A 72,089-nucleotide genomic window follows, 5' to 3' on the forward strand; every position below is an offset into this window, starting at 1 on the left:
TTTTACAAATCCAATAAAGTGATTTTAAGGAGTTCTACTTTGAAGTTGTGGGTAGGGTAAAAATTTATTGCAACTCCAAGATTTTTGATATGTGAGTCATTAAAACATGACACACAAATGTTGTTTTCCTCTTCAAACAAACTTTTGTAAATGGCATGCCAGATGTAGTTCGTTGACGATTTGCTTTTCTGGCAAAGGTAAAGATTCAGTGACCAGCTGAATTAGTGTCACTGAAGTTGTGTGGTTCGGTTTTCTGTTTTATAGTAAACCCAAAGCTTTAAATAAATGAGTGAAATTAATTGAAAGTTTTAAGCAGCAGTAAAATAAGAGCAAAGAAGAAGGAACAGAGAGCTATCCTATACTTTATATTTGAGACAATGCAGATGACATTTAAGATATAACTTCAAGGAGCAACTAAATTACAGTGACCGTGGCTTAGCTGTGTGATCAATTTTATTTTCACTGGAACTTGGAATAGAATAATTCAGTAGAATAAATTTTGTTGCCCAGGATAACTGTTGAAAGTATTTGAGTGAATTCAATGCATGGGAAAGAGGCATATTAATTTCTTTTTTTTAAAGGATAACACTTTTAAAAATGGTAATCATGCTCATTATTAAAATCAGTGCAATAGAGTCATTATCTCAAGCATTTGCTTTTGTCTGACAGGAAATTTTTCCCATTTAAAGTTTTCTTCAGATGATTTCATCACATATATGTATATTCTAAGAATATCAATGAATCCACATTCAAGAAATTATAATCAACTTAAATGACAGTCGTAGTTCAACCATATAGTTTAATCACACATGAAAGTTTTCTTATGTAACTAGAGACATTAAAAGCTGAGCAACCTAAGTTTTGGATATTTCTGCTTGTGTAGTATAATGTTGCTGTTAGGTGCCGTTGAGTTGGTTCCGACTCATAACGACCCTAGAGAACAGAGTAGAACTACCCCATAGGGCTTCCAAGGAGTGGCTGGTGGATTTGAACCGCAGACCTTTTGGTTAGCAGCCAAGCTCTTAAATGCTATGCCACCAGGGCTCCATCTGGTATAATACACACCAAATAAACTTGTGAAAAATATTACAATATATCATAGTACAATTTTTAAAATAGTTTCATAAAATCTAGGACTAGTAACAGGTGAGGGTATAATTCAAAAAAAATATTATTAGCACAGAAAGCCCCCTGCAATTAGTTTACAGCTTTTAAAAGGAAACTATGCAGGTTCCACATTTCTCGGCGGGGGGGGGGGGGGGGGGGTGCGGTGGGCGGGGAGGAAAGGAAAAGAAGCAAAAAATGAAAAAAAGTTACAACAAAAATTTTATATTACTCAAAGCTTCTCTAGACCAAGTGGTATCTTATGGTAAAAGTAGTATCTGGATTGTGAATGCCAAGACTGGGTATGGGAAAGAACTAATTCTCTAACTAGTGTTAGTATCTCAAGGTATAACATACATATAACATGACATGGGCATCATTTTTCTTTTGTTAATAAAAACTGTTGGAACTCACAGAGTTTAAATACCTTGTCAAAGTTCTTAACTCTGATTTAGAAGTGGAGCTTAGAATCAACCATTTGACTTCAAAGATCACATTCTTTCCACTGCTGCACATTCAGGTTCTAGACCTGTCACCAAGGCCATGAAAGCTCACTGAAAGTTATGTTAAGTCACAGCGTTATTTCCAAAGTTCAGGTATATACTTCTAACAACTAAGTTGAGCTCAGTCCCAGTGAAATACATGTGTTTTTCATGAAATGGATGAAGGTTTTATGACTAAAATTATGTTTTTATATGTTTCCTATTTAAGTGTTCAATTCTTCTTTGGTTGGTGATTGTATATTCTATATGTTCCAGAGCAGTCCATATTTCACAGAAATGTTCTCTTTTAATAAAGGAAAGTCTCTAAATGTATAATTAAATGTAATTCACATTTTGAACTATTTTTATATAATTAGGTTTGCAAAATGAGCATGGAGGAAAAAAAGTCTATTATAACACCACATGTCCTGCTTTTAGGTCCAGAAAACATGGGCATTTTATTCATGGCCTAATATAACAACATATTAGTGTTGTATTTTATTACTTACTGCTGCATCTCATCCCCATTAAATATTAATTGAACTATAATCTCCAAGGTCCTGACTATCATTCCCTAGTTATAAACAAGGAATGTTTAAAGTCTAAATTCACCTAACCTAGGTAGGTGAGACGAAAACCATTTTCTTCCTTCCAGTGATACTATTTATGCCTATCACATTTAGCATTCCTTTTTTCCCCACCTCAATGAACGTGTTCCAAGCCCTTGACTTACATTTTTATTCTTTTAAACACTATGGGGTAGACTTCTGTTTATATTCTAGAAGAGGATTTGTGAGATGCAGAGAATTGAAGTAGTTTGCCAACGTTCATGCATTAAGCGTTGGAGCCAGATATATGAATTCCACTCTGACTCTAACTTCCATACTATACTAAAATAGTAGTGATAACTTTAGTCAAACACAGTATGATGCATTATTGTAAGTGCTTTACAAGAATTTTCAAGAATTAGTTCATTTGATCCCCACAATCAATCTGGTTGTTGTTGTTAGTTGTCATCGAGAGTGGATTCCCACTCATGGCAACCCCATGTGTTGCAGAGTAGAACTGCTCCATAGAGTTTTCAAGGCTGTGACTTTTCAGAAGCAGTTAGCCAGGCCTGTCTTCTGAGGCACCTCTGGATGGGTTCAAAGCACCAACCTTTCAGCTAGTAGTCAAGTCCTTAACTGTTTGAGACACCCACATTGACCAATCAATCATAGTAAGTAGCTATTAGTGTCATTCTGGAAAGCCTGGTGGCATAGTGGTTAAGAGTTCTGCTATTAACCGAAATGTCGGCAGTTTGAATCCACCGGGCACTCCTTGGAAACCCTATGGGGAAGCTCTACCCTGTCCTGTAGGGTCACTATGAGTTGGCACTATGAGATGGCAATGGGTTTGTTTGTTTTTGGTAGTATCATTCTATTTTATAGATGACGAAACTGATGTATAGAGAGGTTAAGTAACTGGCCCGTGGTCACAAAGCTGGTGTTGCCAGGAATCTCTCAAGGAAGTGAGAAGTAGTCCAAGGACCCTGAATGAAACGTATAATGTGACTAATCGAGTAAGAAATTTGCATATACGATCTGAATTGATGTTATTCCTTAGGTCAGCTATTGAATATTTTGCTTTCCTCCCTCATTTTTGTTTACTATTCCCATCTAAGTTCCATTCTTCCAGAGTTATCTATTTAAAATCTGAATCTGACACAATTAACTCTCCTCTTTAAAACTCTTCAACGCTGTTCTTAGGTAAATGGCCACCCTCTCAAGTCTTATTTCCTATTATTCCATGTCTCTCCATGAATACTCCAGTCATACTGTGCTACAGTTCCCTCCCTTATGATTCTAGACCACCTTGGTTGTGCATATTCTTACCATGTTAATACATTTTCCTCTCATATTAAAGTCAATTAAGGAACCCTGGTGGCACAGTGGCTAAGCACTTGGCTGCTAACTGAAAGGTTGGCGGTTGGAACTCACCCAGCAGATTCACAGGAGAAAGACGCAGTTATCTGCGTCTGTAAAGATTAAAAAACAAAACAACAAAAAACCCAAACTCACTGCCGTGGAGTTGACTCTGACTCATAGCCACCCTACAGGGTTTCCAAGCCTGTAAATCTTTACAGAAGCAGTCTGCTACATCTTTCTCTTGCTGAGAGTCTGGTGGGTTCAAACTGCCGACCTTTTGGTTAGCAGCCAAGCACTTTAACCACTGTGCCACCAGGGCTCCTAGAAAACCCTGTCGGGTAGTTCTACTCTGTTTTATAGGGTCTTTATGAGTCGTAATTGACTAGATGGCACACAACAACATTAATGTCATTGGTTAACTAACAGGAAATGCAATCTTTAAAAAGTTCCTTTCATGATCTCTTGAAAATGGAGAATGGCCTTCTAGTTTTTCTTAAACTCCTCTTTCCTAAACACCTAAAACACAAGCAAAGAAAAAATAAGACAAAAAACAGTTGCTGTCAATTCCAACTCATGATGTGTGCAGAGTAGAACTGATTCACAGGGTTTTCAAGGCTGGGACCTTTCAGAAGTCGACTGGTCTTTCTTCCGAGGTGCCTCTGGGTAGGTTCAAACTGGCAACCTTTTCATTGGTAGTCTAGTGCTTAACTGTGAGAAGGTACTCTCTACAAGTACCTACTATGTGTCAGCCACTTTCCATACATGATCTTGGAAACCGTATGGAGCAGTTCTACTCTGTCCTATAGTGTCACTATGCATTGGAATCGACACAACAGCAATGGGTTTTATAGGTATACACATATATATTTTTTAAAAAATGTTTTTTTGAGGCATTGTGCATTGTTTTCTCTGGGCCCTCAGGTTTATAGTGTTTGCTGACATTTTCCATGCTATGTGACTGACTTGTGATTTGGGGAATTAACTGTTCAGAGTGGGTGAGCCAAAGAGCAGGATCTGATTCCTCACAGCAACTTCATGACATCAGCGTCATTTTTCTTTAATAAAAACTGTTAGAACTCAGAGAGTTTAAATACCTTGTCAAAGTTTATAACTCTGATTTAGAAGTGGGACCTAGAGTCAACTGCTAGACTTCAAGGATCACATTCTTTCCACTGCACCACATTCAGGTTCTAGGTCTGTCACCAGGGCCATGAGAGTTTACTGTCTGAGGGCAGATCAGGTCTGAGTATCTTCCTGTGATTCAGCCATAATATGGAGGATTGCATGACAGTCATCATCATCTTACTCCCACAGACCACAATGGACCTACAATTTCCACTCCTGATGCCCACAGCGACCACAGATTACTAACGGAGCCTCCAGAAGAACCTTGAATGAGATCCTGCTCTTTGGCTCACCCACTCTGAACAGTTAATTCCCCAAATCACAAGTCAGTCACATAGCATGGAAAATGTCAGCAAACACTATAAACCTTTGGGCCCAGAGAAAACAACGCACAATGCCTCAGAAAACCATTTTTTAAAAAAAATATATATGTATACCTATAAAACCCATTGCTTTTGAGTCAATTCCAATGCATAGTGACAGTATGGGACAGAGTAGAACTGCTCCATACGGTTTCCAAGGATTGGCTTGTGGATTTGAACTGCTGGCCTTCTGGTTAGCAGCTGAGCTCTTAACCACTGTGCCACCAGGGCTCCTATATCTGTATATATACCTATGTCTATGTCTTTATCTCTATATAAAACTTTATGTAGACCACCTGGTTAAGGAACCAAGGGATAGGAGACTCAACTTATTACATTAAAAAAAAAAGGGAAGCTTTATTTTTCTTGAAAATAGACATTAACATTTTGACACAAAACTGACCAAGTGACAAAAATAAGCTAGAAAGTTAGAGAAAAAAATTATGTCCACTCTTTTGAAAAACGTGCTCGATAGAGAAAAGAGTTCCCCAAAGACTATATTTCTGTGATAGACAACCACCAGTTAATGAAAGAATCACATGGGTAAGGATCATAGTTAGCTAACAGGGGGACCTGCTTGTCACTGAGTAAAAAAAAAAAAGCTCTGCAAACAAAAACCTGTGCCTGGCCTATTGAGAGGAATTCCAAACAAAGGTTCATGATTGATTGTTTGTCACAATGGACAATGTGTTTCCTGATTTTGCCTTATTTGGCCCCTTCCCCCATTTTATTTTTCCCTCAGTGTCTTGATTTTTTAACACTGTCTGCTTATCCCTTGTACATAAAAGACACAAAATTTGTAGGGAATGTTTTGAATACATAATCTGAAAATTTTAAAATCCTGTGGACAATCTTACTAAGTTACATGTGTGTTAGAACAAAAACAGTGTAGGGTCTCCCAGAAAACCTCCCCACATTTCACATTGGATAAGGTGCTAAGCAAAATAACTGACAAGAAACAATTCATTCAGTTAGATTTGTGTAAGTTCGAGGGGTAAGTTTTAAACTTTACTCTTCTCTCACTTATTTACTTTTCTGAGTATTTGAACTTTCTGAAAGTAGATAAATATAAATATAATGCTAATGGCAAAAGCCAAAGCAACATGGCGGAGCCCTACGTTTTATTCTACTCTACTAGTCGGAATCGACTTAACGGCACAGGGTACTCCCAATTTGTGGGACTGGGGAGGACTTAGGTTTCTGCTGTCTAAAAGAAAATTACATTTGTTATACCAGCCTACTTGTATAGAGTGAGTGAGAATTTATATTGGGAGAGAAAAGGCAGCAGCTATTTGTTTCATTCACGACCTGGGTGGAAGAAAGTAGGCTGGTTAAACCAGCTGGGCTGGCAAACTTATTGTCTTTATTCAATGCACATAACATTCCAAAAAAATTATCAAGTTCAGTATGGTCACAGTTCTTGTTTTTGTACATACCACTTTGTGATAGTTTTTCTTCTTGTATCCCTTGAGGTTCTCTTGCTTTAATAGGAATTGATAATCACAAAAATTAAGCCAAATATTTCGAATTGTCTCAAATATTTGTGAGGGCAAATATTTGCAGAAAGGCAGAAACTTCTGAACTTGATATTTTATAATATCAAATAAAATGATTAAATATGATTACGTATATCCCATTGCCATCAGGTCAATTTCCACTCACAGTGACCATTAGTACAGGGTAGGGTTTCCAAGGCTCTAAATCTTTACGGAAGCAGACTGCCACGTCCTTCTCCTCCAGAGCCTCTGGTGGGTTCCAACCCCTGAACTTTTTATTAGCGGCCAAGGGCTTTAACCACTGTGCCACCAGGGCCCCTATATGCACACAGGCACACACACACAATGTGTAAATACCCGAATTACTAGAATATTTCTATGTATCTTATATAGATAGAGAGTCTTTTATTGGCATGTGTATGGAGAGGACTAACAGAAGTTTCTTGTGCCTGGTAAACTATGTTGATATTGAGCTTTTCCAGTAAGTAGCTATGTTGGAGAAGGAAGGTAGAGGATAGGGGTGAATATGGTGAATGATAAACTCAAATTTGTGCAATAAAGACAGGATTTGATTGTTCATTGACGTGTCTTACATTTCTTTGTAATGTTATATTAACGCTAAGATAAACATATGCCACATGAAAAATAGAATGATCTAAATCATTTAAGTCCAACTCTGTGTTAAAATATGTTTAGATTTAATAAAATAATGTTTTATGAACTGCTGGCACAGATTTTCTCTACAAATCCTCCAGAAAATATCAGCTCTTCTTTTTGAACAAATTGGTTTTAAAATCTTTCTTATAAAATTTACAATAAAAGAAAGCCAGCAGAACAATGGTATAAATGATTAGATAACTATGAATATATATAGATATTTTATTACAGGAAGAGGCGGTTTGAGGGATTTTTAACACAGAGATATTAGAAGTCCAGGACAGGATTTTTGTATTTAGAGAAGTGTTTATTTTATGTGTTTTATTTATTTTTTCTTATGATGGGAATAGGAGGAAAGTACTCAATAGACTAGGACCTCTAATATGAAATTTACCAGCAGTGTAAATAACTATTCCCAGAACAACTTCAGATCTAGAATTTAATGTCATATCATAAGAGGTTCTCCTTTTATTTTTGTAGGCATGTTATTATTTCCCCATATGTTGAACTTTCATATAGTCCGTTTCTTTTAGGAAGAATAATGCTATTTTGTGTTATTTATATGTCAGAAAGAGATGGATATGTTTAAGTGATATTATGGAATAGACATATAATCACTATTGTCACGTATTTTGGTGCTCCGTTAAAAGAGGACCAGTTTTACTATTTACAATATAGGTGAGCATATTCTGTACTTCAAAAACTATAACATTATGTGTGACAACTTATTATTATTCTAGTTACCGAAATCAGTTTAAAAAATCTACAATTAGATATACAGACTTAAATATTTGTCTTTGTTTCTTTATTGAGTCTAGGTATAATCATTTTGAAAAAGCTGAGTTTAGGTTAACTTTTCATTGTTCTATAGCCACCACTATTTTGAATTTTATTGGTAGAGTATACATATAAAGTCTAGAATGGGCCTGATTATGTTATAATATGTATTTTATTAAAAGTACACTTTAAAAAATGATAAACTATGGAACGCAAAGGAGTACATAGTATTGTAAAATCATATTTATTTTTAACTTGAAATGTAGATTTAATCCTATTAGGTGGAGATGTTACCTGAAATATTTACCTCAGTGTTTTAACATCTGAAACTCTTCACCTTATCTGTTACAAATTCTGGATTATGTTGGTCACAAATTTTGTGAAGGAAAAAATAAAAATTCCATTGAACGATGATTCTTTTTTGAATTTCAGTATAAATTATTATTGCATTTACAAACTCATTCACTATTATTAAAAGCTTCTCTTAGAAAGAAAAGCTTCAGATCCAGGGCCACCAAAGATCAGAGTTCTCAAATTTGGAGACATCCTATGTGCTAACATCAGTTAGGCAGTTTCTTCTCTATTATTATTCTTTCACTTAAAAAGAAAAATACACAACCTACTCCTCTGACTTTATTTTTAACTCATTTCTCAAATCCCTGTTTTTCTGTAGGATTACATGCTATATTCATAACTTTTTACACCAGAATATTATATCTTCTGTTTCTGGATTTCCATAGTTCCACGTGTAACCATAGTCCATTGTCCTTTGCTTAAACTCACTTGAATTGTCTGTGTTCCATGCAACCAAATTAATTTGCTTGAAAAAAGAATGATTCAAGGCTGAAGAGTGGAGAGAATAAGTGTTAAAGGACTGTTATGGATTGAATTATGTCCCCCAAAGTGATATGTTGATATCCTAACCCCTGGTATCTGTGAATGTAACCTTCCTTGTTTGGGAATAGGGTCTTTAGAGATGTTATCAGTTATCCAAGCTGAGCCATGTCTTTATAAAAGGGACCTAGGCACATGGAGAGAAGATGGCCACATGAAGACAGAGGCAGATAGGAGTCCTGCGGCCACAAGCCAAGGAACACCTGGGGCTGCCAGAAGTTGGGAGAGACAGGAAAGGATCTTTCCCTAGAGCCCTCAGAGAGAGCGTGCCTCTACAAACACCCTGAATTTGTACTTTCAGCCTCCAAAACTGTGCAACAGTAAGTTTCTATTCTTATAAACCATCCAGTTTGTGGTACTTTGTTACAGTGACCATAGTAACTAATACAAAGAGTTTTTTGAATATAGATAGAAAGACAGATGAATCAGAAATTATGTACAGTTTATTTTTTTAACTAGTGAATTTGGAATGCTGGCTTCAGAATTTATTTCTCAAACTCGTGTCTTAAAACAGGGTCGACAAACTTTTTCTGTAAAGGGGCAGATAGTGAATATTTCTGACTTTGCATGCAATACGGTCTCTGTCACACTTAGCTCTGCTCTGATAGTGCAAAAGCAGCTGAAAGCAATATACAAATGAATGTGTATGGCTATGTTTCAATAAAACAGTATTTACAGACACTGAAATTTGAATTTCATGTAATTTTAATATATTACAAAAATACTTTCCTTAAAAACTTTTTTCAACCACTTAAAAATGTATAAACAATTCAGGCTAAACAAAAACAGATGGTGGGCTGGATGTAATCCACAGACCATAATTTGCTTGTCTTAAAAGAATGAGTCTTGGATTCAAGAATTCTGGGCTCAGCCCTTGCTTTGTAAATGTGTGACCCCGGGCAGGTAGCATTCTTCTGGGCCTCCGTTTCTTCCTTTACAAAGTAAGATGATTGGACTAAATGAGTTCAAAAACCCATACAACTCTAGACTCTAAATTTGTTTTTTATTTTAATTAAAATATTACATTTTCATGTTTATTCATTTGTTGCTTTAAAAGTTTTCACCCATATTCTGTGTTAACAGTTAGGAAAAATTTTACTCCTTTTGTCATTATTAAATGAAAACTAGTGTAAATATAAAGAAAATATGTCCAGCCAAGATATTTCTTTAAGCATAAAGTTTGTTTTATACCCATTTTATAAAACAGGGCCTGGTCTTTGCTTTAATTACTTATTGGTTTAAATAGTGATCTTTTGACAGTACTTTCTCCATCTTCTATTTATTGTTTGTAGTCTGCATGTAAATGTGCTGACAAACTGATGTTTTTTTGGAGGGAAGGGGAAGGGTCATGGCTGTATAATTTCTATTTATTTAGGTGTCCATAAAAAACAAACCAAACCTATTGTCATAAAGTTGATTCTGACTCATAGTGACCCTGTAAGACTGAGTAGAATAGCCCCATAAGGCTTCCACAGCTGTAATCTTTACAGAAGCAGACCGCCACATCTTTCTCCCGTGGAATGACTGGTGGGTTGGAAATGCCGACCTTTCGGTTAGCAGCCAAGTGCCTAACCACTGCCCCACCAGGGTTCCTTTCATAGTAGGAAAACACAGAAATTAATTAGGGTTTTAAAACTTCCATTAGGTTTTTTTTTTTTCTTTTTTAGTTTTCTATTATCGTAAGAGTGTGTTGGATACCAAAGACAGAAAGGTACCTCCCACTTCTATTTAAATCTCATTGTAGCTTTTCCTCATTGTACTGAGAGTTTAACTTCATGGTTGCTCAACTCATGATTTCTTTTCAAAACTGGGCCCCTACAATGACAAGTCCATTAGACCGCTTTTTAAAATTTCAATTTCATAGTCTTGTGACTACAAACTTTTCTTAGTATTATTCTGTCTCATTAAAAGGCAAACTGAAAGTACTGTGTTAACATTCAAAATGTAAATGTGTGCTCATTTTGGAGATTCAAGAAACTGTGGAATTTGTTTTTTAGACTCTCAAATTTGGCACTTGTCTTTGCTAAGGACTGCCTTTACCTGGGTAAAATTGTGACAGAGGTGAAGTTAAACCCTGGCATTCTGTTAATTACCCAGAGCCTTTTTTTTGTTTTGTTTTGGCCCTAAAATTGGCCCTAGCCCTTCCCAATAGGAGTCTTGTTGGTGCAATGGTTAAGCGCTCAGCAGCTAACTGAAAGTTCAGTGGTTGGAGCTCACCAAGCCACTCTGTGGGAGGAAGGTGTGGCAGTCCGCTTCTATAAAGATTCTCAGCCTCGGAAACTCTCTGGAGCAGTTTTACTTTGACCTATAGGGCTGCTATGAGTCGGAATCAACTCAATGGCATGGGTATTTCTGGAATGGGAACCTGTCTCACTGGGGCACTTACTCACTTGCATTCTTGAAGGACTTAAGCCTCAGAGCTTTTCTATTCTCCTTTCTCTGATTTAATTTCTTACACACTGTTCTGTTCTACATTAGTCTAATAACCTACTGTCATGTATTGAATTATGTCCCCCCAAAATATCTGTCAACTTGGTTAGATCATGATTCCCAGTATTGTATGATTGGCTATGATTTTGTCACCTAACAGGATTTCCCTGTGTGTTGTAAATCCTATCACTATGATGTAATGAGATGGATTAGCGGCAGTTACGTTGACGGGATCTACATGGTTAGATAGTGTTTTAGGCCAATCTCTTTTGAGATATAAAAGAGAGAAGTGAGCAGAGAGACAGGGGAAGCTCATACCACCAAGAAAGAAGCACTGGGAGCAAAGCGCATCCTTCCGACCTGGGGTTCCTGCGCAGAGAAGCTCCTAGTTCAGGGGAAGATTGATGAGAAGGACTTTCCTCCAGAGCTGATTGAGAGAGAAAGCCTTCCCCTGGAGCTGACACCCTGAATTTGGACTTCTAGCCTACAAGACTGTGAAAAAATAAATTTCTCTTTGTTAAAACCATCCACTTGTGGTATTTCTCTTATAGCAGCACTTGATGACTAAGATACCTACTGACTATGTGTGTCATCACTTGCATTTTGTTGTTAGGTGTGTTGAGTCCATTCCAACTCATAGCAACCCTATGTACAACAGAACGAAACGCTGCCTGGTCCTGCACCATCTTCACGATTGTTGCTATGCTTAAGCCCACTGTGTCAATCCATCCCATTGAGGCTTTTTCTCTTTTTCGCTGACCCTCTACCAAGCATGATGTCCTTCTCCAGGGGCTGATCCCTCCCAATAACATGTTCCAAGTATGTAAGACGCGGTCTCGCCATTCTTCCTTCTAAGGAACATTCCGGTTGTACTTCTTCCAATACAGATTTGTTCATTCTTTTGACAGCCCATGGCATATTCAATATTCTTCACCAACACCACAGTTCAAAGGTGTCAATTCTTCCTTGGTCTTCCTTATGCATTGTCCAGCTTTCACATGCATATGAGGCGATTGAAAACATCATGGCTTGGGTCAGGTGCACCTTAGTCTTCAGGGTGACACACCTTTGCTTTTTAACACTTTAAAGAGGTCTTTTACAGCAGGTTTACCCAAAACAATTCGTCTTTTGATTTCTTGACAGCTGCTTCCATGGGTGTTGATTGCGGATCCAAATAAAATGAAATCCTTGACAACTTAAGTCTTTTCTCCGCTCATCATGATATTGCTTATTGGTCCTGTTGTGAGGATTTTTGTTTTCTTTATGTTGAAGTGTAATTCACACTGAAGGCTGTGGCCTTTGATCTTCATCAGTAAGTGCTTCAAGTCCTCTGCACCTTCAGCAAGAAAGGTTGTATCATCTGCATAATGCAGGTTGTTAACTAGTCTTCTTACAATCTTGATGCCCTGTTCTTCATATAGCCCAGCTTCTCGGATTTTAATAGGGACTGTTCCTGAACCAATGGGCTAGAGGATGTCATAGCTGGGGTTGTGCCCTTAAGCCTTAGCCCACTCTGCCAACACATCAGGACAGCTCTGCTTGTTCCACATCACAATAATTCATTAAAAATAATTAAAAAAAAAAAATCCGCTCCAGTCATTTGTAAGAATAATTATAAAGAAATCTTTTCTAAAACACATTAAAAAAAAAAAAAAAAACCACACATTAGGGAGTCCTTAATATTAGCGTGAAAATGAAAAGAACTTGATCTTCTTAGTATTAAATCACTGTGCTAGAGTATGCACAGATATGTAATTATGGTGTTTATGTTTAAGGCATTGGCTACGTGGTAGGAAAGAAAGACTTTCAAATAAATAATTGCAATGGAATATTTAAAACGCTGTAAATTGAGGTATTAGGTACATAGAAGACACAAAGGAGTGATTAACTTGATTGGATAAGACAGACAAAACTTCACAAGAGACCTTTGAACTGGGTTTTGAAAAATAAACTCCCTAGAAGAAGAAAGCAATGGAGAGTTTGTGCCAAAGCATAGGAGCATGGAATATACTCGTTTTGAACTTTGAATAAGGAACTAGTCTTTCCAAGAATTGGAGACAATAGAAAACCCTTTTTGAAGTGGCAGAAGCCATATCCAGTATTCAAGGGAGTAGTGGCGGTGAATCAAACATCAATATCCTGTTATCAGAGACATTGGTAGTAAGCAGCGGTGTCCTTACCAGATTGATTAAATATGATTACAGCTGCCATTTTGTCTGTCTAGGTTTACTTTACCCTGCCACTTTATGAGCCTCATTCTAGCCTTCCTGATTATTCTCTTAGTGATCCAATATTCTTGAAATAAATAAATATTTTTTTTTACCATTTAAATCAGCTAGAGTCAGTTTCTTTTGTACCTAGATACCCCGACTAATGCAGAATTAAAAAAAAAAAAAAAACTGAGATACTAGAGATTTTTGTTTTCAGAGGTGGAACAAGTTAAAGTGATTTGCCTTTGGTTTTGGGTTGCTAAAACAGAGCGGATATACAGTCACTGGAATTGAGGAGGTCTGTGTGTCTAGGGTGCTGGGTAAAATGTGCACATGAATGTTGGAGATATCTATGATCAGGGCAGCAGGATTTGGGATAAAAGAAGTACAACTGTCCTCAATAAATTTGGGTATGTGACCAAGAGGATAATAAATGACAGGATAAAGAGATGTTAAAAGTGGTAAACCCAGGTGTCATAAGCCTAAAATATAAATAATTACAAGGAGGTGAAATGATGGCTTAAAAGAAGAAATAGGAATTAAGATGGATGTCTACTTTCTTTCCATACTTCATTGTGTTTGAGACATGGAACAGTGAGTAGATTTTACTTGCGAAAGATATAGGAAAGCTTATGAACGTTCTGTGAAGAAGTTATTATTGTTAGGCACCCTCAAGTCGGTTCATATTCATAGTGACCCTATGTACAACAGAACAGAACACTGTCTAGTCCTGTGCCACCCCCACAATCATTGCTATGCTTGAGGCCATTGTTGTGGCCTCTGTGTTAATCCATTTCATTGAGAGTCCTCCTTTTTTCACTGACCCTCTACTTTACCGAGCATGATGTCCTTCTCCATGGACTGATCCCTCCTGCTAATGTGTCCAAAGCATGTAAGACGTAGCCTCACCATCCTTCCTTCTAAGGAACATTCTGGTTGTACCTCTTCCAAGACAGATTTGTTCATTCTTTTGATAGTCCATGGTATATTCAATATTCTTCACCAATACTACAGTTGAAAGGAGCCAATTCCTTGGTCTTCCTTATGTATTGTCCAGCTTTCACATGTATATGGGGCATGTGAAAATATCATGGCTTGGTTCAGGTGCACCTTAGTCCTTAAAATGCCATCTTTGCTTTTTAAATCTGCTTTTGCAGCAGATTTGCCCAATACACTGTGTCATTTGATTTCTTGACTGCTGCTTCCATGGGCATTGATTGCGGATCCAAGTAAAATGTAATCCTTGACAACCTGGACCTATCTGGACCAACCTGAACCTACTCAGTGTACGGAAGTGGAAAGCTCACTTATGCATTAAAAGAAAGAGAAGAAAGGAAAAAAGGAAGGAAGTAAAGAAAGAAAGGAAGAGGAAAGAAAGTAGAAAAGAAAGGAAGGAAGGAAAGAATGAAGGAAGGGAGGAAAGAAGGATGGAATGAAGGAGGGAAGGAAAAAGGAGGGAAAAAAGGAAGGAAGGATAAGCTGTAATCTTATAGAAACAGTGTGGTAAAACTGGTTAAAACCTAGCGGAAGAAACTGACATCTACGTGGAAAATGTCTACATAATATTTCAGGTTTAGGATAAACTTAAACCTAAGGCATTATCAGAGCAGTGAGGAGGGAACCTAGTTTTAGAGTTGTAGGTGAAGAAGGATGGAAATGGCATGAAGTTGTGAACCACATAATATGTATAACAGTTCTATCTTTTGTCTGCCCAGTAGCTTTTCTTTCCTTTCTTTCTGGTTACAGATCTCAGTTCCAGGACCAAAGGCACAGGCCAGTCTCTACCACTCTTCCTTGCACATGGTAGGTCCATGGCGGTAGTAGTAATGAGGAAAATTGAGGATTCTTGACATAAAAACATTTGACAAAAAAACAGTAGTTGTTACTGGTACTGAGGCATTGGATCCCAGCTTTTAAAGACAATTCTCATTTTCCAAGGGCTCTGTATTATTTAATCTGAAACCATTTTTTATGAATTTCATATTTTCTTAGGTTAACCGGATTTTATTTGTTTGCTTACAACCAAAAAACTTCTTTGTGTCAACTTGGCTAGGCCATGATTCTCAGTGGTTTGGCAGTTATTATATAGTTCGGCAGTCATATGATGTTGTGATCACCCCCATGATGGGATCTGCCTTGAGTAGCCAATCAGTTGAAAGGGAGTTTCCTTGGGCATGTGGCCTTCATCAAATATAAGTGGACATTCTGGCAAGGCTCAGGGCTTTTGCTCACTCTAGGTCTTACTTCTGGCTCCCCTTCATCTGACCTTGGTTCTTGGGACTTGAGCTAGCAGCTTACCTGTGGTCTGGCTTGTAGATCTTGGGATTTGTCAACCTTCACAGCCTGTGAGCAAGAGCCCTACTTTCTGACCTACTGATTTTGCGATCGCCAGCCTCTGCAGGTGCATGAAACAGGAGAAGCTTCTATCCTGATCCATGGACTTGGGAGGTTCCAGCTTCTACAACCACATGAGCCATTTCCTGGATGTAAATCTCTCTCTATATATGCTTTACTGGTTTTGGTTCTGTACAGAACCCAGTCTAAGATACTCTCTAACATAGATTATAAACAATTTGATATTATGGGAGGATAAAGTTTGAGTGTGAGATGAAAACCTAAGGTAAATAGATAGATGGGGCAAAGTCACGAAGTGGTTAATATGCCATGCTATGGTGCTTGGTCTTTATTATGTAGTTTACAGGGTTTTAAGACCATTCCTAGATCATTGTCAAAATTTAGTTTTTGATCAATCACTCTGACAGAAGTGTTGAAGACGGATTTGAAGAGGATAAGCCTTGAGGTGAGAAGATTAATTAGTAGGCTATTTTAGCTGAGAAGTATTAAAAACCTGAACCAGTATATTAGTTTTATTTTGCTAATATAACAAATTACTGCAAACAATGTGGCTTAAAACAACACAAAGTTATTATCTTATAGTTCTGTATATTAGACTTGGGTTTCATTGGGTTAAAATCAAGGTATTAGCAGGGCTGCATTTCTTTCGGGGGCTCCAGGAGAATATCATTGACTTTTCCAGCTTTTAGAGGCTATCCATATTCCTTGGCTTATGGCCCCCTTTTTTCGTTTCCTAAGCCAGCAAAAGTGCATCTGTCTGAAGCTACTTCCATCATCATAGCTCTGTCTTGGATTACAGCTGGGAGAGGCTCTCACTTTTTTTATTTTGGTGACATATGTATATAATGTCTATCTATCTATCAATCATCTATCTAGCTATCAAACTATTTTCCATTTCAACATTTTTTATATGTACAATTCAGTGTCCTTAATTTGGCTTATCATGTTGTTGAACCATCATCATTATCCGTTTCCAAAAGTTTCCATCACCTTTTATAGAAACTTAGTGCCCCCTAAGCAATAACTTCCCCTTCCCCTCTTCCTCCTGCCTCTGGTAACCACTAATAAATGTTGGTCTCTATACATTTGACACATTCTGGATATTTTATATAAGTGAGATCATATAATATTTGTCCTTTTGTGATTGACTTATTTCACTGAGCATGTTTTCATTTCATCCATGTTGTAGCATGTATCAGAACTCAAGGACTCATGTGATATAATTGGGTCTATCTGAATATAATCATACATACAAAATGTGTTTTATTATGTAAGGCAACATATTCACAGGTTTAGGGAATAGGACATGAGTGTCTTTGGGGGACCATTATTCTGCCTACCATAATCAGGGATGTAGTAAAAGGATGAAAAGAAGAAAATGGATTCCACAAGTATTTAGAAGGGAAAATACAGACAATTTTGTGTTTAGACGTGTGTATGAAGCATTGGTGACTTCAAGGGTAAGGAAGAGGAATAAGTTTATAAAAAGCTCCAAATTATTGGCTGGAGGACTTGGTAGTGAGAAATCCATTCATATTTCCTACATAATTTCATGGCTCTTAAGGAACAGTATAATCAAGAAACAAACCAAAAAGCTGGCTCATAGACTTTTAGAATTTATTGATGTCTTGATTCCTGGCTAAATACTTTGGAGGTCATAACATGGATATCTCTGACCTAACACAAAAACGGAAAATTTTAAGAAGGCTTTTTTTAAAATGCAAAAGACATAGAAAGTTTTTTCCTTCTGTTGTAACATTTTATAGTCCCCCCCAGTTTCAGTTTCTCCCTATCACTATGATTACCTAGGCCATAACCTGATTAGCAGTCAACCCAAAACTGATCACTTTGCCACTAATTAGGAACGTTTAAGGACTTCCCCTGGTGTTTCAGATATATTTAAGATATGGTTCTTGCTTACTTCTCCGATATCATTTCTAACAATTTCGTGCTCCTACCTTGTACCCAAGTTTAGTAAGCCCGAATTGATTTCAGTTATTTCTGTGAGCCATATTTTCCCCTCTTGCCTCAAAGCTTTGCAGACACTATTCCTTCTGTCCAGAGAATCTTTTCGTCTTCGGTTAGCTAATTCCTTTGGGTCTTCTTTCAGAAATCACTTCTTCCAGAAGGCTTTTCCTCACCTCCTGATGCAGGTTAGGTAGTCTGCTTGGTGCTATAACAGCCACCATACACTTTCTGTCATAGTGTTTATTATCCTAAAGAGTAATTGCCTATTTAATTGTCGCCACCACTAGACTAAAAACATTATGAGGGCAGAAACCATACCTGGCTTGTGCAACAGTTTAACCTAGGTGACTAGCATGGTGTTTGGCATGAATGCTACAGAAAGATTAAATGAGAATCTCAGTTGGTGGTGGGTGTTCCATCGGCATGTTTGGAAACCTCCCCAAGTAATACCAATGTACTGTCAGGATGAAGAATCACTGATGTGCACCTTCCTCCCGCATCTCACTAACTCCAGCCTCTCCTCCCCAGACAGAGAGCAACCAATCCCTAAGCCGAGGAACAAAAGTTTCTCTGATTGAAACTGGACTCAAAAGATACTAAGATTAATTGGATGAGAGTATAAGGGAAACCTGTGAAGATTAGTTTTAGAGTAGGGTTGTTGTTGTTGTTGGGTGCCATCGAGTTGATTCTGACTCATAGTGACCCTATCTACAACAGAACGAAATACTGCCTGGTCCTGCACCATCCTCACAATCATTGTTATGCTTGAGCCCATTGTTGCAGCTACTGTGTCAATCTATTTTATTGAAGGTCTTCCTCTTTTTCGCTGAAACTCTACTTTACCAAGCAAGGTGTCCTTCTCCAGGAACCGATCTCTCCTGATAACATGTCCAAAGTATGTGAGATGTAGTCTCGCCATTTTTGTTTCTAAGGAGCATTCTGGTTGTACTTCTTCCAAGACAGATTTGCTCATTCTTTTGGCAGTCTATGGTAAATTTAGTATTCTTTACTGAAAGCAAAATTTAAAGGGATCAACTCTTCTTTGGTCTTCCTTATTCATTGTCCAGCTTTTGCACGCATATGAGGTAATTGAAAACACAATGGCCTGGGTCACGTGCACCTTAGTATTCAAAGTGACATCTTTGCTTTTCAGCATTTTCAAGAGGTCTTTCACAGCAGATTTGCCCAGTGCAACGTGTCTTTTGATTTCTTGCCTGCTGCTTCTGTGGGTGTTGATTGTGGATCCAAGTAAAATGAAATCCTTGACAACTTCAATCTTCCCTCCATTTATCATGATGTTGTTTATTGGTCTAGTCGTGAGAATTTTTGTTTTCTTTATATTGAACTGCAATCCATACTGAAGGGTGTGGTCTTTGATCTTCATCAGCAAGTACTTCAAGCAAGATTATGTCATCTGCATATTGAAGGTTGTTAATGAGTCTTTCTTCAATCCTGATGCCCTGGTCTTCTTCATATAGTCCATATTTTCAGATTTTTTGCTCAGCATACAGATTGAATAGGTATGGTGGAAGGATACAACCCAGAAGCACAACTTTCTTGACTTTAAACAGTGCATTATCCCCTAGTTCTGTTTGAATGACTGCCTCTTGATCTATGTATAGGTTCCTCATGAGTACAATTAAGTGTTCTAGAATTCCCATTCTTCACAATATTGTCTATAATGTGTTATGATCCACAGAGTGGAATGCCTTTGCATAGTCAATAAAACACAGGTAAACATCTTTCTCATATTCTCTGCTTTCAGCCAGGATCCATCTGACATCCGCAGTGATATCCCTGGTTCCACATCCTCTTCTGAATCTGGCTTGAACTGCTATCCATATTTTTAATAGATAAGTTTGATATGAGAATGTGAAATTGAGGGAAGATATAGGTCAAGGTTGTTGGTGTAATTTTAAGCATAAAATGTCTATAGGATTTTACTTTATTAGTATTACTAATAATTTTCTTGAAAATAATTTCATTGGAACATTGGGGGAAAGAAGCCAAATTATAGAGAGAAAAAGGATCATCCAGTATAAACTAAAGTTTCAACAACTTTGAGTAAAGGAAAATCTATTGAATAGTAACTAAAAATACATGAAGATAAGGGAAGAATGTTTCTTTAAGAAAAATAATTATCCACTATGTCTCTCTCTCTTTCTCTCTCTTTACCTATGTACCAACCTATCTATGTATCTCTCTATCTGTCTGTCTATCATCTATCTATCATCTATAGATGTATCTATTAAAAGAGGAGAGAGTTGAACTTAAGGAATGATACCATACAATGAAAGAATTTGAAGCAGAAGGATTGAGAGGAACACATGGGAGAGGATATTTATGAAAGTGATGAAATAGACAAGGTTAAACACAACTGAATAAGCAGGACTCATCCATATTGTGAGATTGGAGGTAAAGAGGAAGTCGACAAAGATAATCCTGCTTATCATGGAAATAAGAATTAAGGTGTTCTATTAAAAGCAAGGATATCACCTTGAGGACTAAGGTGCACCTGACCCAAGCCATGGTATTTTCAATCACATCATATGCATGTAGTAAGAAAGACTGACGAACAACTGATGCCTTTGAATTGTGGTGTTGGCGAAAAATATTGAATATACCATGGACTGCCAAAAGAATGAACAGATCTGTCTTGGAAGAAGTACAATCAGAATGCTCCTTAGAAGCAAGGGTGGCAAGACTGAGTCTTACATAGTTTGGACAGGTTGTCAGGAGGGACCACGCCCTGGAGAAGGACATCAGGCATTTCCTCCTGTGGTACATAGGGTTGCTATGAGTCAGAATTGACTTGATGGTGCCTAACAGCAAAAGCATTGAATTAAAATGAATTTGTAGATTTAATGCTATATTTCTTTATATTGGATAGATAGATACTAAATATAACACCTAAATTTTTGATTAAATGCATACCATCCAAATTAAAGAAAGGTATTGAATATATAATGGAATTCTAGAATTATAAAACAGGTTAATTATTTGCAATAGTAGAAGCAACAGAGGCACTGATAATTTAAAATGTTGGATTATTAAAATTATTTACAATTTGAATTTGGCCTATATTTTTGTACTTACAGTTGAATAAAAGGCTCCATTGTATTTTGAACAATTCCTTTACAAAAAATAATTATGGCACATGGAAAATATGATTTAGAAGATGATCTTCATCATCTATGTATGTATCTGTATGTCTGTGTATGCAGGTATCTATCGATCTGTCTCTCTCTGCTTATCTACCCATCCATCCATCCGTCCGTCCGTCTGTCTGTCCGTCCTTCCGTCTGTCCATCCATCCATCATCTATCTATATCTATCATCTCTATCTATCTTCTATCTAGTTCTCTGCAATGCATTTCATGCTGAGAATTTTCTCTTCTCCCTCTATCATGTGCAAGACCTACCTTTTCAGACCTTTCCTGGATCTGGACATGTGGTTGTGTTTGGTTTTCAAAGGTCTTCTCTGTAAATAAAGTCAAGTAAATCTAAGTAAATGAAAGGAATTTTTAAGCTAACAGAGCTGGAATTAACCCATTCCTCTCCAGTCAATTCTGACTCACAGCAGCCCTATAGGGCACAGTAGAGCTGCTCCCCAGGATTTTCAAGGCTGTAAATCTTTATGGAAGCTGACTTTCTCCCATGGAGCCATTAGTGGCTTAGAACCACCAACCTTTCAGTTGGCAGCTGAGCGCTTTAACCACTGCACCACCAGGGCTCCTTAGAGCTGGAATTAGTAGATGTTAATTGTTGATAACACTCTGTTGGCACAGTGGTTAAGAGCTTGCCTGCTAACCAAAAGGTCAGCAGTTGGAACCTTCCAGCCGCTCTACAGGAGAAGGATGTGGAGTTGGCTTCCATAAAGATTACATGCCTTGGAAACTCTTTGGGGCAGTTCTACTCTGTCCTACTGGGTAGCTATGAGTTGGAATCGGCTCTATGGCAGCCGGTTTGGTTTCTTAAATTGTCAATATTGATTCTCTAACACACGAATAAAATATGGAGAGTTTGATTGGATGCCCTCAACAAGTTCAGAATAAATCAAAATTTATCAAAAAGCTATCTGAAATTTGTCAGGTTTCACCAATTTGTTACTACTGGATTTGATCTTAAATGAGTTAGAGAAACATACTAAAAGTCTGTCTTTTCCTATTTTTTTAATTTAATGAATGGATTTTTATTCTATTTATTGAAAATTCCCTTATTATTTAAATTATAATTTAATAGGGCACCAACCACTTCTATTTTGAATGCTAAAGAAGCATCCTATATTTTTTCCTAAGGGGATTGATGTTTGCATTTTCCTGTGTTTAAGTGGTAAATATAAAATAGATAATAAATGAAAAAGTAAGGTTAGTTGAGGCTGTAGAATATTTTTGTGTTAAAGAATTGGAAGAATAATTAATGGGGATGCTTCCCAAAGTACTTTATCATTATATTCTTTGCCCTTGATTGTTGGCCAATCTATCCCCACAATTATTAATAAATAATAAAGAAAAAGTCCTTATATTTTAAAAATAAAGATTTCTCAATATTTGAAGTTGCTCCATCTTTTATTGCTTATTTGGGTTTGTAAAAATATATTCCACATCTTTTTAAATGTGCTATTTGGTAAACATTTATTATAATATAGGTCTAATTTAATTTTGCTTGCATTGCATGACAATATTGGAGATTTCTTAGTGATGTAATCGGGCAATACAGAGTGGAATTTCGGAATCATGGCTCAAAAACAGAAGAAACTACAATTCTGTGAAAATAAATTTATTCAAATTAGATTTTCTTGCAAAAATGTTAAATGGAAAAATGGATACAAGTGTAAAACTTGAGAAATATAGAGCTTTACCTTTTTTTCTCTCAACTTTGATTCTCTATTTTATTTAACTTTGCTATTTCCTTTAGCTTTACTCTTCAAACATATCAACATTTGTGCAAACCAACCTTATACTAGTTATTAAAGATACAAAGATACGAAAGTAGAAGTATGGATAAATTAACTGGTTTATTTAAACAGTGGAATACCATGGAGCAGTTAAATTAAAGCAACTAGGTCTACATTAATTAACAAGTAATTACTAAAATATAAAGGTTCAGGAAAAAAGTAAGTTGCAAAACAACAGGAACAATATGCTATCATTTGTACAAAATTTTAAACGCATGAAATAAGAGTATACATTGCTTATGAATCATGTTATTGTTTCTGTTTGGTGCCATTGAGTCAGTTCTGATTCATCGTACAGACGGGAAAAGTAGAAACATGTATGCAAGTAGAGGGAGCAAAAGAGACCAGAAAGGTATGCAGGCGTCCAATCACATCATATCAAGTAAACCTCAGGAAGGAATTCAGTCAACATCCTGAGGGCAATGGAGAGCCATTAAAGTGTTTTAAGTGTTTGAGGAGTTGTGCAGGGGCAAGCTTGGCATGATTAGGTGTGTATTTTAGAAAGATCACTCTGGTTGCTGTGTGAAGAAGAGATTGGACAGGGGCAAGACTGGAAGAATAGAGACCAGTTAGGAGGCTGGGGTAGTAACCTAAGTGAGAGAACTAGGGTAGTTGTAGAAAGGAGAAAAATGGGCGAATTTGAAGGATATGGAGACTGGAATACAAATGGCTTGGTTGGTTGGATTTGGCAGGTGGGAGGCAGGGTGGAATTAAAAATGATCGTAGGCATCTTTGACATGACCTGTTCTCTAAATCCAACCGTTTACAATAAGTATAGAGGACAAAAGAATATATTACATTACACCATGAAGATACACTCAGCAAAATCCAGATGGTGGGATATTCTGCACAAGAAACCAACCAGCCTGTGCAACAAATAATCTGCAAGAAAGAGGAGCCTATAGGTTAGTGCTTTGCAACTATATCTGGTAATGTTTTTGTTTGTCATAACTGAGCAGATGCTACTGGCATCTAGTTGATAGAGGACAAGGATAGTGCTGCACAGGACAGCCCCCACAACAAAGTTAATTGGCTCAAATTATTACTTGTACTGAGGATGAAAAACTCTGCTAAAGATTAAAAGAGATTTAAAAGGCATATCAACCAACTAAAATCATGAATCATGGCATTTATAAGACAATTGAATATTGATTGGATATTTGATAGTGTTAAAAATATTGTTTTATTTTATAAGTGATAATGATATAACAGTTTTTAAAAGCCTTTATTTTTTGGAATGGTATATTGAAATACTTATGCATGAAATGATATGGTGTCTAGGATTTGGCAGAGTTATATGTTGTTGTCGTTAGGTGCCGTCAAATTGGTTCTTACTCATAGTGATCCCATGCATAACAGAACAAAACACCATGCCATTCCCATGATCTTTGCGATGTTGGAGACCATTGTTGCAGCCACTGTGTCAATCCATTTTGTTGAGGGTATTCCTCTTTTATACTGACCCTCTACTGTACCAACCATGATGTCCTTCTTCAGGGACTGGTCCCTTCTGATAACATGTCCGAAGTACATGAGAGGAAGACTCGCTATCTTTGCCACTAAGAAGCATTCTGGCTGTACTTCTGTCAAGACAGATTTGTTCATTCTTCTGGCAGTCCATGGTATAGTCAATATTCTTTGCCAACACCACAATTCAAAAGCATCAATTCTTCGGTCTTCCTTATTCATTGTCCAGCTTTCACATGCATATGAGGCAATTAAAAATATCATGGCTTGGCTCAGGCACACCTTAGTCCTCAAAGTGACATTTTTTTTTTTTTTAAACACATTAAAGAGTTCTTTTGCAACAGATTTGCCCAGTGCAATAAGTTGTTTGATTTCTTGACGACTGCTTCCATGGGTGTTGATTGTGGATCCAAGAAAAATGAAACCCTTGACAACTTCAATATTTAATATTTTCTCCATTTATCATAATGTTGTTTATTGATCTAGTGGGAATTTTTGTTTTCTTTATGTTGAGGTGTAATCCATACTGAGGCTGTGGTCTTTGATCTTCATCAGTAAGTGCTTCAAGTACTCTTCACTTTTAGCAGGCAAGGTTACATCATCTGCATATCGCAGATTGTTAATCAGTTTTCCTCCAATTCTTATGCTGTGTTCTTCTTCACAGAAACCCTGGTGGCATAGTGGTTAAGTGCTATGGCTGCCAACCAAAGGGTTGGCAGTTCGAATCCGCGAGGCACTCCTTGGAAACTCTGGAGCAATTCCACTCTGTCCTATAGGGTCGCTCAGGGCCGTCAAGTCTGTGAGTCGGAATCAACTTGACGGCCCTGAGTTTAGTTTTTTGGTTTTTGGTTCTCCTTCATGCACTCCAGCTTCTCAGATTATTTGCGCAGCATACAGATTGAATAACTATGGTGAAAGGATACAACCCTGAGGCACACCTTTCCTGATTTTAAACCATGCAGTATTCCATCGTTCTGTTCCAATGACTGCCTCTTGGTCTATGTACAAGTTCTAAATGAGTACATTTAAGAGTTCTGGAATTCCTATTCTTTGCAACGTTATCTATAATTTGTTAGGATCCACACAGTTGAATGCTTTTGCATAGTCAATAAAACACAGGTGAACATCTTCTGGTATTCTCTGCTTTCGGCCAAGATCCATCTGACATCAGCAGTTATATCCCTGGTTCCATGTCCTCTTCTCAATCTGGCTTGCACTTCTGGCACTTCTCTGTTGAGGTACTTCTACAACCAGTTTTGAATTATCTTCAGCAAAATTTTGCTTGCGTGTAGTATTAATGATTTTGTTTGATAATTTCCGCATTCTGTTGGATCACCTTTCTTTGGAATGGGCACAAATATGGACCTCTTCCAGTTGGTTGACCAGGTAGCTGTCTTCCAAATTTCTTGGCATATACAAGTGAACACGTAAATTTGAATAATAATCATACTAACTGGTCTTCTTGTAGGTGTATGGGTATTACCCTATCAGTCAGTAATGTACTTCAGGATGTATCTCAAAATGTTCTTTCTGAAAGTTAATGCAATGCTTTCCTCTGCAATTTGTCATTCCCAGCATAGTAGACCATATGATTGTCTAATTCAAAATGGCCAATAACAGTCCATTTCAGCCCACTAATGACAACGATATAGATCTTTATGTGTTCCATTTCATTTCTGATGACATTCAATTTTCCTAGATTCATCCTTTATACATTTCAAGTTCCAATTATTAATGGATGTTTGCAGCTGTTTCTTCTCATTTTGAGTCATGCCACATCAGCAAATGAAGATCCTGAAAGCTTAACTCCATCCATGTCATTAAGGTCGACTCTACTTTGAGGAGGTAGCTCTTTTCCCTTCATCTTTTGAGTGCCTTCCAACCTGAGGGGCTTATCTTCTGGCACTATATCAGACAATGTTCTGCAGCTATTCATAAGGTTTTCACTAGCCAATTTTTTTTAGAAGTAAGTCTTCAGTTCTTTCTTGCCAGATCTAATCTGGAAGCTCAGCTGAAACCTGTCCCCCATTGGTGATCCTGCTGGTATTTGAAATACTGGTGTCAAAGCTTCCGGCATCACAGCAACACTGAAGCTGCTACAGTATGACAAACTGACAGACAAGTGGAGTGGTGGAAAGTAATATGGGAGAGGATAAATAGGTAGGACATAGTTGATGTTTTATAGGTTTGTGTCAGAGTACATGAGGGTTCATTTTATTATGGTATCTACTTTTGCATATTTAAAAAATTATGGATGATGAAAAAAGTGCACAAACTTGCAGCGATCTTTCTGATAATTAGGTGATTATTATTTTGGTTATGTTATAGCAGAACTTCTAGAATACAAATATAGATTATAGTCTTGATTCTTTTTCATGCATAATTATTTTACATAAACATTTATAAGGAGTTGAAATTAAACAGTTAAGTAAAATCATATCAGGTAATAACTCTCTCTAAAAAAGCACAAAAATAAACAAGTGCACAAATACCTTGAGCCACCAAGTTCACAATCATCTGAAATTTTGTATTCTTTACCTAATTCTTTTCTACTATGATGTAATGGTGGTATAATATTTGCAATGAGAGACACTGAAACTGAAGACTGGAAGTCAGATATATTATTTCTGGTAACGGTAAAAATCTCTGACTTGTGATTGTGAAAGAATGTTACTTGGTAGAAACAGAGATGTCTTCAGGGAAGTAAACTGTGTATCTTTTGGGTAGAGAAAAGCAGTACAGATAAAGACAGCAAGAAGCCACATGGAAACCAGGCATTCTCAGATAATCGGTATCAGGAAAACTAAAGTCCACAAAAATTCCCAGATCTCACTTTGCTTTTGCTTCAAGGGATACACATCCTGTGTTGCCTACGGTATATTTATATAGATTAGTGTTTTTCTCAGCTTGAATTTTTAAATGTGTCACACAGCTGTAAGATTTTTTAAAAGTGTGAAACTCTTAAAAACTTTAAACTACTAGTAAAAACAAATGAAAGTATTTTTTCGTACAATACTTTCTGGACAAATAAGGAAACTACTTGTTTTCAAAATCTCTAAGTATTATAAACTGATGTATACCAAGTAAATACTAAACAAACGTAGAATGAACTATGAATATATGTCTTTGATTTTGTAAATAACTAGCGTTCAGATACTTCAATGTTTTTATAAGGGTTTAGTCATATACTTAAATAATGATCACAATGGTAAAATATGTAGAAGAAAATTTGAGAAAAATAAGTTTCCAATTGAATTCTTACAATGGACAGCTTTGAAGAGAACTAAATCTTTATACAATCTTGTACAGTTGCAGCCCTAATCAGTCCGCAAATCATGCCTTTCCATAATGTAAGATAAATGATTAAGGGTCCGTTTTGTTGTTAATTCCCATTATCACTGATGAGATCCAAGAACATGTATCAAAGGCAGAACAGACTGTAAGATCCAAGGAACATTAAATATATTAAAAAAAAAAAGTATGATACTCAAAATGTCTCGACTTTGATAGCACCTTCTTCATGATCACCTTCATTTTAAGCAGAGTACGGAAAGGTGTAGCCGATTCAATTAATAAGAGATACTCCTCTAAACCATGCTTCTGAAAACACTGTCATTGGTTATACCAAAAGCTGTTCTGAAAATACTGTCAAATACTTGTAGCCATTGATGGTTTTATAGCACTTTTAGAAAAATAAGTGAACATGAACTACCAAATTGCTCCCTACCAACTTGTGTCTAACTCTGCCCCAGTTTTTGCATGCAAACTTTTATTTATTTTTTAAAATCGAGAAACTGTCTCTTTTTGCCGCCTATTCTTCTTTTTAAAAACAATTTAGAGGGTTTCTTTATAATAGTGGGGGTGAAGGAGGTCTTCTGTGTTGGGCTCTGATGTATTAGGAATCCATCACTGGGTCCTCTAGCTGCCAATGAGCTAATGATTTTAGGAAGTAAATTCTAAAAATACGTAATTCCAGTGATGTCTGACTGTTTATATCTTCATTCTCTTTCCTTGCAAACATCATGATTTGTATCTGAGAGGATGAAGTAAGTGGTCACGACAGTTTCCGGTCATATTATTTATTTTAGCAAAGATTGGCTTTGAAAGCCTAATTATGGGCCAAGGCTAATGTTAGCCTTTGCTTTAAAACTTTCCTGGCTGTGATATACAGAGAGATATTTTTCCAGGATTGGTTAGGGATGGCAATAACAGCTAATAGAAACCTAAATTAAGGAAGAGAGAGTAAATAAATTTTTAATCATACAAAATTTATGTTAAAGGAAAAAATATTAAAAGTCATTTTATACAGAGTGAATTTATATCAGAGCTGAAGCGAAAGTTGTGCTGCTTTGAGTGATACCATAATCATGTTTTTTCCCCCTTCAGTTGTACTAGGGGATTGAAATTTATATACTCAATAACCAGAAAAGAATCATAAAGGAACAGACAGGAGGAATCTGTCTCACTCCATTTTTTGCTGTCACTCCCACCATGATTTTAATATTTTTTCTATGTCTTCACCAATTTCTTGTGCCAAACATTATTTTCAAATGCGAACTGTTTTAAAATGAGTGCTACAAACTGCATGTTTCTTAGCGTGTACACACAATTTCCAGGTACTACAATGGAATCTCTAACAACAAGAAATGAAAAAATAAAATGGCTCAGCCTCCTGCCAGTTTTCAACTCTGTTAAACAGACCTACTGTCAGTCTTAAATTTAAACTATTTTTATCACTTGACTCAAGCTTTATTATCTTTCGGAAACATGGAGGAAAAGAGAATGTTTCACAAACCAAACCAACATCACATTTACTTTATTCGTGGTTTTGAAATGTGTTTGGGGCAGAATTCCAGAGACACTGTTAAACTGGACTGGTGATTTATAAAGTATGCTGGAGTTTTTTTACTCTGAAATTTTAGTGGCCGGGAATATTGTTAATTTATTGAATTCTTTGCAGAAAGGGATGTACGCATTATGTAAAAATAGTAAAGTAGCTATAATGAGTCCAGTAAATATATTCAGTATATTCTGAAAAAAGGGATAAAACTTGAAACCAGGATAACTGGTCTTTTCTTGGACTGGTTCGGAGATGTGATAAATGTTTCATCTTATTGAGTGATTACAGCATAATTGAAAGAGAAACAAGGCAGTTTACCTTGCCCTCGACACATAAACCTTTTCTGCAGCTGTATATGAACTACTGTAGGCATTTCTTTCTCTTGTCTTCATTAAGATAAAATATAGTCTTGTACAGCTGTATGGAATTTTTCTTTCAAAAAGAAAATTTCAGAATAAACTTTTGTAAACTTTTCAGTTAAAGAGTTATTTATTCGCCACCAGTTTATCAATAAACATGAGTTTGGGGCATTTATATGAAATCTAAATATTCTGTTTTACTTTTAGTAAATATTACAAATGATTTAGTAAAAGCAGCCAATCCATCCTTTATTATATGTTACCGATAGCTGTGAAATGGTAATGTGTAGATTGTTATGAGTCATGCATACATATTTATTTTCAGAAATGCAAATGTTTTCTTCTTCTGATGAATTAAAAGCATATGTGAACATTGTAGTAGCTGTTAAAAACGATAACGTGTTTTTTTTAGATAGTGGTTCCTACACATTTTTCCCTAGGTACCATTCTTCTATTTTTCTGTCACAAAGCTAGAGAAGTATTTTGAAGTTAAGTAACTGAGGGCACTTTATTTATTTAAAGTCAATCAAATTATCTGTCTTTGGAAGATTTTCTTGCTTCCTGCCCCTTCACTGAAGAATATTACCCACATATGAAATTCAAGTATTTTACCTCTGTAAGTCACATAGTTTTTGCTAGGAGAAACACGTTGAACTATCCATATTTTTTCTTCCTTTGGCCTTTCTTGTACAACGCTTCCTAAGTAGTTGACTCGTGTTTGATTGCAATCTGTAGTGATAAAGTTTTCATTGAATAAACCAAACATGCCCATAGAAAACCTCAGTTCTAAACAGTAATTACAATTATAAAGATTTAACAAACTATTGCACATTGGAAAAAATGCCACATACCCATTAACAGTTATGTAAAAATTCATTTTGTAAGCTATTCTTATATACGTTGTGGAAAGAGAGGTTTCTTCTGCCTGTGAAGCTAATAAAAATATCAGAATACTTGTAAAATATCACAATTTCAGGGTTGTGACTCAGGTAAAAATGTTATCAGTGGCACGAATAATTTAGAATAGAATTTTCTATGTTTCCATGAATGAAGGACTACTAGGAAAAATACATGAGCAAAATTTAAAAAGGCAAAAACATTCTCGGTGCTTTTACAAAAGAACCAATATCTTTCAAAATTTCTCTGTATTATTTTCAGCCCCTTAAATTAAATAATCAGCACTTAGTAAAACCGACTTTCTCTGAATCAACATGCAAATTATGAAAAGAGGGAGTGGGCCATGATCAAATAGTCATTCCAGGGCACTGCCCCTTACTCAAGGGGGCGCCATTCACTTGCTGATTTTGTATATATTGCCTCCCCTTTTTCCCTCTGGCTTTACGTGGTGGCACAGGATTCTGTTATTACTTAAGACTACCCAAGAAAACTTTTTTTTTTTTTTTTGACTGGGCGGATATTTAAATCCCCCTTTTAGCATTAAGAAAGAGGACCTGGTGGCTCTGTGGTTAAAATGCTTGGCTGTTAACTGAAAGGTTGATGGTTGGAACCCACCAGCTTTTCCGTGGGAGAGGGATGTGGCAGTCTGTTTCTGTAAAGATTGCAGCCTTGGAAACCGTATGAGGCAATTCCACTCTATCCTACGGGTCACTAAGGGTTGGAATCGGCTGGATGGCAATGAGTCTTTAGCACTGAGAGAATACACCCCAATTTGTTTAAAAAAAAATTTTTTTTTTCAATTTATATAGTGAAAAGTTTAGAATTCTGTTTGAAATCTTGAATCATTTGATTACTCAACAGTGTGGCTGCAATAATGAAGGTTGTAGTAGGTTTAAAAAAAATTTAAATTGGCAGTCCAGCACTTCTAGTGTCGTTTACCTAGATTCACCATATTTCATTTTTTTTTTTTTTTACACAGTCTGAACTTTTGTTATACTTTTCTCTTGGTTATTTTTCCTTTACGTTGAAAAATATAATTTAAAACTCAGAATAACACTGTTAATGTTGGGGAGGGGGATTATGCTGCCCAGAATCTTCATCAGAAAACTGAGAAGATGCCTGTAGAGTTAGAGGGCAATGGAGTGAAATCGTAGGAAAAATATGGTTGAAGGAAACCTCTTGAGGTTATCTTTCTGCTTCATCCTCCGGCTTCAGGCAAACTTTACCTAAATTATCGTAGGCAGATGTATATCTGGACTGTTTTTAAAGATCCTGAGGGAAGTAATCCCATAATCTCTTAATATCCTCCTTTATATCTAATCAATTTGTTCATTTAATTTAGTTTATCTTTAGCAGACATGGATATTACCTTTTGCAGTATAATTCATCATAACCTTGATAGTCCAAGCATTGTTTATATATGAAAGAAAAGATGACACTCTCCCTTGACAATAAAGAATATTGTGGTTATAATTTTAAAGAGAGATTTTAACACAAATTGTCAATGTAAGATAAAAATATAATTGTGAATTTTGAGACCAACTGGAGACAAAGATGAAATACCTCCCTTTTGTTTTAATGAGAAGATAGCACCACCTTTGGAAGGGTAACTAACCTTTTTTCCATAATAATAAAGAAAAAATTGGGTAAAATGTTTACAAAACAGTTGTTATTATCACAGCAGCTACTTCTGAGATATTTGTAGAGTTGTGGTTTTCTGTGCCTTCATATTTGGGTTTAGTACAGTTTGTGCTGCAATTCAGTAACACACTTGTAACTCTACCTACACATTGTCACCCTTCCAATTATCACTGTTCATAAAGATGAACTGAACAGTATTAGTTCAATTTCAAAAAGTTTAAAATAAAAAAACCTAATATTTTTACCTTTCTCTAACCTTCCTAAAATTTTAACAAAGCTACATTATTATACTACTTCAGAGATATGACTATAAAATAAAGATACACTAAAATTATGACAAATTGCGTGCAAATTTGCGTGGTTTCTTTCTAAGCAGTTAAATTAATAGACTATTTTTTCAGTTATAATACAACCCTTTCTTTGAAACTTCCCATGTCTCATTTCTTTAGAGCTGAGCTACCGAAGATAGCCAAACAATATAAATGAGTAAAATTGTATAAATAGGGGAAAAAAGCCAACTATCAGAAATATAATCTGATTTTTTTTCTTGTACATTGTTGTTGTTGTTGTTAGGTGCTGCTGAGTCGGCTCCGACTCATAGCAACCCCATGTACTATAGAGCAAAATACTGACCAGTCCTGTGCCATGCTCACAATCGTTGTGCTTGAGCCGGTTGCTGCAGCCACTGTGTCAATCCACCATGTTGAGGGTCTTCTTCTTCTTCGCCGATCCTGTACTTTACCAAGCATGGTGTCCTTCTCCAAGGACTGATCCTTCCTGATAATATGTCCAAAGTATGTAAGATGTAGTAAGATGTAGTCTTGCCATCCTCGTTTCTAATGAGCATTTTGGTTTTACTTCTCCCAAGACAGATTTGTTCGTTCTTTTGGCAGTCCATGGTATAGTCAACATTCTTTGCCAACATCACAATTTGAAGGCATCAATTCTTCTTCAGTCTTCCTTATTCATGGTCCAGCTTTTGCATGCATGTGATGTGATTGAAAATACCATGGCTTGGATCAGGCACACCTTGGTCTTCAAGGTGACATCTTTGCTTTTCAACACTTGAAAGAGGTCATTTGTAGCAGGTTTGCCCAATGCAATGCATCTTTTGATTTTGTGACTGCTCCTTTCATGGGTGTTGATTGTGGATCCAAGTAAAATGAAATCCCTGACAACTTCAAACTTTTCTCCGTTTATCATGATATTGCTTATTGGTCCAGTTGTGAGGATATTTGTTTTCTTTATGTTGAGGTGTAATCTATACTGAAGGCTGAAATCTTTGATCTTCATCAGTAAGTGCTTCAAGACCTTTTCACTTTCAGCAAGCAAGGTGTGTCATCTGCATAACACAGCTTGTTAATGAGTCTTCCTCCAATCCTGATGTCCTGTTCTTCTTCATACACTCCAGTTTCCGGAATTATTTGCTCAGCATACAGATTGAATAGGTATGGTAAAAGGATGCACACCTGACGCACACCTTTCCTGACTTTAAACCACGTGGTATCCCCTAGTTCTGTTCGGACAACTGCCTCTTGATCTATGTGTAGGTCCCTCAAGAGCACAATGAAGTGTTCTGGAATTCCCATTCTTTGCAATGTTATCCATAATTTGTTATGATTGACACTGTCGAATGCCTTTGTATAGTCAATAAAACACAGGTAAACATCTTGTATTCTCTGCTTTCAGCCAGGACCCATCTGACATCAGCAATGATATCCCTGATTCCAAGCCCTCTTCCAAATCTGGCCTGAATTTCTGGCAGTTTCCTGCTGAGATATTGCTGCAGCCGCTTTTGAATAACCTCCAACAAATGTTACACAAACGCGCACAACATTAGATATTTTATTTTAATTTTTATTAAAACATAAACAAATACATGAAATGTTAGATATGCTTAATGATTAAAATTACCTTTTATAATTCATTACTCCCTTGGTTTGTATCCAAAAGAATATTTCATCTCTTCGTCTGTTCTAGCGTTAACACTGGGCTTTGTGTATTCTGTTGCAGCGTGTCTTTTAATTTTAAGGGACGGTTAAGTTATCTTCAATTCACAATGGAAAACAGATGTTCTCAAATGGTGCTATTTCTAAACATGTATAGAATCTTTACAGAAGAGTTTTTATTAAATACAGAATTCAGGTTTTCGGTGTCACAGTATTTAGTGTTTTGAACTGTAGTGTGCGGTGCTTCAGAAGGAACCCTTTTGTAACACTTCATGCATGCTATCCCATTTATGAATTATCCATATAAACATAAAAGTGAGCTGAAAAATTAGTTCATTTTTATCAAATTTGAAATTAAGTAACTTTTTGTTTTTGAAGAATTTTTTCTTTAAATCCAGAATTTGGGAAATGTGTTTCAAGTCATCCTTTTTTTTGAGTTTGTAGAATAATCTTAGCAGAGGAAAAGGAGACATGTGTTCTGTGTCATCTGAATTTCAGGAAGATGCAATTTCTCTAAGGATGAGTGACTCAGATCGTGTATTTGTGCAACTACTTGCAAGAATTCTTGCAGAGGAGTTTAAACAATTTTGAGGATTAAAATATCGACCAAAAAAAGCCAAGTGTTTTTTTGGGGTTTTCACTGGTGACCAGTGGAAATTTTGATTTAAATGTCAAGAACAAGAATTCTTTTCAACCTTGGGTGGCACAAGCAGTTTGCAATTGACTGTTAACCAAAAGGTTGGCAGTTTGAACCCACCATGTAGCTCCATGGAGGAAAAGTCCTGGTGATCTGCTTCCATAAAAATTACAGCTAAGAAAACCTTATGGAGCAGTTCAACTCTGTAACACATGGGGTCGCCATAAGCTGAGGGCTTAATGGCAGTTAATAATAACATGTATGTGTATGCATGTGACATATATATATATAAATATCAGCAGCATGCCATGTCAAAGCTGATAACCTCTGCTTAGTACAGCAGACTAATAACCGGGCCTCCATTACCTCAAGAAAAGCACGAAAACTTTGGTTCAAGCCATTGTGGCATATCCAGGGGAAGTTCTTCATTACTATGTTTTATTTCAAAGAGATATTTAGCAAATGACACACTGAATACATGTAAAGCCTCTGTTCTAGTAAAACCTTTCTGCCTTGGATTTAAGTTTCATACTAAATGTAGGAGTGATACCCTTAGTCATGCTTACCAATTAAATTACTACATTCAACTCTTCAGGATTTTTCTCACAAAATAAATCATTTTCTGAGACTGTGCCTGTCATGGCACCATGCCCATCAAAATTCTCACCGACAGTATGAATAATATAGTTGGATGTTGTTGTTAGCTGCTGTCAGTTCGGCCCGCAACTCATGGTGCCCCAGTGCACAACAGCTCTGGACCTCTGTGATCCATAGGGTTTTCACTGGTTGAATTTTCAGAAGTAGATTGTTGGGCCTTTCTTTCTAGCCTGTCTTAGTCTGGAAGCTTTGCTGAAGCCTGTTCAGAATCATAGCAACATATAAGCATTCACTGACAGATGGATGGGGGCTGCACTTAAGGTGTGTTGACCAGGAATTGAACCCAAGTCTCTCACATGGAAGGCGAGGATTCTACCACTGAAACACCACTGCTCCCAATATGGCCAATATGTGATATTATTCATATTTGCGTTTTCATCAGCTGCAGTGAAAACTAGAAAGTACTTTAATTTTTTCATGTAATTTGCCATGTAAATTCTCAAGTATATCTTCTAGATTCCAAATTGCATATCTAGTTAGGCTTACATCTGCAAATTCTTGTTTCTGTTTGAAACTTCTGTTATACTGTATAGACAGTTCTTTATAAATTTAACTACTGATAAATGCTCTTATCTCTGAACATTTTTTTTCAGTCAATACACGTTTGCATTTGACTGTAGTACCACTTCTTTTATTTGCATTTCAATATAAACCCTGCTTAAATATCTTTTTCTTTTTTAGTTAATTAAACTTTTACCACATATTTTTCCACAGATTGTCAGAATTCTTATTGTGGTTTTTTTTTTTTTTTTCTTATATACCAGTTAATTAAGGGGTATTCTTTTGACATAGACACAATATATTGGCATAATAAACACATAAGAATATTCATCATTTCCACAAATATACATTTCCCATTTATCATGAAACAAGGCATCCTCTTGTCTTTATCTTATATTTCTCGTAGACACAAGAATACAAGAAAATTTCCCCCAATTCTACTAGATGAAAAATAACAGCACAAGTGCTATGATAAAGAGTAACTGACAGTTGGTCTCAGTGACAGGGAAACAAATAGAGGGTGATGAAAACTGGGAGATTGAAGAGACCATGTGTCATCTAAAGAGGGCAAGCCACACTCATCTTTATTTCACTGATACCGCATTGAATCTGGGCACCTTTTTTTTTTTTTTTTAATGAGAACCTGCTATTTGGATTTGTATATAAAATCTTCTGATTTCTAAATATTGACAACTAATTCAAACTTGGAAATAAAAACAAAACAACTTGATGCAGGCTGCAGGTCAGTGTTGTGGTGGCTAACCACGGAATATTCAGTGGCCAAAATTGGCTTAAGAACAAGTTGGCGACTTCGCTTTAACAAGTTTTTCATCCAAAACAGATTATCTAGCTTTACCTTGGAAACCCTGGTGGCGTAATGATTACGAGCTATGGCTACTAACTAAAAAGTCAGCAGTTCAGACCTACTAGGCGCTCCTTGGAAACTCTATGGGGTAGTTCTACTCTGTCCTATAGGGTTACCATGAGTCAGAATTGACTCAATGGCAGCGAGGTTAACTTTATCATCCAACTTCATTACTATGCTTTTCTCAAAATAGCATCTAATTATTAAAAAGAAAATAATACTGTCTTTAAAGAATGAATATTTTACTTTTTTGATGATATTCAAAAAGAATCAGTTGTAAACTTCCAAGGAAGTTTCAAAAAAATGTTTTGAATTTGTGATGATGACAAGTATTCATTCTGGAGTCTGGTGACTTTGGGTGATTATAATTTTCTGTGTCTTAATTATCTCATGGGTAATATCAGTAAAGAACAGTTTCTATTAATATGATTGTGGTGAAGATTACATGAGATAAACATGTGATGCTCTTTTTTTTTTTGCTCTTACCATACTGCTCTGTCTGTTTTATGCCCTTAGTAAGCAACGAGTAAACTTACTAAAATAATAAAAATGACATCATCATCATCATCCGAAAGTGACATATTCCCATTGGTCTATAGCCATATTTGAAGTGGTCAATGTTGATTGAAATAAGTATGTTATGATATCGTTTTAAAAAATGAGTCCATAGTGGTGGGTACTTGGGTGTCTATAATACTATCTCTGTTTTTGTCATGCTTAAATATTAAAAAAAATAAAAATATAAAGAAAATTTAGTTCTGCAAATTAATAGTAGCAGTATAGCTACAGACCAAAGCTATACTGCCTAATTTTGAATCCTAGCTTTGCAAGCTACTAATTGTATCATTGGGGCAAGTTATTTAACTTTTTGGCCCTAAGCTTCCTCATCTACAAAATGGTAATAATAAATTAGCTCATTGGGTTGTTGAAGATTAAATATATGATGGCTGATACATGGTTAGCAGCATATAAGTACTAAATATTATATTTTTAAGTCACTTCTTAAAATAAACAGGTGGTTTTTATAAAAATAAAGTGTATATAATTATCGGTTACAAAAAGCAACATACGTTTACTACAGAAAAAGTAGAAAAATAGAAGGATGCTTAAGGACGTTTCCTCAAGGCCCTGATACCCAGAGGTAACCACCATTAACATTTTGGTGTCTTTATTTATTTCTAGTGTTTCCCTGATTCATGATATCTCTTTTGTTTTCTTATAATTGTTTTTACTATTTTTTTATTTGTGGTAAAATCTATTGCATGAAATATGTTATTATAATCTTCTTTAAGTGTACAACTCAGGGGCATTAATGATATTTGCAATGTTGTGTGGCCATCATCATTATCTATTTCCAAAAATTTTCAGCTTTTCAAACAGAAACTCTGTACCCGTTAAGCAATAACTCCCCATTTCTCCCTCCCCCCAGCCTTTGACAATGTTTGATATATTTTCTGTCTCTATGAATTTGCCTATTCTAGATACATTACTTGGTTTTCTTCTTATGTAGTTATGTTCCTATTGTATATAAAATCTGGCATCCTGGCATTTTTTTTTTCACTTGACATTTTAACATAGATTTGTCCATTTTTTTGGTAAATACCATTTTTAATGGATGGGAACATTCTCCTCAATAGCCTTTCTGTACTTTATTTAGTTGTCATTGGCCATTTAGAATGTGTTCCATTCTCTATTACTTCAAATAAACTTAATGACACATTTTTTTTTTACGAAAGCTTACTTCCTCAGCATACTTGATTATGGAAAGATTTTCCTTATGATCTTGACTTTACATAAGCATGGATATTAATCAAATCAGTCAAATAGATCTGGGTGTATAGGTACAACAGAAGTTGGAGAGCTTTAAAAAAGATGAAACAAATAATAGTACATTCACTCAGTGCAGAGCACTCATACACATGCAGTTCGTTACATGATAGTCTTATCAGCTAAGCCTCCAACAGCCCTGATAATCTATATTCAGAAATGCATGCATTCAAGTATGCATATATGAGGTGTAATTATAAAGCAATCAACCTAATTCTATGAATTACACATGAACATCAGTATCGTTAATTTATACACAGAATTCCTTTATGTTATACCCCCATTGAGAATACAGTCTACATTGGGGAAGAAAAATTCTGTTTATATGTCTGATTTGAGATATAGCCATTCTTAAAAGAAGTAAGGGCCTTAACCTTGATTGCATCAGGATGAGAAAGTATGATTAGAAAATTCAGATAATAAGTTATAATGATTCATGTAATTGAAAGAAAACTTAGAAGAACATTTCAGACTTCTCGAACTTCTTTTCCACCCAAAAAATACTCCTTTGATTGTTTCTGACTTCCCAGCCTCTTCATCTCAAACCCCTTCCCTGTACTATGGGTTTTCCTACAAAACTTACATTATTAAGTCATAAATATCTTCCCATTAAAAGTTTATCAAAGAAATAAAGTTTTCAATCATCGTTTCTGGGTAGTGGAAGATAACTAATATGATCAGGATGAGTTGATACAAAGGCAAAGAAGGACAAAAGTCAAAGAAAGTGCTATTTCAGATAACTTGTGCAGAATTGGGGCCCCGGTGGTGGTGCAGTGGTTAAGCATTTGGCTGCTATCCAAAAGGTCAGCAGTTCAAATCCACCAGCTGCTCCTTGAAAGCCTTATGGGACAGTTCAACTCTGTCCTATAGGGGTGCTGAGTCGGAATCAACTCGACAGCAACGGGTTACAGATTGTGCAGAATTTTGCCCCAGAAATGTAAACTTTCATAGGGATTCTTGAACCATTGAAATTATTTCAAAGAACCACTCACTCATTTAATGTAAGAGCCGCCTGATTTTCAGAAGGGCAAATGTCTTGAACAAAAACACATGTCTTGGCTTCTACTCTATTACATTATCAATTCCCCATGTTATCTTTTTGGTAATTCAAATACAATGTAATTGAATTATTTATAATAATTGACAAATTATAACAAATAAAATTATAGCAAAAGGAAATACCCATCAAGGAAAATATGTTGACAGTTGAGGTATAGGCGACATTGACTTTATAACTCCAATGCATACCATTATTACAGATGTTAGTTGTATGCCATTGTGCTGTTGCAAATATACATATTTTATATGTATATGCAGGTGAATTTGTTAAGATTTACCTGTCTTCCTATAAGGTGGGTGATTTTTTTTTTTTTGGAAGGAGAAAGTAAATGAGATTAACATAAAGAGAAAACTTGGGCTGATCCTCATGGTCAACATCAATATTGAAAACGCAAAATTCATTGTTGTTGTGTGCTGTCAAGTGAATTCTGACTCATAGTGACCCCGTAAGACAGAATAAAACGCTCTATAGGGTTTCCTAGGCTGTGATCTTTATAGGAGCTGATCACCCTGTCTTTTCTCCCTCAGATTGACTGGTGGGCTTGAACCAGTGACTTTTAGCAGCCGAACTCTTAACTGTTGTGCCACCAGGGCTCCCTGCTAAATCCATTCCAAACCAAACACCAAACCTATTGCCATGGAGTCGATTCCGACTTATAACAACCCTATAGGACAGAGTAGAATTTCCCCATAGGGTTTCTAAGGAGAGGCTGGTGAATTCAAACTGCCAACTTTTGGTTAGCAGCCAAGCTCTTAACCACTGCACCACCAGGGCTCCGTGCTAAATCCATTCCCCAAGTTGCCATTGAGTCGATTCCTACTCATAGTTAAATCCATCAGTGATTCCTAATTATCACAATTCAACAACAGAAAAAGCCAAACTTAGGGTGTCTTAGAATTACCACAACCAAATCAGTGATATCAGTGCAATGAATGAAGAGTAAACTGTGAGTCTTTTAAGTGCTTAGCATTTTGCATTTGAACAGTAAAATTAAGGTGGAGTGCTTAATGCCAACTACATCATTGAAGAGGGTAGGGTGACATTGGTATTTCTAAAGCTCTAAAAATTAGGAGTTTGTTTCATCTCTTTTCAAAGAATAAGAACTGTAGCACAATCCTGCAAAGCAGGCTTTATAGAAAGCAAGTAACATTTAACCTAAATACATTTATCTCTTAGTACATCAAGTTCTTAATTGCCAAGCATATATTACCAAACTTAAATTGAAGATAAATGAATATTTTATGTGTAGTCTCCTAAGGGATAAGAATTAAAAATTAAATTAAAAGGCACTTGCCAATGTTTTAGTCTGCTTGTTAAAAAAAAAAAAAAAAAAACACAAATACTTGATTCTGACTATATTTTAAATTCATCAAATCTAATTTGGTCAATCTCAGCAGCAGTAATTTGTAACTAAATAGGATTTTCTTGAATCTTACCAGGATGTAATGCCGACAACAACAACAGCAAAACGTTAACTGTTTTTACTTTTTAATTTACTGCAATTTTTATATCAGTTGGAATGTTGTTGGGTAGCAAAAAGAGTGAACACTTTTTGAATATTAATAAGCCAGGCATACCCCTAAGTACTTCATATATATTAGTTAGATCATTTAAACCTCAAAAAAACCCTATGAAATAGGAACTATAATCATTCCCATTTCATAGAACAGAAAACTGAGGCACTGGAAGGTTAAGTGGTTTAAGCAGCATTATACAGGTAATGAGTAGCAACCTGGTTCCAGAATCTGTACTCTTAACAAGCACACAATGTAATGTACTGAAGCCTGAAAATGCATAATAGTTGTTCATATCAAGTAGATTGTTTGACAATTTTTGACTCATTTCCTATTGATACGCCATAATACATTTACATTTTTTTATGTCCTAAAGATAAAGGGAAATTTAAATATATTAAAGACCTTTAAAAATCACTTTCATAAGAGGGAAAAACTAAATTTTCTTTTAAAACAGCAACAAGAATGCAAAGAAATCACAGGTTATACTATCTTGCTTAATTCCCTTGTATGGGAAATTAAACCATGTGCTAAATCCATCTAACATAAAACTGTTATCCATGGGTTGCTTTGAATTTTCTTGAAATTCCCTCTACAGCACTGTATTTATCCCAAGTAAGTAAATCCTTTTAAGCTCCCATTTTGTGGCTTTCTGCCATGTGCTCTTTTTACCTGGAGGGTAAACCTAATGTTTAACTGTTTCTTCTATTTGCCTTAATAAAAGAAAACCTCAATATGTCAATTACAGCCAGCTCTCAATTATAAGTCGTCACAGGATGGAGACCACAAGAGCAAGGAGAATTTAAACCCACGAGTAATTAGAAAGTCTAATTTTGCCATTATTTTCATCCCTCCCCCTAACAAATCTTTCTTTTCTGAACTGAAAATAGGTAGAAATATAGACTTAAACATTAACTGTTTTTATTTTATGTTTTTGACAAAGCCTGACTGGTAGAAAGGCTAATTGATATAGAAATACATTCAAAGGCATTCCAAAAACTGAATGAGGAAGGTAATCTATATCTAAAAGTCTATTTGTCAGTCATTATTTCAGAGATTCTTAGGAGAGTTGGGGGGCGCATACATGAAGATGGCCTTATATGAAATTTTCTAAAAGGGGCCATGCCCCCAGTTTTGAAAAGTTTTAGATTTTTTTCTTTCTTTCTTTAGATTTGATCAACTTACCAATCATTGAGCTACTGCCACCCCATATCCCAGTGATATTAGCACCTCCATTGACATTTGGCATGATGTCTTTCATCTGGTGCCTTACAACCAATCAGAGTTGATGATATTGTATTAACGGTTCCATAATAAAATGAAAAAGATGGCCTTCATTTTGATGAAAGCTGTAAAGTAGCTATTGTGCTTGTTTGGTATTGCAAGGCCCAAATGTATTATTTATGCAATTTTTCTTTTGAAAGAGAAACTGAAAGAGCAGATTTCATTTTACAGCATTCAGTCGAAGCTATTGTCTCATGAATGTGAACATTTCTGCATTTTATTTCCTCAGAGTGTAGAAGGCATTTTTTTTCAGAGATAATTTAAGTAGAGATTTTAGAAGTTTAAAAACTGCTTTTAGAATAACCCTAATGACTGGATCTATCGTTCATACTGGTGTAAAAGCTAAATCAACACTTCTGACGTAAGAACTTGCATCTGGTTGGAGGTATAATTTTCCCCAAGGTCTTAGATACCCATTATGATTTTGTTTGTTTTAGGAAAACCGAAAAGGTCAGTAGTTTTATAGTAATTTGTCAGGAACAAATGTACCATGTTTTTACGCAAATAGCGCACGCTTTCTATATTTGTTTGCCAACTGCTTCCTTCCAAGGTATTTTCATAAGTGCCACTATGCTAATTTTTTATGTGTTGCTATAAAAAATTAGCATAACATGCTTACAAAAATACCTTTCAGGGGGAGGGAGTGGCTGGCAGCCACAGTTGAACTTAGGTGTTATTTGCATTGAAATAGAGTACACAATAATAATAAAATAATAATAATAATAAAGTATTTTTTAAAATATTAAATCTATTTTGTCTAAATATTTCATCCTGTAGTTTTAATTTTGTTCTGCAAAATATGTTATCATATCTAAGAAGAGTATGAAGAACATAATGTATTTACAGAAAAAAATAAAAGCAATAAGCAAATTTTAATGCAAACACCAAAAAACCACTGCCGTCGAGTTGATTCTGACTCATAGCGACCCTACAGGCAGTGTAGAACTGCCCCATAGAGTTTCCAAGGAGTGCCTGGTGGATTCGAACTGCTGTAGCACTTAACCACTACGCCACCAGGGTTTCCTTTTAATGCAAAAACAGGTTTAAAGTGATAAAATGACATAATAGTTTTCTTGGTCATTTTGTATCCAATAACTTATTTCTTTTCAAACATAATAATGATGGGTAAACTTAAGAGATGTCTACACTGCCCAAGAACACAGAGTAATTTAAATCCTGGCTGTCGGACCTGTTTCTGGTCTTTAGACTCCAGGAGAATGTTTTTCCTACTATCTCATGTTTCATCTCCACCCAGTGGTGTCTTTCTTTCTGTCAATGAGACACTATGACTAAGGCTTCCTGCTAAAAACTAAAAACAAATTGAGCAAACATCAAGTTACCTAAAATAAAAATTAAGTCCTGTCTACTTATGTCATGGAAAATTCAATTTAGCTTGCCTTTCTTTTTTGCCTAGCAAAGTATCTACCTTGGGATGTTATACTGTTTTTTTTTTTTTGTTGTTGTTGTTTTTCAGGTGGGTCTCCAGGGGAATATTTTTCATTCTTGTTTGTATTTAGGTCTTCATTCTTTCTTCTGAAACAGCAAAGAGTATTTGCACTTAGTAGGAATCATTACATATTTGTGAAATTCATGAATACGTGACATTTCTTGAGATGTAAAGTCTGTTTTGATATTATCTTAAGATTTGTCTGCATTACTACAAAGAACTTTTGAGGAACATCAGTCCACCATGTTTATATAATAGCTAGTCTAACCACATATGAGGCCCCTGGGTGGCACAAATGGTTTGGGCTTGACACATAACCGAAAGGTTGGCTGTTAGAACTCACCCAGTAGCACTGTGGAAGAAAAGGTCTGGTGATCTGCTTCCACAAAGATTTCAGCCAAGAACATCCTGCAGAGTTCTATTGTGTCACATGGGGTCACCAGGAGTCAGAATTGACTCAATGGCACAACACAACACCACTACATACAAAGTGCTGTACACTGCAGAGTATATGAAACATAAACATGACCGTATCTTCATGATGGCCTTGCATCCTATTTCACTGAGAAAATAGAGACAGTGTAGAGAATTTCACGTCCACCACACTTATCTACCTGCCTGCATCTGTGTTTGCACACTCTGTCTTCTTGTTTGTCTCATGAATGAGTGGCTAGTGCATCTGGCTAAGGCCAACCTTCTTTCTGTGCATTAAATCTTATGCCCTCTTGTCTACTCAAGGTCAGTACTCTGAGGATTCTCCCCTCTGTTGCCTGCATCAATTAATTTCTCTCTCTCTCTACATGTCGTTATTTCTCCCATTAAAAAAACAAAATCCCTTTCTTTATCCCACTTATTCTCCACTCTCTTTTTTTCCATTTATGTTAAAATTCATCAGAAGGGTTATCTGTAACCACAGTCTCCATTTCCTGTCTAGTACAACGTCTCTTGAGTCCATCCATTGTTTTGGTACCCGCTACTCCACCAAGAGTGTCTTTTTCAATGTCATTAGTGATCATCACGTTGCTAGATCCAGTGGTAAATTTCCAGTCCTCATCTTACTTGACCTGTCAACAATATTTGACACAATTGAACCTCGCAATTTTCTGTTTCTTGAAATACTTTATTGCTGCTATAGCAGAGTGTTCCTTTCCAGTCTCCTTTTCTGATTTGCCTTCATATCTTCAACCCCATAACATTTGAGTGTCCCAGAGCTCAATCTCTTACATTTTTCTCCTTTCTATTTGTACTCATTTCCTTGCTTTCATCCAGTATCATAGTTTTAAATGATATCTATGCACTGATAACTGTCTAGTTTGGGGCTCATCCCTGAACTCCAGACGTGAATATACAACCACTTATTTGAAATCTGGAGCCCTGGTGGTGTAGTGGTTAAGAGTTCAGCTGCTAACTAAAAGTCAGCAGTTTGAATCCACCAGCAGCTCCTTGGAAACTCTGTAGGACAGTTCTACTCTGTGCTATTGAGTTGCTATGAGTCAGAATGGAAGCAAGAACTTTTTTTTTAATTTGAAATCTACATTTACATTTAGGCATCATTCAAACTTAGCATGTACAAAATTACTCACACCTATTTGCTTAACCCCCAAACCTTCTAGTCATTCTAACACATCCATCACCCATTCTATTATCAAATCCCAAGATTCCATCTCTAAAAAAAATCCAGAGTCTGACCACAATCATCACTTCCATCACTATCACCTTAATCAGAGCGGAAATCTTCTCTCCCTTGGAATATTGTAATAGCTTTTTTTTTTTTTTCTGTCCAGCTTCTACCTTTGCTTCTCTTAAGTTGATCCTCAACACATTAGCCAGAACATTTATATTAAATTATAAGGCAGACCATGGAACAACTCTCCTTAAAACCCTTCAGTAGTTTTCCAAACACTGAATAAAATCCAAGTTCTTATAATGTCCATAGGGCATATTCAGTGCCACCATCATTTCTTTGCACACTTCACTTGCTACTATCATCTCCTGCTTACTCACATGTTCCAGCCATCCTGTCCTCCTCCACGTTTCTGAGCATGCCCTACTTCAAGATGTTTTCACAGGTTGCTCTTTTACGTAACAGAAAGTTGAATTTAAAAACTCAGTGTTCCTCCATACCTCATCCCAATCTTTGTCTCTCCCTTTTTTCCCTTTACTTATGTCTCAGTAGTTCTGAAGGACTTTTGTGCTTCCATGGCACAGGGGTCAGTGTACATAGTGTGTATCCTGGCCTGGGTGTCATTGTTACCTACTTTGGCATCTGTGTACATAGTGCCGTTCTGATCTGCCCTTCCATCATGAGTTTTTGCAGGTCCTTCCTGCATTTTCTTTATCCTGTCCACAGTAACTATTCAGATCAGCCATGACTTCAGGCTACATCTGCACTGTTATTGGACTCAGCGGTTGAAACCCACCAACTGCTACATGAGAGAAAAATGGGAGAAAGATGTGGTAAACTGCTTCCATAATGATTACAGCCTTGGAAACCCTATGGGGCAACTCTACTCCACCCTATAGTGTCATTATGAGTTGGAATCAACTTGACAGCACACAACAGTAACATATATTATGCCACGATAGCAAAACCAAGATTTATTCTTTTACAGATTCTACAATCTGAAGCATGTGAAAGACTGTGTGCTGTAAATCCTAACCTCTATGCCTGTGGTTAAAATCCCATTTGGGAATGGGTTGTCTTTGTTATGTTAATGAGTCAGTATTAGTGTAGGGTGTGTCTTGAGTCAATCTCTTTTGAAATATAAAAAAGATTAAAGCAAGAAATGTGTCACTTAATGATCAAATTTCATTTTCTGATGAACCTGATAAACCAATATCAATATTATATGTTAATGAGAAATGCATTAGTCTTGAAGCCATCTGAAAGTTTGCTGTTTGATATGAGGGATTTTTTTTCTCCACTGAGGTCCACTCTGTTCTGAAATGCACAAAGGAGTCTAATCTACACTAGGTCTATCTGGGACAGACATTTCAGGTAATGACAATATCAAACTTAATTGTCTTAAAATCATCTTGGAGAGGATAAGAGCCACTGGTATAGTTGAGGTCCATCTGGGCACCATTTTGAAAGTTGAAATGAAGTGACTTGATCAGCTTTAATTAAGACATTTACTTCTTCACCTTTCAACAGACTCATGTCCCCCAAGGCCTGCAGTTAATCTATCTGGTTCTGAGGTCACCAGGTAGATGACCTTCTGACGCTGATAGAAAGTATAGAAATGTTTCTACTTTTGGCAGTTTTCATTCTACTCTTCTTTGATTCCATAACAGATGTAAATTATTTTAGAGTGTCTCTCTTATTTTCTTCTTATTTAAAAAAAATTTTTGCCATTTATAATATGCAAAAAAAAAAAAAAGGCAACAGGAAAGCCTGTTTTCTCCCTTACTGGTGATTTTCTTATACATAACACCATTTACCTTAAAAAACACCTACCTTCCTTCCTTCCTTCCTTCCTTCCTTCCTTCCTTCCTTCCTTCCTTCCTTCCTTCCTTCCTTCCTTCCTTCCTTCCTTCCTTCCTTCCTTCCTTCCTTCCTTCCTTCCTTCCTTCCTTCCTTCCTTCCTTCCTTCCTTCCTTCCTTCCTTCCTTCCTTCCTTCCTTCCTTCCTTCCTTCCTTCCTTCCTTCCTCCCTCCCTTCCTCCCTTCCTCCCTCCCTCCCTCCCTCCCTCCCTCCCTCCCTCCCTCCCTCCCTCCCTCCCTCCCTCCCTCCCTCCTTCTCTCCCTTCCTTTCTTCATTATACACTCATTCTACAAATAGTTGTCAGGCAGCTGCCATGTGACAGGCCTAGATGAGGACACACTTTCTCCCTCTGTAGAGGTTACACTCTAAAAGGCTTAAACAGTCAAGTATAAAAGTATCTTTTAGGAGTTATGAGAGAAATCTATACATATTTAAATGGAGTACAAAGAAAGTACAGTTCTTATACCTTATAAACATAATTACTTGTATATTTCCATTATTAAACATATTTTAAATTTTACCTTGAACATTCAGATTTTGTGGGCTTATATTTTTTTTTTTATATAGACAGACTCCTATCCATAACTTAAATCAATGCAATCTAAGTAGTTACTTTAAAGCTTCTAATCCCATGCTGTTGTTCACAGCTCCCTGCATGACGTAAGCAACCATGGATTCTTTGTCTCAAGTTAAATTCCTAAATTAGAACTAGGAATGAGTACACTGACATCTTCACCAAGATGATTATCATAGGTAAATAATTTCTGGCAATTTCAGAGGAATCGCCAAAAGGAAGCACTTATAAACGGCCTTTGATCCCAGCTTGATGATTGGGAATGAGACACTCAGTCTTGCCTAGAACTGGGTTTAATTTATACCATTAACCTGTTGTTGTCTTGTCAATTCTGACTCATAGTGACCGTATAGGACACAGTAGAACTGCACCATCGAGTTTCCACGGAGCGCCTGGTGCATTCAAACTGCCGGTCTTTTGGTTAGCAGCCACAGCACTTAACCACTATGCCACCAGGGTTTCCTGGTTTAGTTTATAGATATTCACAAATACTTACAGAGTTCAAGAAACAATGTTTGACTTATGCAGGTTTATAAGCAAAGGAAGATAAAATTTCTTTGGTAAACTTATAAGAAGTAGCCCTGGTGGCTCAGTGGTTAAGCGCTTAGGTACTAACAAAAAGTTGGTGGTTGGAACCCCCTAGCTGCTCTGCCGGAGGAAGATGGGGGGCAGCTTGCTTTCATAAAGATTACAGCCTTGGAAGTCCTATGGAACAGTTCTACTCTGTTCTGTAGGGTCCCTATGAGTTGGAATTGACTACAACTGGGAAACTTCTAAGCACAGGGTCTCATAAACTATGAATACACCATGGCCACTTTTTCAATTAATTAAAAAAAAAAAAATTACCAGGTTGTATGACAAATATTTATTCATCCCCAAACTGAATGGTGCAAGAGGTGTAAAGATAGAAGGTAGTATGTGAGTGACTTAGAGAATCCGCACTTCTCGGTCCATGTTGTTAAGCATTTGAGGTTTACACAGAGCAGTGGCATGCTGCAGCAGTCACTTTCCAAAGTGATTTTTCTGCAATCAGAGTTTCATTCATTACCAAATTTTCATGCAACTCCCCTGGCATTTGAAATATGTTTCAAGGTAGACTCCCCAAGGGCTTTTCCCCTCCCATAATAACTGATCTGCAGTGTCCAAAGACAGATCTAAATATCTTTGGTGCAAATTACTTGAGGCCTGCAGAGCATGATTTTCTGTCATCTTCATCACATTTCACACCTACAGAACTGATAACAGATTAATATCTAGGCTGAAAATATTTCATCAGCGTCTCTGGCTAAGGCACCTTGCATTATTTTATCTGGGGGCACCAATAAAAGGAAGAGGAAGCCCAGAAAGAAAAAAAATTTATTTGCACTCAGGGAGGAAGAAAAAAAAAAAAAAAGAATTTCCTTTAGTATTACGAGGGATGCGACAAAGCTGGTCCTGGCAAAGTTCTCTGCTCCGATTATGTATACACTTTTATTCAATCATTGTATCGCTCCGTGTCTGACATTTGGTCAATAGTGCAATCTACCACCGATCAGAATAAAACAGCCACCCCAGAGCACCTTGGAATTTCATTAGTTTCCTTTCAATGTAGTCCTTATAACTAGATGTTTATTTGGAAACACAAATTTAAAGTTCAATTCTGTGCCCTGTCAATATTAGTAAAAAGTCAAGGATCCTAGACATTACTGTAAACCTGTTTTTTTCCCCTATTTCTTTCTTTATTTATTCAGGTGGAGGAAAAGAGTTGAGGGAAGGATGATAGGACATAAGAAGGAAATATTCTTAAAATTAACAAAAGAATTGAAAAAATGCAAAAATACTCACAAAAAATAATTTTACCTGCGGACTCAGTCACTTGTGTATTTTATAGGATGTTGAAAGTGAAGGTTGGTGGGAAAATGATGATGTCAGCACTTAATGTCCTTAATTACAAGGAAGCAGCACAGTGTGGTGTTGAAAAGGGCTTGGCTTTGTCCAGACCCAGGTATCAATAGTGGCTCAGCCATATGTCACCTGTTGGCTTTGGCGTAAGTTTTGTCTAAGCTTCAGTTTTCTCATCTGAAGATAGGGCTAGTAGTACTCAACCAAGAATCCTTGGTGGTACAGTGGTTAGCACTTGGCTTCTAACTGAAAAGTCTGTGGTTCTAACCCACCAGCCGCTCAGTGGGGTAAAGATATGGCAGTCCGCTTCCGTAAAGATTTACAGCCTTGGAAACCTTGTGGAGCAGTTCTATTCTGTCCTATAGGGTTGCTATGAGTTGGAATTGACTCGATGGCAATGGGCGTGACTTTGTTTTTTTAGTACTTGACTTGATGAGCTGGTCAGGAAATAAAATATAATAGCATATATGTAAAGCATGTCACATAAACTAAGAGCCAAACCTGTTGCTGTCGAGTCAATTCTGACTCATAGTGACCCTAAAGGACAAAGTAGAATTGCCCCATAAGGTTTCCAAGGAGCGACTGGTGGATTCAAATTGCCAACCTTTTCGTTAGCAGCCCTATCTATCTCTTAACCACTACTCCACGAGGGTTTTCACATCACACAGTAATATTCATTTCCTCTCCTCTCTTCCTTCCTTTCGTGCAGCAATCCGAGTAAGAATGAGCAGGTGTTTTTTCAACTTAAAGTTGTTTTTATTCTTCTTCATATATTCCTTTCCTCATTTATTTATGCAAGTCTTTTATATTGTGCCAAACAAACTGGTACATTCAAAGGCTATGTGGAATACACAGATGAATCAATTAAAAAATCAATAAAAAATGATATTCTTATAAGAATAGGTAAAAAGTTATCACGTGTGTCTATTAACAACTTTCTAGTAAAATACATTAGGTTAGTAAGTTAGAAGATGTTCTTCATTGGGCTAATACTGATTTCGTATTTTAACATTGTATGCTGAAAGAATATGGTCAAGGTAGTATTGGTGTCTCACGAGTAGTCTTAAAAAGTTGTCTGTTTTTAGGTAAAAAGGGATCCCAATAAACTCATAAAAGAGACCACGACAGCTAGTGTAATGCTAGAATTGACAACTTACAATTTCTAAATAACATACATTTCGTTGCATCACGACACATTTCCTACTTCTGTCCTCTTATTCTTCTGTACTATCAACACACAGTGCCTTTCACGTTGTGTCTTCATGCAGGTTTTCTAAATAATTGTGTCTCATAGCAAATGCCAATAGTAAACTTTCCATCCAGTATCTAGTTTTGATTCTTAGTTGCAATTGTGTTCATGTGCTAACCAGCTCAATATTATTCTATATTTTATTTTAGTCATAATAAAGATTCTAGGTATTGCAGTTGGAGCCAAAATCTTTTTTATTTGTTTATAAAATTAAGGAAAACTTAGAACAGTGTAATGTGAATAATCTCAAAACAATTCCATTGAATTTATAGCATGTCTTTGGGCATCTACATTTTATATGAAGCTTTCCATTTTTCAGTGATTTTTCAAGTTAATAATTACAATGGTAATTAATATTTATGGAGTCCTTACTATGTGCCTGTTAGTGTTCTAAGCTCATTTTGCTTAATCTTCAAAACAAACACTATGAGGCAGGTACTATTATTACCCTTATTTTACTGATTAGGGGACTAAGGCACAGAGAGGTTAATTAACACGCCCAAAGTCACACAGATATTAAAGGCAGAGTGAAGACATGAACCAAAGAAGTGTACCTGTAGAGCCTGAGCTCATACCCACTCTGCTGGGCTGCCTCAGTACAAAAGGAGCCTGGGCATCATTTTTCTATGCACTGGAAAATTCCAAGGTGAGAGGTTAAGTAGTTCTCCCCGTGTGACCTAGTAACAGAACTGTGATCTGAAGAAGAATGCACTATTTTTCTGAAAAGACGAGAGAATTATTAAAATGACCAATTTTAAAATTTTCATAAGGAATAAGCATTTACTAAAGTTTGAATAAAACATAAGTGATGTAAATGGAAAATCCAGGAAGATTGAGCCTCTATTGTTACATGTAATCCTGAACCCGGAGTTCACTGCATATTATTAAAATATTTTTTAGAAATGTGCAGGGGTATCTGTTCTTTTGCTTGTCTTACTTCCTTTCCCCTTGGGAAGAGCCCTCTCCCTTCTGCCTGCAGTTCCGGTAGAGCTGTTAATCAAGAACCCTACTTCACCTGTTAGGGCAATAGATGCATGGTTCTTAGTGGTCAATCATAATATTGATCCAGTGGTCTTGCTGATTGGTCCAGGGGTAGACCCATGATCCCAACACAGTCTGACTGAGAACTTTTAGGGGGATTGGCACAGAAGCTGCGAAAGACACAGCTTCTCTTTCCCTGGAATTTAAAATCGGTGAACATACAAGCCGAGAGCAGCCAGGGACCATCTGGTAGTGACAGGAAGAAAGCTTGAGTAAAAAACGGGATACATGAAGTCAGGCTTAGAAACAAAGAAGAGATGAGTCCTGGTGACATATTTGATCCCATGGATCCAGTCGATCCTCTTGTTCACTTTACTTACCTTGCTCTTTCTTCTTGTTCACTCCTCTTTTCCTTTTGATACTTTATCACGCCAATTTTATTACTTCTCGGTGCCTTTGCACTTCTGATTTCCACAGCCTATGCTTTCCTTCCTGCTAATATTTACATGACTGCTCTCTCCTCGTTGTTATTTAGATACCATTTGAGTTGTCATCTACACAGAGGGGATTTCCAGGATCATTAAATCTAAACAAATCCCCATTCACTGTTTATGACCTCACACTTCTGTATTTCCTTCAAAGAAGGTCATACTACCTGGCATTGTGTGTCCCCCTCTATTACAGTGTCAGCTTTGTGAGTAGGAGAGAAAGGAACATGCTTTCTTGTTCATTTCTGTATTTCCAGAACAATAAGCAACGGGCTGGCATCCAACAGGTGCTCAGTAAATATTTGTGGGAAAATTGGATGAGAGGCAACAGATTTTTTTCATATAATAGTTTGAATTTGGTTTCTATCACATGTGACTGAAAAATTACTGATTCCTTATTATAGGATGCTACTGCACAATCTATCCAAATGAATTTTTAAAATCTCCCTACAAAATATGCATTAAAAAAGTACTATGGTTGGAATTGACTCAACGGCAATGGCTTTTTTTTAGGGGTGGTTAGCAGTATTATTTTCATTTTACATAGTAATTTTCCTGCTTACAAATATTCTGAATAATCTTTCACTATTTTTAAAATTTTAATTTAAAAAGTGTTAGTTTTTTCATCAATTTACCAATAAATATTAACTGCTTGTCACTATAACTAGCACTGCTCCAGGTACTGAAGTGAATACCGAAACTATAAGAAAAAATGAGGGAGATGCAAATAACACCTATGAAATGAACAAACCTATCAACAAATGGCTAATATGAGTAGTAATAGTAAAAAAAAAAAGTAATAGTAGACATTGAAAATCTGGTAGAATGCAGAGAAGTGTGTTGTTGTTTGGTGCTCTTGAGTCGATTTTGACTCACAGCAACCCTGTGGACAACAGACTCAAACACTATCTGGTCTTGGACCATCCTCACAATCGTTGTTATGCTTGAGACCACTGTTGCAGCCACTGTGTCAATCCACCTCCTTGAGGGTCTTCCTCTTTTTTGCTGACCTTCTACTTTACCAAACATGACACCCTTCTCCAGGACTGACCTCTCCTGATGACATGCCCAAGGTATGTGAGATGTAGTCTCGCCATCCTTGCTTCTGAGGAGCATTCTTGTACTTCTCCCAAGACAGATCTGTTCGTTCTTTTGACAGCTATGCTATGTTCAATGTTCTTCACCAACACCACAATTCAAAGGTGTCAGTTCTTCTTCAGTCTTCCTTATTCGTTGTCCAGCTTTTGCATGTGTATGAGGTGATTGAAAACACCGTTGTGTGGGTCAGGCACATCTTGGTCCTTAAGGTGACATCTTTGTTTTTCAATACTTTAAAGAGGTCTTTTGCAGCCAATTTTTCCAACACAATGTGTCTTTTGATTTCTTGACTGCTGCTTTCATGGGTGTTGATTTTGAATACAAGTAAAATGAAATCCTTGACAACTTCCATCTTTTCTCCTTTCATCATGATGTTGCTTATTGGTCCAGTTGTGGGGATTTTTGTTTTCTTTATGTTGAGGCGTAATCCATACTGGAGGCTGTGGTCTTTGGTCTTCATCAGTAAGTGCTTCAAGTACTCTTCACTTTCAGCAAGCAAGGTTGTGTCATCTGCATAATGCAGGTTGCTAATGAGTGTTCCTCCAATCCTGATGTCATGTTCTTCTTCATATAGTCCAGCTTCTCAGATTATTTGCTCAGCATGCAAATTGAATAGGTACGGTGAAAGAATACAAACCTGACATACACCTTTCCTGACTTTAAATCATGCAGTATCCCCTTGTTCTTTTCCGAAAACTGCCTCTTTATCCATGTACAGATTCCTCATGAGCACAACTAAGTGTTCCAGAATTCCCATTCTCCGCAATGCTATCCACAATGTGTTATGATCCACATAGTTGAATGCCTCAGCATAGTCAATAAAACACAAGGTAAACATCTTTCTGGTATTCTCTGCTTTCAGCCAGTATCCATTGGACATCAGCAATGATATCCCTGGTTCCATGTCCTCTTCTAAATTTGGCTTGAATCTGGCAGTTCTCTGTCGATACAATCCTGCAGCTTCTTTTGAATGATCTTCAGCAAAATTTTGCTTGCTCGTGATATTAATGATATTGTTCGACAATTTCCAGTTTTGGTTAGATCACCTTTCTTGAGAATAGGCACAAACATGGATCTCTTCCAGTCTGGCAGAGATGAGTGAGCACTTCCAGTGCTGCATCCAATTGTCAAAACATGTCAATTGGTGTTCCATCAATTCCCAGAGCCTTGTTTTTCTCCAATGCCTTCAGTGCAGCTTAGACTTCTTCATTCAGTACCATCGGTTCCTGATCAAATGTAACCTCCTGATATGGTTGTACATTTGCCCATTCTTTTTGGTATAGTGACTCTGTATTCCTTCCATCTTCTTTTGATGCTTCTTGCGTCGTTTAATATTTTCCTTGTGGGATCTGTCAGTATTGCAACTTGAGTCTTGAATTTTTTCTTCAGTTCTTTCAGCTCGAGAAATGCTGAGTGTGTTCCTCCCTTTTGGTTTTCTATCTCCAGGTCTTCTCTAGCTGACCTTTGAAATCTTCTGTTCAGCTCTTTCACTTCATCATTTTTCCTTTTGCTTTATCTACTTGATGTCCAAGAACAAGTTTCAGAATCTCTTCTGACACCCATTTAGGTCTTTTTTTTCTTTCCTGTCTTTTTAATGACCTCTTGCTTTCTTCATATATGATGTCTTTGATGTCATTCCACAACTCATCTGGTTTTCGGCCATTAGTGTTCAATGAATCAAATCTATTCTTGAGATAGTCTCTAAATTCAAGTAGGATACATTCAAGGTTGTACTTTGGCTCTTGTGGACTTGTTCTAATTTTCTTCAGTTTCAACTTGAACTTGCATATGAGCAATTGATGCTCTGATCCACAGTCAGCCCCGGCCTTGTTCTGACTGATGATATTGAGCTTTTCTTTTGTCTCTTTCCACAGATGGAGTCGATTTGATTCCTGTGTATTCCATCTGGCAAGGCTGATGTGTATAGTCACCATTTATATTATTGAAAAAAGGTATTTGTAGTGAAGAAGTCGTTGGTCTTGCAAAGTGCAATCATTCCATCTCCAGTATTGTTTCTATCAAAAGGTCATCTTTCCCAACTACCAGTCTTTCTTCTTTGTCTCCAACTTTCCCATTCCAGTAACCAGTAATTATCAGTGCATTCTGATTGCATGTTCGATCAATTTCAGACTGCATAAGTTTGGTAAAAATCTTCAGTTTCTTTGTCTTTGGCCTTAGTGGTTGGTATGTAAATTTGAATAATAGTCACACTAGTTCTCGTGTAATAATGCAATTGTCTCACTTCTCTGTAAAGGTTTGTGTTTAAGTCATCAGGATAAGTCTGCACTAAATTCCTGGATGCCTTCATACATTCTTCATCAGGTATATTCACATTTTTTAAGAAGGAAAATGTATTTGAGAAAACTTCATAAGCTTTTGCCCATTTTTTCAAGCAAGATCAAAGTGTGTCAATGATGGTATAGTATGTGGTTATGTGAAATTGATCTCTGGCACTCAATACTTCTGGAGCATGTCCATCATTTACTTGTTTCTTTCTAATGCTTCAGCGATGGTGAACTGCTTGATAATCAGTATTTGGCAATATTTGTTTTGTTGTGTTTTCAAGCTTTTTAAAATCTTCTCTTAAAATATGTAAATACCCTGTTAATGACTGATAAATACACCAGTGTTTGCATTTCGTTGGTAACGTTTTCAGCTTCTCATTTGGTATCTCCTTTTCATGTTTGGTCTTTAGCAATATTTTCTAAGGCATCTAGCATCTGAGTATACTATTCCAGAATTGCACTCGTTGCTACAGCATGTATTTCCCAATGTGTATTAGAAAGACATTTTAATACTCATTGCCTATACATGTTTTAAGACTGTTTTATCAGTTAGTTAGTAGAGGAAGCAAAAAAAAGTGTAGAATAATGGCTTATTCATTACATTCTAAAATTTTCTGTTGCATGCCTTTATAACATGCTGACATATTGGCAGCATTGTTCATAGGACTGGCCTCTGCACTTAGAAAAATAAGTTTTTCAAACTTCACATAAATAGTGAAGTCCTTGACTTGCAATTTCTTCACTGGTATGACTTTTTAATCTAGTAAATGCACTAAATCACGCCACAGTTTTTCCATCTCTTGGAGATGCGTGTCTTAAACAATACTTGGCTGATCTGTATGGGAACGATCAGGAGTAGAATATACAGACAAGCTGAAATATCGAGCTATGCTTATTTCACTGAAAATAGTTGCTTGAACTTTATCACTTATTAACTTTACTAATTCTTCACATGTTGTTTTAGACATGTACAATGCATTGCCCTTTCCTATGTTACCATATTTTGAGATGTGACCTGCTAAAAATGGATCAAACTGAGCAACAAGTTCAAGTAAACCCCCCAAATTTCCACTTTATGGGGACTCAAACACTTCATTTCTTCCTTGAAAAGATAGTCCTCATTCAGCGATTGTTATAATAGAAACAATGCATTGTAAAACAGCTTTCCAATACTGCCATTCTTCATTAAGTTGCGCTTCCAGTTCACAAGTTAAGCCAAAACCAGGACTTTGGTTTAAATATGACAACATATAATCTCTATGAATTGAACTGTTTTCATGTTTATCAACCATTTTCCAGTTGAGCCAATCGCTAAATTCATCTGTAGCAAATTGAGAGTTAAATGATTTAGGACTGAATAGTTTGCAAACAAAACAATATACAGAGCCAACTGATGGACAACACAGTAGCCACTTCCTCTTACAATTTTCTCCACACTTGGCTCCCTAGAAATATATTCTGGCTACAGAAACTTTTCTGTGTACCATTCAGAAATTTTTCACACAAATTTTCAGATGGTCCACTGTGATGTTGACAGTCACTTGACCCTTTTTTAAGCCAATAATTTACATACTAGAAGAAAATTATTACAAAAAGTAGGATCTGTATGTCTGTTATTTATGGGATCTGCATAAATAAACTATAAAATAGTCTCACTGACTACATCATTATTATTTTTTTACTACAGCAAGGAATGGATGAAGAATTTGGGGGCAAATTCTGTTATATTCATATTGCTATTATGAATTTCAGCAGTCATGATGGTACTAGTACAATGATATGCACCCATTCAACTTGAGCATTCAATGGAAGAAGTCTCTTCTGATTCATTACATTTTAAAAAGGAAGTTACTTTTGGAATTGTCTTTAGGGATTCACAAATCCTTTTCCTTCTATCTTCTGTTTTTGCAGTCTACTTAGTTGTTGCTGTTTCATTTTATCTGGATAAAAAATTATGTCACATTTTAAATTTGGTTCTACTGTAGCAAATACATTTGAATAATTAAACATAAATAAAATTTATAAAATAAAATTTACATTCAAATTTGGAAGTTAACACAAAAAAATTTATATTTGATAATTAGTAAGTAAAAAAATGGTTTTGGAACGTGATTTCTTCAAGTCTGAGAGAGTCAAAAGAAATAGTACTGACAAGCTAGTCGGAAATAATTTGCTTGTCATACGATGTTTGTTAGTGGACCCTTGGAAGATCTCCACGAGTGTCTTTATCTTGAAAGAATTCTTAAAAACTTGTGCACTCATTTTTCGTCCACCGATGCTGTGTCCGCTGATGCTGACCGGGGCAAGAAAAAAAAAACCGTCGCGGTCGAGTTGATTCCGACCTTTTAGGACAGACTAGAACCACCCTATAGGGTTTCCAAGAAGCACCTGGTGGATTCAAACTGCTGACCTTTTGGATAGCAGAGATAGCACTTAACTACTTTGCCGCCAGGGTTTCCTGACAGGGGCGATAGTGATTGCAAAGAGCATGATTCAAGTGTGCTCAATCTGAAGACACGTTTTGGTTCCTTTTGCACAGAACAGAACCAGTAAGTCACGAGTCACATGATTATAGTGCGGCTGGTACGTTCTTATGTGGTCCACGAGAGAGAACTGAATGTGAGTTTACAGCCGATCAATCCAAAACAAAAGAGAAATATAATTGTTATCGTATACGGTATTTATCAAATGTATATTTTATCTCTTTGTGGGATTGTTCAACTCCCATATTTGGAGATACGTACATAATTGATGTAACAATAGCACCACTTTTCCATGAGCAAGTTTGTTTTGGGAGTCATAACAATATCAATATTTCTTAAAAGAAAGTTAGTCTGAAGGGAAATGGAAACTAAAATACATTTATATAATTTTTATTATCTAAATATTCACTTATTTCCTCAAGGAATTGTTTAATTTCCTTACACAGAGATCCATAAATATTCTGATAAAATATAAATGTAATATTCTAATGAATGCCCTTTGTTGCTTTTTGGATGACACATTTAAAAGCACACTCATTGCTGCAAAACAGAAACATATTTTGGGTGATGAATAAATATTGAATTTTGTGTCCTCTTAATGTGCCTAATACCTATTAGCATATGTAGAGTAATATCAAGCACTGTGTCTTGCTCAACAGACAATAAAAAAATGAAACTCACTTGATATATAAATTAAAATTTTTGTGTTAGATAAATATTAATATTTCCAGTATTTCTTGGACACTGACTATATTAGTATTATATTGTTATTACTCACGTTAGTATTATTTAAATGTGTGCTAGATTGCATCTGTGTGTATGCCAAACATATTTTAAAGTTAGAGTTACAAATATTATTATTTATAGAACTTAGAGTTATAAATATTATTATTTATAGAATTTAGGATATAGCTGTACATAAATGGTATTCAGTCAAAAAGTGACTTGATTGAGTCATTGCAATGTGTCGACTCATTCAAGTTTCTTCACTTTTGTGCATCATTTGGGACTGGAGTTCCCACTGGCTGTTTACCAGGACGTGTGTAAGAGCATACTCTTGTGTTTGTGTCATGGCAAAGAGCATTGCTGGCTCTGCTGGCTGGAGGTGCTGGATCAACAGACGTGGACGTAGGGGACAGTTCTCTCAAAATGGGTCAGAGTTCTGCTATCTATTAATATAATCCGTCCTTGTCTAATAATACCTCATGTTGGCTCCAGCTACATATTGGGTGAATGCAGCAAGAGTTAGACTAGACAGCCCACTCCCACTTCTTGTTTATTAGAAAGAAATAGTATATTTTCAAGAGACCCACTGAGATAAACAGTTTCAATTACATGGGAGGGGACTATAGGAAACAGATGTCAAAGAAGGTGTTGAAGTGGTAGAGGCCTCATAGCTTAAACAACCTTGCACAGGGGCACCCTCATGACTCAGAATGAACTTTATTTCCAGCCAGCGCATTCTTACGTATTGGAGCTGGTATTAACTTCATTTAGTGTCCCTTCCACTGCAGTCTTACTTTTCCTTGTATCCCGTCTGCTTGGCATCTATGGGCCTTTGCTTTGAACAACTGGTGTCCCTGTGTTTTACCTTGCTTATTTGAGTATTCCGTTCCTGACAGAATCTCTTGGAAAAGTATGCACAGGAAGAAAAAACAGTTTGTTCAAATTGAGCACTCGAAATGAAACATGAGGAAAAGCAGGAAGGCGGGATTGCTCCTGAGCGCCTATTTTTGAAAAAATGGAGAAAAGATATGACCAATAATGGAAATATGCAAGTTGGAAAAGAGACAGTTTAGGGACAATTGTGAATTTGGTTTTCATAATCTAAAGTAATAATAACACAAGTAAATAGAAAGTGTCTATTGGCAGTTTGGCAATTCAGGCATGCAAACAAGAGATTAAGGTGAGAGCTATAGATTTGGCAGTTAATAAGAGCTATACAGGAATGACTCAGCCATTATGTATAGTAGGCACAGTGCCTAGGACCAACAATATTTGGGGATCACTAGAATTTTTTTTTTTTTTTAATAAGAGAAAACAAATGAACTTCTGGGTCAAGAAAAGTGTTTGTATATATATATATATATATATATATATATATATATATATATATATATATATATATATATATATATATGTATAAACTTGTTTCCCTCAAGTTGATTCCAACTAATATAGGACACGAACCTGTAGGACAGTAGAACTACCCCATAGTGTTTCCAAGTCTGTAATCTTTATGGAAGTAGACTGCCACATCTTTCTCCCATGGACTGGCCGGTGGGTTCGAACTGCCGACCTTTTGGTTAGCAGCTGAGCACTTGACCACTGTGGCACCAGTGCTCCTCTTTACTATATAATATTAACATATTTATCTTTATACCAAAACAATTGTGAAATAAAATTTTTAATATTCTGTTCTGTGGAGGGAGGGACACTTGAAGACAAAAAATGCCTAGGGCTCATGAAAGGCATAATACAGTCCTGTAGATTGAGCCATAACAGTTAAAATGAAATATTAGGAAATGAGCAAAAGGCCAAAGATGGAGTCTTAGGACAAGGGGTCTTAAGGTTTGTTCTCCCCTGGACATACACATATGCATGTGTGACAGGCTCAGGAGCATCCATGGAGGTGTCTAGCATAGAGTAAACCGTCATTAAATAGGTTCGAAATCAGTGGGTCAGGTGGCTGGGTGGCACACATGGTTAGATGCAAACCCACTGGGAGACACCTAGGAAAACAGGCTTAGCTATCTGCTCTTGAAAGGCCACAGCCTTGAAAACCCTATGGAGCAGTTCTGCTGTCCACACATTGGGTCGTTTTGTGTCAGAATTAACTTGATGGAAACTAACATCAACAGCAAATAAAAGAGGATGTATTTGTGCTAGCAGGACCATGGTATCTGTGTTTTATCTAGATCGTGGTCCCGTGGCATATGTCCTCTAGCCAAGCTTTCAGTACATGGATGCCATAAGCTCCCCCCCACTCTCTCATTAAGGGATCAATTAAAAAGCAATAAAAAAGAAGTGGATTTAGCTTTCACAATCCATTTTTCTTTGTTTAGAGCCAGCATTGGCATATTTTGAAAGAGAAAAATAAAATCACACAAAAACAATTATTTTCATGGTGTTAAATATGGACACATGAAATAAAAGAATGTAGCCTTCATCTTAGACTACTAATGCAAAATTAAATGGTATTTTATTAATTAAGAATGGTAAGGACTATTTTCTACATATACTTGACTAACCACATGATTCTTTAGGTCTCTAGACTGAGCTCTTAAGGTAACATAAGAGTGTAAAATATATTTTCAAGGCTGTGGGTACCAACTCTACTACCATTTTAAGGGGAAAAATAGATAATAACAAATTTTAAGTGTCTTTTTATATTTCCCTATTTTTTTTCTTCATTTTTTTCTATCTTGGACTCCTCCTATGTAAAGCATCAAAGACCTACCCTAAATTTTGTTCCTGAGACGTTCTTTTTTAAAATTTACCCCAAATTAAGTTGATCAGAAACTATTTCTTTTATTTATTTCTTTTTTTTCATTTCTAAAACTATGCTCCTTTTATTCCTTGACAAGCTTTGCCCAGGGAATGACTACATTTCTTTAACACTCCAAATAATAAAGTTGACTGTGTATTTGAGCAAGCTGACAGCTTCACTTAGCAAACTCACCCTAAATTCAGAAAAGAAACCTTACCAACAGTTGGCTGACAATGGTTGAGATGACAACAGAAATAGTTTCAAGCAGTAACAAAAACAGATTTAAGCTAGCATACACAACAGTAAACCCTTTCCTTTTAAATGGTATAAAAAGGAAAGCAATCAAAGGAGAAGGAGGCAATGTGCCATTAGGTCCGACACAAATTCTCAGCCTATTGCAGTAAGTTATTTACAAAAACAAGTTGCAGTGCATCCTTTGTCCTTTCTAGCAGGTGCAGCTATTAAGCAGGAAACATTCAAACATAATATGGCCTTGAGGGGAAAAATAAATAGATGGTTTACCTTCCCTTCCATTACAAATGGCTACAGCCAGCATGATATTTTAATAATTCAATTTCATTTGCCAGGAAAAATTAGCCATTTATTTGGAGCCTTGAAATCACTATACTCTGAATGCTTAGGTGTGAACAAATCTTATGTTGCATATTTACTTAAAGGAAATGCTTTTTTTCTCCTCTGTTCTTTTTATACTATTAGTTTCCCATCAAGTATTCAGCCAAAGTAGACAAGTAGAGTATATGGAGGAGGGGAGAAGAGTCCACTATATATTTCATTTTTAATAAGGTGAGATATCCAGGCACATGTTAAAAGTGGCCTTATTTTACTGAAAACTCATCAGGATTTACCTCTGGATGTGGCCTCACAAGGTGAGTGGCTGCTGAATGGTCTTGATGTATCTGATTTGAGACAGATGGACACTAGAGCAGTGAGTGTGGAAAGTATGGAGTATGAGAATAGTGTTCTAGAAGAATTTTCAGACAGCAAAGAAGCCAAGCTGAGAAACCTAGAGAACATGAGTTTAAGGAATAGAGAAGCTAAGTGAGATGTACTTGTGAAAGCGACCCGAAGAGTGATCAACAGTATTGAATGCTAAGAATTGAAAACCACCTGTTAGATTTCACAAGTAGAAGAGCAATTTCAGTACAATCGGCATAATCTAAAGCTAGACTATAATGAGTTGACTGGATACAAAAAGTAAGACAAATTTAACACCCTTTTCAACTCCCTTCATATCCAAGGTGATGGTGCAAGTGGTTTGTGCTTAACTGTTGTTGTTGTTATTAGGTGCTGTTGAGTCGGTTCTGACTCATAGCAACCCCATGCACAACAGAACGAAACACTGCCCAGTTCTGCACCATCCTTACAATCGTTGTTATGCTTGAGCTCATTGTTGCAGCCACTGTGTCAATCCACCTCATTGAGGGTCTTCCTCTTTCCCACTGACCCTGTACTCGGCCAAGCATGATGTCCTTCTCCAGGGACTCATCCCTCCTGACTAGATGTCCAAAGTATGTAAGACACAGTCTCATCATCCTTGCCTCCAAGGAGCATTCTGGCCACACTTCTTCCAAGACAGATTTGTTCGTTCTTTTGGCAGTCCATGATATATTCAATATTCTTTGCCAACACCACAATTCAAAGGTGTCAACTCTTCTTCGGTCTTCCTTATTCATTGTCCAGCTTTCACATGCGTATGATGTGATTGAAAATACCATGGCTTGGGTCAGGCGCACCTTAGTCTTCAGGGTGACATCTTGGCTCTTCAACACTTTGAAGCGGTTCTTTGCAGCAGATTTGCCCGATGCAATGCGCCTTTTGATTTCTTGACTGCTGCTCCCATGTTGATTGTGGATCCAGGTAAAATGAAATCCTTGACAACGTCTATCTTTTCTCCGTTTATCATGATGTTGCTCATTGGTCCACTTGTGAGGATTTTTGTTTTCTTTATGTTGACGTGTAATCCATATTGAAGGCTGTGATCTTTGATCTTCATTAGTAAGTGCTTCAAGTCCTCTTCACTTTCAGCATGCGAGGTTGTGTCCTCTGCATAACGCAGGTTATTAATTAGTCTTCCTCCAATCCTGATGCTACGTTCTTCTTCATATAGTCCAGGTTCTCAGATTATTTGTTCAGCATACAGATTGGATACATATGGTGAAAGAATACAACCCTGACACTTACCTTTCCTGACTTTAAACCAATCAGTATCCCCTTGTTCTGTTCGAACAACTACCTCTTGATCTCTGTAAAGGTTCCTCATGAACACAATTAAGTGTTCTAGAATTCCCATTCTTCGCAGTGTTATCCATAGTTTATTATGATCCACACAGTCAAATGCCTTTGCATAATCAATAAAACACAGGTAAACATTCTTCTGGTATTCTCTGCTTTCAGCCAGGATCCATCTAACATCAGCAATGATATCCCTGGTTCCACGTCCTCTTCTGAAACCAGCCTGAATTTCTGGCAGTTCCCTGTCGATATACTGCTGTGGCTGTTTTTTGAATGATCTTCAGCAAAATTTTGCTTGCATGTGATATTAATGATATTGTTCTATAATTTCCACATTCGGTTGGATCACCTTTCTTGGGAATAGGCATAAATATGGATCTCTTCCAGTCAGTTGGCCAGGAAGCTGTCTTCCATATTTCTTGGCATAGATGAGTAAGCACCTCCAGTGCTGCATCTGTTTGTTGAAACATCTCAATTGATATTGCATCAATTCCTGGAGCCTTGTTTTTTGCTAATGCCTTCAGAGCAGCTTGGACTTCTTCCTTCAGTACCATCGGTTCCTGATCATATGCCACCTCTTGAAATGGTTGAATATCGACTAATTCTTTTTGGTATAAGGGCTCTGTGTATTCCTTCCATCTTCTTTTGATGCTTCCTGCATCATTTAATATTTTCCCCATGGAATCCTCCAGTATTACAACTCGAGGTTTGAATTTTTTCTTCAGTTCTTTCAGCTTGAGAAACGCCGAGCGTGTTCTTCCCTTTCGGTTTTTCATCTCCAGCTCTTTGCGCATGCCATTATAATACTTTACTTTGTCTTCTCGAGAGGACCTTTGAAATCTTCAGTTCTTTTACTTCATCAATTCTTCCTTTTGCTTTAGCTGCTCGACACTCAAGAGCAAGTTTTAGAATCTCCTCTGACATCCGTCTTGTCTTTTCTTTCTTTCTTGTCTTTTCAGTGATCTCTTGCTTTCTTCATGGATGATGGCCTTGATGTCATTCCACAACTCGTCTGGTCTTTGGTCACTAGTGTTCAATGCATCAAATCTATTCTTCAGATGGTTTCTAAATTCAGGTGGGATATACTCAAGGTCATATTTTGGCTCTCGTGGACTTGCTCTGATTTTCTTCAGTTTCAGCTTCAACTTGCATATGAGCAATTGATGGTCTGTTCCGCAGTTGGCCCCTGGCCTTGTACTGACTGATGATATTGAGCTTTTCCATCGTCTCTTTCCACAGATGTAGTCAATTTGATTTCTGTGTGTTCCATCTGGCGAGGTCCACCATTTATGTTGGTGAAAAAAGGTATTTGCAATGAAGAAGTCTTTGGTGTTGCAAAATTCTATCATTCGATCTCCAGCATTGTTTCTATCACCAAGGCCATATTTTCCAACTACTGATCCTTCTTCTTTGTTTCCAACTTCCGTATTCCAATCGCCAGTAATTGTCAATGCACCTTGATTTTATGTTCAATCAATTTCAGACTGCAGCAGCTGATAAAAATCTTCTATTTCTTCATCTTTGGCCCTTGTGGTTGGTGTGTAAATTTGAATAATAGTTGTATTAACTGGTCTTCCTTGTAGACTTATGGATATTATCCTGTCACTGATGGCGTTGTACTTCAGGATAGATCTTGAAATGTTCTTTTTGATGATGAATGCAACACCATTCCTTTTCAAGTTGTCATTCCCAGCATAGTAGACTACATGATTGTCTGATTCAAAATGGCCAATACCAGTCCATTTCAGCTCACTAATGCCTAGGATATCGATGTTTATGCATTCCATTTCATTTTTGATGATTTCCAATTTTCCTAGATTCATACTTTTTACATTCCAGGTTCCGATTATTAATGGATGTTTGCAGTTGTTTCTTCTCATTTTGAGTCATGCCACATCAGCAAATGAAGGTTCCAAAAAGTTTTACTCCATCCACATCATTAAGGTGGACTGTACTTTGAGGAGGCAGCTCTTTCCCAGTCATCTTTTGAGTGCCTTCCAACTACTGACCTAAAACCCAAAAAAGCCAAACCTGTTGAGGTAGGTGGTTCTAACTCACCCAGAAAGTTCTAGTTATCTACTTCTGTGAGTATTACAGTGAAGAAAACCCTATGAAGCAGTTATACTCTATAACACATGCGGTCATCATGAGTCTGAATCGAGGCAATGACAATGGGTCAGGTATCTTGGGTGTACATGAAAGAAGCAAGTTAGAACAGTATTTAGGGGAATGAATCTTAGATGGAGAATAGAGAAGGAAAAGACAGTTTCAAGATATGAGAAGGGAAAACAGTAATAGTTGCTCCATCGGTTTTCTGAGATCTAGAAGGAGATGGGAAAGGTTGGCTTCCTGAGCCAAGGTGGTGGAATTTGTTTTGATTGGGAGGCATTCTCTTTCCCTGAGACAGAAGGAAGGAGATAAAAATGTGTGTAAACATAGATAATTGGTCCTTTGTTGAGAGAGAATGGGCAGAACCTGTATCTCAAAGTCTGCATTATTTATTCCATGAAATAAGCAAGGCCATTTGTTGAGGTTGAGAGGAGCAGGACTATGTTAGGTACCTGAAGTTAAGTGCCAAATGTTTGAAATGGACACTGATGACTCATAGGAAGCTGGAAACCATTACTCTGTAGTTGCACCATCCACAGTGCTTGTGTATCCAAGTTATGTAAAGGTGGATGGTAAAACTAATCCACAAAATTTTGCATTTAAAATGGTAAATAAGCAAGGAACTGATAAAATGATAAGCCCTTATAAGAAAATGTGTGAAGTGGTTAAAGGGGTTCAGATTCCTTAGAGTCGATGTGTTTTATTGATCTTTATGTCTCCAAAGTTTAGCACATTATATGGCAAAATGAATGATGGTGGAATGAAAGATGTCATGAAATGACTAATGAAAACAAAGAAGTGGCTGTCTTGATGACACTGAAACTAATAATAGTAATAATAATATACTCCGCCATCTGCCTGTCACTTTTTTGTACTGTGGTGACCTGCATGTTGCCATGATACTAGAAGATATGCCACCAGTATTTCAAATACCAGCAGTGTCACCCATGGTGGACAGGTATCAATGAGCTTCCAGAAACACTAGAAAGAAAGGCCTGGCAATCTACCTCTGAAAATTAACCAAAGAAAGGCTTATGGATCACAAGAGAATATTGTCTGAAGTAGGGCTGGAAGATGAGCCACCTAGGTTAGAGGTCACTCTGCAATAACTGCAACAATGGACTCGGACATACCAAAGATCATGAAGATGGTGCAGGACTAGACAGCATTTTGTTTAATTATGCAAAGGGTCACCATGAGTCGGAGCTGACTCAATGGCCACTAATAACAGCAATAATAATATTACCAGTAACAAGGATGATAAGAGCGAACATTTATTGAGTGCTTTTTGTATTTCAAGCAGTGTTCTAAACAATTTACTTTTATTGTTACATTTAATCCTCACAACAGTCTTATGAAATGAATCTTACTGTTACCACAATTTTACAATTGAGGCTAAGAGAGGTCAAATTATTTGCCAAGGTCACATAGCTAATAAGTGGAGAAAGCAGGATTTGAACTAGATTGTCTGATTTTTGAGTCCACGGTCTGTAGAAGAGTGAGAAAACTTGAAGGATAGGAATATACTGTTGAAGAAGATGATATAGAGGTTTAAGATTGATTTTGAAGCCATTTTTTCCCTTGGGTGCTCCACTCTGTTCCCAACACAATGTCTAGTACTCAATAGGTGTATTTGATAAAATGTTGAGTGATAGGATAACAGAGGGCTTCTACTAAAGATGCAGTGGGCTGTGCATTTTCCTCTACTAAACCAAAAACCAAACCCACTGCCGTCGAGTCGATTCCGACTCATAGCGACCCTATAGGACAGAATAGAACTGCCCCATAGAGTTTCCAAGGAGCACCTGGCAGATTCGAACTGCCAACCGCTTGGTCAGCAGCCATAGCACTTAACCACTGCTCCACCAGGGTTTCCTTTCCTCTACTAAAATATTTAAAATAGGGAAACAGAGGGCCTTTGAAACACTTTTATTCTATCGTATTATTATTTTGGTGACAGTGACAAAAGATAAATGAAATAATCAACAATAATTAGACAGCAATGGCAGCCCTGGTATTATTTATTTCATAAACATTAGTATATTAAAAAGATGCAATAAGATATTCAGGTTGGGCCCACCCTAGGTTCTCCATGAGCTTACAAAATTACTTGCACTGCTTTGACTCTCAGATTTGTTATAGAGATATCCAGGACTAGGATGCTACTCTATTTTACTGGTGATAAATAAGGTGACATTTTACTTAAGAAAGTAAAACAGGGTCTCTCAATCTCCTTTGAAATACATATTCTGTTTTAGTAAACACAAACATCCCATACCCTAGTTTAATGATACTGGGAAAAAATTAATACTGTGAAAAAATCAAATCAAAGCAATGGGCAAAGTGTTGCTTTATGAATTATACCCTGGTCCCCACCCTCACCAGCTTTGAGAATCAAGATCTTAAACATTTGAAGTTCTAGGTAACCTGTGAAATAAAAAAAAAAAGAAAGAATCTAGGTCAAAATTATGCTTAAAATTTCATGTTCATTTTGTTGTCTATAAATATCCATGGTATTTTCAGCAAAAATACTACTTAACCCCAAGTCCTTAGATCTTAAACATACTGAAACTTTTTTGTTTCTACACAAATTTTCTTCAGTTTTAGCAAGCTGTTAACTCAAACTGGACTCAGAATATTTCTTTTGGGAGATTAAATTGTTAAAAGATTTAATTAAAAAAATATTAATAGGTAAGCAATCAACCTTCCTTTGTAACCTTTATAACCTTGTGTACTATTTAGTTTCTCTGCGATGTTTGCCTCTTATCTCAAAACTTAGAAAAACCAAAACACACGAACAAAAATAATTCAATAAATACGTTTCAATTGTAAGTCTGTATTTGAGAATAATAGATGTTATGAATATTTTTTCTTTGAATACTAGCTTTCAGAGAGCAAGAAATATATTTACTATTATAGATTAAAGATTCCTAAACATTCTATAGGAATCTTTTTGAATGACATATATGGGAAATTTTTATTGGGGAAAAGAAATATGAAGCAAATAAAATGAATGTTTCACTTCCAGTGCATTCAAATACAATTTAGACAACACAATATCTCATTTGTTCTCAATGCTAAGAAATAGCTTAAATATTATATTTTGTAAAATAATCATAAGTTGATATAATAATATAGTATTTGATCATTTTCACCAGATAATAGATAGGAAAAGGATTGCAAGTATTGGACAGGAGTTGAAAATAAAAACCCGCACATATGTTTAGAGTCTAAAAAAATCAGATAAATCTCATCTGTTCCTCTTTACTACTTCATTTCTGTTTGGTGTTCATGGGAACTAATTCTTGGCAAAGTTCCAAATCATTTTGTTTAAAATTTAATTTGAAGAGGGTTTATTTTTTATTATAAAAATAATGCAGGTTTATTATAGAAAAATTGGAAAACATATTAAAGTGAAAGTAAGATAAAACAACCACCCAAGTCCTTCTCAGAGAGGACTGTTGCTAGCATTTTGGTATATTTTCCTTAATATTTTTTTCAAAATATAGTTTGGTTTTGAGGTTTTTTTTTTTACTATTGTTGTTTTTATTTTAGTGATTGTTGTTTTTTATGCAAATAACCACACCTTCTACACTTGTTTGTCAGCCACTCCCCTCCCCCCCCGCCTCCTCAGGAGGCATCCTTGCAAGTGCCACCATGCCAATCCTTTTCTACTTGTTGCTGTAAAAAAAAAAAAAAAAAAAAAAGGCTAGGAAAATACCTGGGGGTGGGGAGGAGGGCAGGGGAGGGCCTAGGCAGCCAACAAATGTAGAAGGGGTGCGTTATTTGCATAAACATAAGATACATCTTTATTCTTGAAAAGTAGTGGTACCCACACTGGAAGAGTTCGTAATGCAGAAGAGAGACAACTTGGGTAAACATTACTAGAGGTGTAAACCAGGCAAAGCATGAGACAGAAGGGCAAGGATTAAGAAGGAATGGTGTATTTGTTTGAATAGGCTAGGTTTATTTCTGGCTTATGCTACACAGGAGTTTGCTTGGTGGTGTATGTGTGGATCAGGGGAGGAGCTCTGCTCCACATAGTCACTCAGGAGCCAAGGCTGATAGAGGTTCAACCCCTTGAATCACTGCCAGACACCATGGTAGGGCAAGAGAACTGGAGAATCACATGTAGGCTTTTCACTGTCAGGAGGTGACATGTATCCCTGTTGCTCTGTTTGCCTTGGCAGAACTAGTCACATGACCCTACCTAATGGCAAGATGGCTGAAAAATGTAGGGGAGCAAATAGAATATTCGGTGGTCATTATACTCTCTAACACAAACAGAGAAACAAAATGAAGAGGAGTATGTGTTTGTGTGTATGTGTATGAGTTCAATTTAAGTTCACTTTAGAAGTTATTCCTAACTGCTCTGACCTTCATCTCCTCATTTTGGGGGGATTTCTTTAACATTTACTATCTTAGTACACATTTTTTAAAATTTAGGTCCATAATCATATTGTCTAAAATTTTTACTTAGATGTTTCATATGTTTTCCCCAGATTTACATGTAAAAATGAAGTTTTAGACATTTATTCAATGTCTGTGTTGTTCACAAGAGAAACTGAGGATCACTGAAATGTGAACTGTTATTTTGATGTATTAATAATATGTCCTGACAAAACCGGTATCTTGCATTCTTGCCTCCACTTGGCTAGAATCACTTCACTCAATTGCTCACAGTCAATGGCTCCCCAGCCCCTACAGCTCCAAACTCTTTAACTTGATATATAAAATTCCCAATATCTAGTCCTTTCTTAAATGTACTTTCTCACTCCTATTCACCCCCTGAGCTCACATTTTATGCTTTTGAAACATTTTTAGCTCCCTTAACACAACACACTGCTTTTCCTATCAGTGTTTTTGCTTAACCAGTCTTTCCCTGCATCATCCTTCTCTCTGAATGCCAATGCCCTTTTCCAGAACACATCCACATTTCCTGATGAATTCCTAGACATCACCCAGCTCAGAGGTCATCTTTTTCTGGCCTGGGCAAGCTTGGATAACTACTTGCCTTTTTTGTTCAAATAATACTCCGTGCATGTCTGTATCCTCCATCCTCATAATGGCCTCTTATGTGACTGTCCCCTCCACCAGAGCGTGAGGCTTCAGAGGCCCAGCACTAGGTCTGTCTCATCTTTGGACCCAAGAACCTATCCTATCATAATAACTAATTTATGTTTTTGAAGGTTGAATAAACGGAACCAAAAGGTGGAATGCCCTGGAAGTTTTTTTCCCTTTTTCTTTTACCCAACCCCAAAAAACCCACTGCCATCGAGTCAATCCCTACTCATAGTGACCCTGTAAGACAGAGTAGAACTGCCTCGGAGAGTTTTCAAGGAGAGCCTGGTGGACTCGAACTGCCAACCTTTATGGTTAGCAGCTGTAGCACTTAACCACTGTGTCACCAGGGTTTCCCTTTTCTTTTACACAGTTCATGAATTATAGACTCTTCGAACCCTTCTCTTTTCCCTGTTTGCTTTGTTTTATTAATTCAATATGGGCTCTTCTAAAGCTGGAGCTAATAGAAAACGTTAATTCAGAGTGATTTTAAATAGGAGGAAATTTTGTACTATGTTTCAAGGGTTGCTTTCTGCACCTTGGTACAGAGGGGTCAGTTAACTTTAAAGTGTGCTTCAAGTAGGCACATTTTGCTCCTTCTCACCCTAGTAGGCCTTTCAAACTCTTATGCCTTTCCAAGAGCCAGAAGTGCAGATTCTATGAAAAATGAATTATTAATGTCTGATTTTCACAGCAAAAGAATACCTTTGCCCAAAGAGTAGCATTTCTTCCATGCTTTCAGACATTCTTTCTTAATATAAAATCCTGACCCTTTAGTAAGGTGTCTTTTTGAATCACAGATTTGCTGACTTTAGTAAACACACTGCCGTTACTTATAATCAGGACAGAAGTTCAGTTTGGAAAGTTTATGGTCAGATTAGAATCAAAACTACAAGTGAATAGTAATGAATAAACATATAAATAAGACTAAGCATTTCCTATGTAGCAAACGTAGTTTCCTGATAAATTCAAATGGGGATTTAT

The sequence above is a fragment of the Elephas maximus genome, chromosome 4 (genome assembly GCF_024166365.1).
Source record: "Elephas maximus indicus isolate mEleMax1 chromosome 4, mEleMax1 primary haplotype, whole genome shotgun sequence".
Lineage (NCBI taxonomy): Eukaryota > Metazoa > Chordata > Mammalia > Proboscidea > Elephantidae > Elephas > Elephas maximus.